The following is a 50,630-nucleotide window of genomic DNA, read 5'->3' as shown; positions in this document are numbered from 1 at the left end:
TAAAAGTAAAATAAACATTATGTATCCACTAGTAATAGTAAATAAATAATTAGCAATATAGATAATCAGTATCTTTTTTCACAGAACCAAAATTCACATGTATCTTTTCTTTTACTTAATCCATTGCTTCATGTATAAAACTCATAGTTGATTTTTCATCTGAATTAACTAATTGAAGAACTTTAATCAGAGGATATGTTGTCTTAATGTGTGTGTGTGTGTGTGTGTGTGTGTGTGTATATATATATATATATATATGTCGCACCCTCGCGAGCGGAGCGCGGCGATCCTCGGTTGGTTTCGGGTTTTTTGTTTTGATTGTGGATAAAGGGAGTCGTCACCTAGTATTATGGTCACTAGGAAACCTAACTGGTCTTTCAGAGATTCTAAGGCAAGGGACTGGTTGCGTAAAGGAAAGGTATTAGCACCCCTAGTACGCCCTACCTAAGGTAAGCTGCTTGGTGTTAATTTGGTTTGTCTTATAATTGCTATGGTGTTGGTGTTTTCTAATCCCATCAATTTTCCTAGGTTTGATTCAAACTAAATTTATTAAGATAGAAATCCAAGGAGAATCCATGTGCTTTAAAAGCTCATTTTTTCCTTAGTATTTCATACTCTTACGGCTCGTAAACCGCGGAGTAAAAAAATTGAAATGTCCTCGATTACAATCAAGGCTTCTTTCAAGGATGTGTAATGACTTATTATTCCTAGAAAAATATTTTGGATATTAACCACTTTGGGTTTCTTTATCCAAACATTAACAGCTAATAATAACAAATTATTCTCAATAATATTTTGGATATTCATCCCTTTGGGATTTCTTTATCCAAACATTAACGGTGAATAATAACAAGTTATTCCCAATAATATTTTGGATATTCATCCCTTTGGGGTTTCTTTATCCAAACATTAACGGTGAATAATAGATTAATTCCCCCCAAAATAAGATTTTTATATTTTTTGGAATATTGGCCAATACCCTTTGGAGTTTTACAAACATGTTGTAAAATCCAGAAATGCAAGAAATAATTTTTTGTTGTGTTTAAGAAATCCATGCGAAAACACATTTTCGAAACTTCCAATATTTTTTTATATAAAAAGAACGTTCAAAACATGTTAGAGTATTGGCCGTATGCAACACATAAAAAAAACATTTTTTTTGATATATATGTATATTTGTCACATCGCGTCGAAAAACCGGGTATTTTAATACGGGATTGATATTTTTTTTTACAATAAAAAAAAATCTAGACCTTGAAATAAATATACCAGAAAATAAATCTCTTTCCCTTTCTTTTATTTTTTATTTTTTTTAAAAAAATAGGTCTGGCCGGGTCACTTGCCCAAGCAAGTGACCCGGCTGGACACATACAGCTTAATGAAAGCTGGTGAGTTACTGTTCAAGTGAATTAAATTTCACTTGAACAGTAACACATGCAACCAAAAAATGCATGCAGAACTGAATAACAGACCTGGAGAAAAAACGAAGGAGCTGCAGCGATGTTGAAGGCGTGCTGGCTGGTCTGTCCATGTTTGTCTGTTCCAGCTCTTTTCCTTTTTGTTCTCTGCTTGCGTCGGCCTCCTTTCTGGTCAGGCAGCGGCTGGAGGCGAAGTGGAGGGAGACGACTGGTTGCTGCTCACGAAAGACGTCCCTCCTCGCTGTTCACGGTGGAGCCAGGTTTGCCGCAGCGTTGGACGTGTTGCAGACGCGATGCTGATGAGGACAAACTGGCAAGGTGCAAGGCTATCACGGTAAAGGGCGACGTCTCTTAGAAAGAGATTCAACAGCCCAGGGGGTGCACCTTCTCTGTTTCTAAACCGAGAACAAATGGAAGATGGCGGTGTGGCTGGTTTAGGTGGTCAGTTCCTGGAGAGAAAAATAAACATGGCAAGGGAGTGGTGGATACTAGTCTAGGTTTCACCAAGGAAAGGGGTATGTCTGGTTTGTCCTTGGCAAAGAAAAGGGAGGCTGGCCGAGAGATGGAATGGGGACCAACGGGGAAAGGGAGAAGAAAGGAGCTGAAATGGCTGGCTGGCAAAGGGAAATGAGAGGTGACTTCTGTGTAGAGAAAGGGAGGGGAGAGAGTGCGGCTGAAGGGAGAAGGGAAGCTTGTGTGCAGAGGGAAAGTTTTGGCTAAGGAAGGGGCAGTGACGGCTGTGAGAGGGAGAGCGCTGGGTCTCAAAGTTTGCTGGGGAAAGCAACAGCAAAGGAGGAAGGTAGGAGGCTGTGTAACAGAGGGGGGAAAAATGAGGAAAACAGTGGAGGCCGGTCAGTGTATACTGGTTTTGGAGAGAGAGAAGGAAAAGAGGGCGAGGTGGGGTTTTAGGTGAGAGATGATTCTCTGGTTTGTTTTGCAAAGGCAAGGGAGGGGAGGTTTTTGGTTCTGCAGGGAAGATGGAGATGGGAGTGGTGGCTTCGTTTCGACTGGTATAAAAAATTAGGTTCAGGGTTTTGTTTTTTTTTCGTGGTTGCCCTAAAATTTTCTCTTTAAAATTGTTCTATGTAAATTTTCTCCTCCCTAGTATATAACTGGATGCTCACTTATATAGAAAATCTCTACATGTTTTATTTAAGAAAATATTGCAATAATTATTGTAGAGATTGTCTTCTATAACCAGCACCAACAAATCCTATATATATGGTATTTTTTTATTGCAGTGATTATTTTTCATAACCAGCACGAATCAAATCATATATCTATGGTATTTTATATTGCAGTAATTATATATGATTCAGTAATTATCTCCTTGACATATTGCTTCTTTAATATTAGCCTTGATGCTCTATGTTGTCGCCACATGTAAACCCTTATTTTTTATTTTTTTATTTTTAAAAATTATTAAAACATGGGTCAAAAATTGGGTAGCAACAATATATATATATATATATATATATATATATATATATATATATATATATATATTGACATCATGCCAAAACTTGCTATCTAAAACACAACTTTGAATTTATTTCTCTTCTTCTATTTTTGAAAACCTACATGACCTCCACTTGATGGAAGTAAACATTGTGATACTGTATCTTACAATCATTTAAACTTCCAAGAGTCTAATATGCAGTAGCAAATATAGTAGTAACAAACTTAATCAAATCCTTTTTTTTTTGTAAAGTGTCTTGGCACGGAATTGAAAATAGTTTTTACATATATGTACAAGGTGATTCTCCTCCCATTAGCAATAGTTACTTGATGGACCTCTAGTTTCTTCTCAAAATCTTTCAATTTCAAGTCAATACAATGGGAAACACATGGTATCCAAAACAATCCTTTTCTCTTTCCCATCAATGATTGCCCAACATTGTCAGTGATTATTTACACTATATTTTCCTCTTCAATCCTCTTCATAGTAGAATCAAACATCTCAAATACCTTAACAACAGTTTTAGATATATTAGAGGTATTTATTGGTGATAAAAAAAATTATCCTTTAAGGACTATTAACCAAAAGTTGCAAATAGAATGCCTTTTCTTATTAGTCCATTCATCAGACATTATCGAGCAACTTGTTTTTTTTTCCATTCTAGCTTGTACTCCTCAAGCAAGTTCATCGTATGATCTACTTCTTGCTTCAAATACTTCTCTCTAATATCATGGTACTATGAAGACTTAAAACCTTGCTCATGCTTTGCAACTAATTCAAGTGCCTTAACAAACTTAGAGTTTTTCACACAATTAAATGGAATCGCATTAGTGTAGAAAAACCTTGCAATTTATCGACATGCTTTTTCTGTTAGATTCTTTTTTAGCAGCTGATTGATGGTAGTTTATGTACTTCTACTCTCACTTACTACTCTCTTTCCTTTGTTCACTGAGCTAATTTCATTCCCTTCATCATTATCTTCATCTTTATACAATATATTGGAAAACCTTTCTTTTCTTCTCAGTTGCTTCTTGATTTTTCACTAAAATATTCAAAATATCTTCTTTACATCTTCTAGTACTTGCTGGCATGACTCAACATCTTTTCAAGTGCAAGTCAAATGATGCTTGAAACAGTAAATGCCTTCACTTAAATTTTTCTAACAATATTTGCACTGAACTCTTCTTGAATTCTTATCAACATCTACAGCATATTGCCATCCCACATCAAGTTTATTGCCACTGGTAGTTTTTTTAGATGCCATGTATCCTACAGTTCAAGAATCAATATATGCACCAACAAGGATGTATAGTGCAAAGAGTTGGACAAAAAATATATAAAAAAACATACATATATATGGTTAAATTCTGCAAAATCTTTGCATTATTATTAAATCAACAATGAAACATACATGTCACCTTTTAGAATTTTCTATCAGATTATTTGACATTGTAATTAACTTGATTTTTAATATTGTAATATTCTATATGCTTATAGATTATTTATACAGTGACTAGTTATGATATTCTACCTTATACGTTGGAGCAACATAGTATCCACCATTACCAAATAGATAAAGGGTTCTAAGACAAGGTGGCAAGCTATGTCGAAGAGCTGGGGCTAGAACTGGGAAAGCAATTCTCTTACCTCAATGGCCAAAGTCTTTCTTTCCAAGTCACCACAAGTGATGGTAGGACTGTGATAAGCTACAATGTTGTGCCAAAAGACTGACAATTTGGCCAAACATTTGCAAGTGGTTAATTTTAGCTTTTGAGGACAAACAATTCTAATTGATTGTTGTGTGATAGCATTTATATATGGTTTGCGAGAGAGGAGAGGGGGTAGGGTAGGAAAGGCATGGCCAATATGTCTGACTGTTGCTGAGGTGGTTTATTAGCACTCGTTGGGCCTTTATTTATGCAGCGTAAAATTGAAAGATATAGTTCCTTTACAGTTTACATACATGGAATATTACGCCAAGATTCATAACCAAGTATTGCAGAAAGCAGTAGAAAAATTGAACATTGATAATGGAAATAAAAGCACGTTTGTAATTCTTGATCTCTATAACGCTATGGTTTCTACTATTGACCAATTCAGACAGAATACAGGTATTTCTGTTCATGTTTTCTCAACTACACAATGTTTTTTATATGCATCTCAATTCTCAAGTTAATGTTTGATTTTCTTCTTTCTACTTGTCACAGTAAATACTGAGTATAAGAACCCATTACAACACTGGAAAGATTAACTTGATTAATCTCATGGATGAGGAGGAAGAAGAAAAGATTAACAAATTAACAGAAAATAATGCGTTTATTAGATTTTCAATACCAGGAAGACTTCCTTTTTTTTGTAAGATTAACAACAAGTTCAAGATTATTGCTTGGACGCTTTTTATGATTAGCTAGTTTTAACCCGCAAGTGCATGAGTGTGCGATGTAGCAATTAACTCGATAAGATCGAGGTCATATCCATAGAGAGCTAGATCTGAAAATTAAGCTAGGTAACAAAAAAACTCAAAAGAAATTAAATTAACAATAACTTGGTTGAAAATAATTGATGGATTTGTTTTCAAAGATGAAAAAGTGTAACTAGATTTTAAATGACAAGAAAAAATAAGTCTTGGTCCAAATCAATTTTAATGGTGATGTATTGGTGATTCCTTCAACATATATAAGATAACTTAACCTAATATCAATGATGGTGATATTAGATCGAAAGATATTACAATAAAGTTTTAAAAGATGAAGATTGATTATTGCTTAAGAATAAATAAGTACTTTCATATTAAGTAAGGCATTGAATTAAACAATCTCTATACCAAAACTAAGATTTGTGCATAAAAATTCAAGATAACAACATTACCTAAATGATTTCTAAAATTTCTTTGTAATAATAAAACATTCATGAAGAAAATGAGAAGATAAACATTAAGATTCATTCATATCTTGAAGAACTCACCTCAACCACCATGATCCTTGATTTGGATCCAAGAAAGAGATTAACCAACCATGATTATATATAAAAACACTTCAATAAACATGAAATAACTTGAATCAAACTGAAATAATAAGTTTTACAAACTAAAGAATCGAAATCTACAAAGAAGATCACAATACAATTTCAGTAAAATTTTTAACACAAATCTTACTCTAACTTTGGACAGCAATTCGACCCTCTTAGCAGCCTCCTTTGGAGATGACTATTATAGACATATTTATAGGACATTCTGTTAGCTTTTCAGATAATTAAATAACAGATTATTTGGACATCTGAGTTGAAAGTTATAGGCAAAACACTGAAAGGTATTTTGGAAAATCAAAACAGGTCAGCTTGGAGAACACTTTAGTGCACGTTTTTCTTTCTCCTTTATGAGCTGTCTCTTTCTTTTTTTTGACCCAAAATAATGTGACAATGTCCCCTCCAGCTTTCCATCAATGTGCTTGCCCTCTTGGATCAATCAATTACCCAAAATAAATCAAATGTTATTTATTGTGTGGACATGTAAGATCATGGATTGTGCTTGGGCTGATTTGGAGGCTGATTTGGGGCTGAATTTAAGCATAAAATAAGGATACAAATGTACCTATTATTTGGGCTAAGATTGACATTGAAACCTTGAGTGTTTGATGGTTGAAGTTTGCACACAACATAAGGCAATTTTGGGCTTGAAATAGATCATATGATAATCTTTTTTAGAATTGGAATAGAATTGATTTTTGGGGTAAATTTAGATCACTTATTTGAACCAAGATTTGCTTCAATCTTCAACTAAATTTCTCTTCAATTATTTGTTTTGAATTCCGACGTTAAATTTTTTGAAATAATTAATTTAAGCTTCAAAAACCTATCAAAACATTAAAAGAAACTTCATTACTAAAAAACACATCAATTATTATAAAAAACCCAAATAAAAACAATAAATACATATGTAAAATAAGAGACTTAATGATACTTTTGATGCACAATCAATTATTTAACTGCCAAACCACCAAAAAATGATACAAGATTGATGACCCTTTTTCGTATAATAAAACATGACAGAAAAGAAGAGAATCCAACAAGCAAATATGTCCACTAACAAAAGGCACAATTGTTACTTCATTTACAGTGACAAGCAAAACCAGCTAAGAGAGTGGAGAGTTAAGACAATCAGATTAGAGGCAAAAGAAGTGAAGAAAAAAATGGGTGTTTTGAGAGAGAGACAGAGAGACAGAGAGAGAGAGAGTTGTGGAACCAGCTGCGTTGTTGGTGTTAGCCTGCTAGGGTTGAGAATTTGAGATTTGGGCGAAGGACAAAGAGAAAAAGGGAGACTGAGGAGTGGGGATTGTGGAGTGTGGAGTGTGGAGTGTCGGGACTCAGGGATAGGGAGTCGATGAATTTTTTAACTTTTATCAAACTCGTAAACTCGGTATGCTTTTAATGAGTTTGTTGGTTTTTGAGTTTTTAACCTAATTTTACACGTTATATACATGTTAACTCATAAAATCATATGATTTTACAAGTCAACTCGCGATTTTGACAACATTGCTTTATATTGTAAGCGATATAAAGAGGAGGGAAATTGTCATAACTTAATTTTGACTGTTTTTTTTCAAAATATTTTTCACAAATCCAAAAATTAAAAAAATTAAAAAATTTAGAAAATATATATTTAATGCATTCGTACTATTTTCAACATCTTTTCAAAAAATTTCAAAATTTAAAAATATTTTCAACGCATTCATCTATTAATGCATAATTATAAAATCCTTGATAAGATTTCAAAATTATGAATAAACTAAAAGAATAGAATAATTTTAGAGAAAACACAAACAACATAACCATGTCAAATTTTTTTTTTAAGTATAACTAACCCAATATTTAATCTATAAATAAATTAATATCTATTTTAGAAGCTCTTGTTGGCAACTCTAAAACAATTAATTTCTTGGTCGGTGATGATTTGTCACCGTGTGATAGTTTCAATCTCAGACCTGCTCTCTTTTTATTTCAATCAATTCACGGTTGTATTTTTCATGTTGAAGAAATAAATAAATAAAAGGGTACTTTAAAAATATGAAGGGTTGGTTGACCTTTGATCTAAATAACCTTGTGGTTTAGATTATTTAAAAATGTAATTATTTTTTTTAATATTTTTATTTAAAAATATATTAAAATAATATATATATTTTTATTTTTTTAAAATTAGTTTTGATATTAATACATCAAAATGATTTAAAAATAAAAAAAATATTAATTTAAAATAAAAAAATAAAAAATTTTAAATTTTTTTTAAAATAATTTTAAATCACAAAGCCTAACAATAAAAAAAACATTAACTTTATGTAACCTGATAAAAAACTTAAGTTAACTCACGACTTAATCGGTCAAAAAAACACTTAAATCAAAACGAATTCATTCAAAGTTAACTCTACTCAACTTATTTGACCAAGAATCAAAGACTGGCCGGGTTGACCCAGGTCGGTTTAAAAACTAACGTACGTTAAAACCCAAACATGGACCAGAAAAACCCCGTCACAGAAATCTCCTAGCCCAACATTCGGAAAATGGCGGAGGAACCAGGCACGACACCCGGCTCCGACGGCACGACAGTAGAGGAATGCAAAGATATGATTCGCCGGAGTTTCAGGAGTAAAATTTCAAAACCCTCCCGTTTCTCATTCTGATTCATAAATCTCATTAGAGTGGAGGTTTTTTTTTTTTTTTTTTCAATTTGTAGCTTAGAATCAATGGTGAAAGCAAATGGGTATCTTTAACTTTATTTGATACTATAGTTAAGTTGATTTGAAGATCATTCACAGACTTTTTTTAAAAAAAAATTTGTTTATTTTTTCGTCTTGTATTGTATTAGCTCCAATGGTGAAATTTTTGAGGGAGCATATGGAGAAAGCAGGGTGTGGAGTTGGTGAAAATTTCTTGAAAGCTGTTAATTGTGATAAGAAGATTGCTGGTGGTTATGTTCGTGGCGAAGGGGTAGCATTCCTTGACTCATTGCTTTGTTAATTTTTCGTTTTTTCATGATTTTGTGGATTGTATTTTGGTTTATAATGTGATTTTATTCCTTATTTTCATTTGGATGTCAATGTAATACAGTAGAATTTACATTATGTTTGTTTTTTCTATAGGCATTTGATTGTATGATGTTTTTCTTTAGATTAATTGAGGTTTCTATTGGTTTCTGAATCATGTATTTCTTGTTGGATTATATGCATTTCTTCAAACAATTGGCCAGCTTATCATGAAGGCCTTTTTTTTTGGGTATGTTTTTCTCCTTTGGCATGCTTAAGTGTTTCTTCTTATTTAGGTTCTGTTTTTCAGATAATGGTGTGTAGTAATCACATGAACACTCAAGATGATGTAAACCAAGTTGTTATACATGAGCTGATTCATGCTTATGATGACTGTCGGGCTGCGAACTTGGATTGGGCTGACTGTGCTCATCATGCCTGTAGTGAGGTGTGTATCACTGCAACAACGACCAATTCTTTTTCATGAACTTTGGCATGTACAGATGCAAATTGGGAGTCTTGTTAAAATTTACCAAATATTTTTACAAATACTAAGTGCTGCAACTACTACTTTTCCCTTCCTTGATACTTATTCTTCCTCTCTTGTTTTTGTGTACAGATTCGTGCTGGCCATTTAAGTGGTGATTGCCATTACAAACGAGAATTGCTGCGGGGTTATATGAAATTAAGAGGCCATGAGCAGGTGAGTTCTAATTCTGCTGAAACCTTGCAGATAAACTTTACTCATGTCCACTATATTCACACATCTGCTTGCGTATAAGATGAAAACAGCAATCTTTTCATTGGCTGTAAATTGAGGGTAAATGGTTATGCTACATTTTCAGTAGAGGTTTCTTTTGCCTTTGAAATCACCATGTACAGATGGAAGTTGGAGTCTTACTAAAATGCACTCCATTAGAATTCAGAGCTGCAGGACATCACGTGTTAAGTTTGAAGAGTTTGTGATCCTTGCAATTGAAGTGCCTTTTTTAGTGGGAGACAACTTCAATTATTGAGTTGTCTTCCATATTTGGCAGTATTTTAGGAAAGAAACCTGCTATTTTCAGATTAGTTTTCCACCTAGAAAAAACACAAGGTGAAAATTTTCAATTCCTAAGTTGTTAAATATTACTTCGATTTGATAAAGAATAATATATTATTAGTGAAGAATACGAGAAATTACAACTATGAGAACGAGGTGTTCTTCTAGATTAAAGCTCAAGAAATGTAATTTCTATATTATAAAACTAGCCACAAGCCCACCCTTGCATGCAGGATAATTCAATTACTTTTAATATGTTGAAAAATTAGCTCCACTATTTATAGAAGATATATGGATGCTTATTTAGTCAATTGCTAGCATATATATGAATTCCAAAACATGACTGTTGTTGATTTGTATGTTCCTTTTCATCATTTCTGTTAATTCAAATTATTTGGAAAAATGAAAACCCTTAAAAAATATATAATTTAACTTGTACTACGTAGAAATCCACCTAAACTTGACAACTATCTGAAACTAAATTCTCGCTCTTGACTATATAAAAACTTTGTTTTACTGATCTTGATTACATGATTCAATGACAATGATTTGTGTCTTTGGTATATACATATAATGAAAAGTAAGAATAATTCTCTTATTTTCCAAGGATGGTACGTTATGTTAACTTGAAATCACCTTTATCAAGCTATTGTCAATGGGTCAATTACAAAATTAGGGCACTGATGGTTAAGAATTTTTTGCATTTGTGTATAAATAGCAATTGATAGAGAGATGATTAAGTAGAATGAGACAAGAAAAGGAGGAGAGGAGAAGAGAAGAAAGAGAGGCTAGTGTTTTCCAATAAAGGGTAGGGGAAGATAGGTGGATTTATTAGATTTACAATTTTACCCTTGATTGAAAAACCTGGCCAAGTTGATAGAGTAGGATAAGCTGGGTCCAAACAAATTTGGCTATACTGATAACGTGCCCAAAGAGCTTACACATTATCAGCTTCCATAAATAGATATGCTGCAGATATGTATCAACTAAAATAATTGAAATGAAATCTGATGTTATTCACTTGGTTGAGCTAGGAATAGGAATGTTTCCAATGAAAAGAACTCTTATCCATGTAGCCAGGACTAATAACAAATGGCTTGAGATTCATAGGAATGCAGTTTAAGTTCCATCCAAGGCATAATGGGAAGTGAGAACTCAATAAAACCCGGAGAGTGATTTCTCCCTTAGTATGGAAGCTTCATGGCATGGCATCATTCAAATACTTCCATGGACCGCTGGTAGTGTGTAATGCCAACAATGGTATCTTTAAAGCAATGTCATGTTTGGTGACTAGTATATAATGTGAAAACGTGGTAACTGAATCGCATCATTGGCGGTGGCAAGTGTCTAACAAATAGTTACATTCCTCGATTTTATTTTATTTTCACTTTTACTTTTTATGATGTCTTTCTTATCCATCCTGGTTTGTTATTGTTTGATATATAACAGTATAATTAACTTTTCAATGTAAATATGAAGGACTGTGTGAAAAGAAGAGTTATGAAATCAATGATCGCCAACCCATACTGCTCAAAAGCAGCTGCAAAGGATGCCATGGAAGCTGTATGGGATGTCTGTTACAATGATACACAGCCCTTTGACAGAGCTCCTTGAAACATGTACTTCAAATATTCTATTTAAAATGATGTTGGTGATACATTGGCTTGCAAAGCATTAGGAACCTGACTTTTTTGTTCAACAAGAATACTCAATTCTTTCAAAGGCTATCACTTTTCCTGTTGGATTGTTCCATTTCTGAAAGTTGTAACATAGCCAATTAATATTTTTTGCTGAGTTCAGATTAAAAATAAAGAAATAAAGAAACCTTTCTTGTTAGCATCAGGTATTTTGAAAAGGGATATGGTCAATTTATCAGTTTGTCTTTGTATCATAAATATCCCACTCAGATGGCGTTGATCAAATTCCTAGAATGTTTCTCGTTTTTTCCTGTCTTGGCTGGGTTAGCACGACATTATTGATATTTGAGTGCATGGCATGAGGGTGCATGACTAGTGTGCTTGTCATAAACGACAAAACAATTTTATTCTGTCTGTGCAAATGTTGTTATTATTGCTAAAACAGGTCGCTGCTCATGGCTCTCCTGCAGCATAACCTCAAATCTGCAGTTTATTACTGGGGGTGAGCTGATGGCATGAGAGGTCTAATTCAGTTGCAGTAGATTTGCATTTCTTCTACTATCTGAACATGGTTTTTCCGATGTAGTTGGGGCTACCAGGCAGTCGCAACTCTGAAGAATTTATGCATGCACAAAGACTTCTCAATTCTCATCAGTGCAGTTCATCATGGTCTTCAGTAATCGAACCATAAAAATCAATCGAAGCTTTCATTCAGCTGCTGAGCAATTCACCCTAGTCTTCTCTTCTGTTTTGTAGAATGGTAGCGTGCAAGGTCATGGTTAGAAGTTAAAGTTATGGCACCAATTTCAATCGTTAACAGGCCGATTGAGCCATTGACTGATTCCCGATCATGGAGCACGTGATGGCCAGTCACACCACTTTTTCCTATTTGAAAACCTTGATCCTTTAGAAGCTTAGAAAGAACGAAAGGAATTCACAGCATATGATGCTCATAATCCCATAATGTTCTTTAAACTTTCACTTTACCAAAGATTTTCCGCTACTATTGGGTACTCCTCTAGCCTTCATCCTCTTGATGTCTAGACAAAAGGTCAGGAAGCATGCATATTGCGGAGAGCAAACGGATGGGATTTGGGAGGAGCAAGGTGAAAAAATTAATTTGAAGATGGATGTGCTGCTAGAGATTCTATCTTGCATCTTCTTACTACTACACTATCCTACATTTGCTGCTAGAGCTAGATCACTTTCCTCAGGTTAAGGAACAAAAATACTTCCCATTTCGTTTTGTTTTTTGCAGGTTTGGTGATCACTTGCCATATGTTTGTCTAGCTTGCAACCCTCTCTTTAGCTTTGCAGGTGAAATGGAGTCAGACTACCACCAAAAGGGTGGAAGAGGCTCCTCGGTGGTGGTCTGAGGTTTATTCCTTACCACACAAGCGACATAACGTGCACAATAACTTGGAGCCTTGAGTGTCATGTTTCACTGTTTCTTTATGTCGTAAATTTTTGTTGCTATTTTGTAATGAAAAAGTGTGGGGGTGGATGGTTCCCGGGAGTTGAGTGATGAATGAAAACTCCCCAGAAAAATTGCAATTAGTGCCAATTACAGTTTTGTATCCAGGGCCTTGAGCTACAGTTTCCATGTCGGTGCTGCAACACCTTAACAATTCCCAACAAAATGGCACTTTATTGCCTGTAAAGCTCTCATGAAGTCCATGGCTGTCTGGGCAAAGACTTCTAAGTCAACACTAACATGGGATTCGTTTGAATTGCAACATGAACCATTGCCCTGAAACCTTCAATGCAATCCCAGCTGTTTTGAGTTGACCAGTTTGTAAAAGCCAACTTAACCAAGTGACCAGAACTCCGAAGAAGAAGAAAACTCTCCGACATTAATCTCAAATATAACTAAACCCACACCAAACACTGAATGTTTTGTCTCCGTCTCAGAAACGAAATACAGCATGGTATACAATAGAATCCCACTGGGCACATAAAAGCACCATTCTGTACGCAACAAAAGCAAGCAACTACTTCTTGGGTTCTGCCTTTGGACCTCATCGACAACCCAAGGATAAAAAAACCTTGTGTCCTTCAACTTAAAATACGAGCCATGGTCAACACACACACTTTTTAATGGTGTGGTTTTGCTTGAAGTGATTTGTTGATGCATTTGTTGGTGTATCATACTCGTTTTTCTTAAACCATCAAGAGTGTGTTTTTATGGTCAAAAAATAATTTTGAATATTTTTTTGGTTTTAAATTAATTTTTTTAAATCGATTTATTAATATTAAAAATAAATTTTAAAAAATAAAAAAATATTATTTTAATATATTTTCTTAAACCATCAAGAGTGTGTTTTTATGGTCAAAAAATAATTTTGAATATTTTTTTGGTTTTAAATTAATTTTTTTAGATCGATTTATTAATATTAAAAATAAATTTTAAAAAATAAAAAAATATTATTTTAATATATTTTCAAGCAACACAACACCTAAAATATTATCATAATTCCAATCACAGTGGAACTGTCAATGCATGAACTTTGTTTTTTTCTTTCCTTCTCTTTTGGCACACTTTAAGTTTCCATGTGGACTTTTTTGTTGTAATTAATGCTCTATTTTTCTCGAAGTGAATTGTAGTCTAATAAAATAGATGCTGTTTCTGGGGTGGATCGAAGCTGTTTCCTAGCTAATGCAAAGGAGACACCTGGGATGCATTGCCTGGTTAAATTGATGCTGTTTAATTATGTTTGATAATGGATACAATTATCAATTATGCTTCACTTCTGGCAATAGAAGAAGGGTTTGCCGATGAGTGGGGTGTGGTTGGTTCATAATCGACAACACTGCACACTTCCTGCAACATCTCTTACCCCTGCATCACCTCTTCTGGCAACAGTTCTTTAAAAAGCTTCGATGGATTGTACAGCATAGCTCGGACTAATTTGCACGGTTTGTTTAGAGAGTGTTTGTTTTTGCATTATATTTAATATTTTGAATGATCTTAACTTGATTTTTTAAATGATTTTGATAAATTAATATAAAAAATAATAAAAGAAATATTGTTTTAATATATTTCTAATTAAAAAACATTTTTAAAAATCAAAATTTCATCTGCATTTTGTACTTGCTACCAATGCAAACAGTACAGGGTGAAGATTACAGTTGGACTGTAATATTTAATAGCCATCACCAATTTGGTTCTGGCGTCGTTAACTCTGCTGTAATCATAATAACAGAGGCTCTCAAAGCTTTTACTTGCAACCATAAAGAAAAGGAGGCATGTACAGCTGCCACTTCTGTAGTCTGTCAGAAACTATTCATTCTTCCTGTTGCATGCAAATGGTACCATTGTGCTACATGGATCATTAACTGAAAATTGCTTCAGGAAACAGGCACTTCTGTCCAGTCACATGGAAGGCTCCATGTCCAATACATGAAGTCCTTTAGAGTTCAGTAACTTCTGGCACGATGGCCCTCCCGACCGCTGAGATTATCTTCTTTGCAGGGAATTGTATATAATTCTGCAACTCCGGTGGACGAAAAGGAGATTCATGTCACCCAAGATCTGCGTTCTAATCCTGCTCCCGGCTTACTAGACTGATATAGCTTGCTAACGAGTCAACCACATGAAGAATCTCTTTCCAAGTGCAAGTTTTCTACAGACGGGTCTGGTGGCGAAAACTGCTGTGGCACTTGCCCATAACCAATCCATGACTTGACTCCTGATGCAAAACCATGAATGGCAACATCTGAGTTATCCACTTGATGTAACATTTAGAATTGAGGAGCATAACACTGGACTATCTTTTTTTTTCTCGTCAGTGGGCATGAAAATGGAAAATCATATTTGTATTACGAAATGTGGAAATGAAATATTAAAGACATTGCTAGAGTCATTTGTAGTAAATCATTATAACACCAAACCCTTTCTCATTTCATGCCATTGTTATTATAGAGACAATGCAACACAGCCATAAAACCATATAAATTAGCAAAGAAAAACCAAATGAATTGCCCACAACACCAAACCCATGCGTAAATTTTACAGTTGGTTTTGAGTATCAACCAGTCCGTATTCTTTCCAACCTGTCAACACTTTTCCGTGCTCTTTCCAATTGGTGGTCGATGCTTTTCCGGGATTTCTCATGGCAATCAACACTCCTCCGAGACCTTTCCATTTGATCAAATGACATCCTTAACTTTTCTAGCTTATCAGCATTATTTGACAGATTTTTTAGTTTTTCTAGCTTGTCAACATGATTAGATTGAATTTTTGGTTTCTCGAGCCTGTCAGTACTGTGCCTTGGTTTCTCTCTTCGATCTGTGCTTTTCCTTGAAACCTCAAAGACATCAGTACTCTTCCGTGACTGCTCAAACTGATCTGTACTTCTCCTGGAACTGTATCTTTGAGAAGGAGATTTCTCCACAGTTGATATGAACTTCTTCAGATGCCTGATATACTCTGGATAGTGCTCTAAATCACAATGGTTCCCTCCTTTAAGCCAAAGTGGTTCGTACTTTTCTTTACAGAGTTCCCATAATTGCTTACCATGGGAGCAATCGACAACTTCATCTGAAGTTCCCTACAAATAAAATAAAAAAAGAAAAAAAATATTAAGGCAATTACGAATAATAGATCCCAAGTCAATTAACTTTTCAAGGGCATCTTGCATCAGTTGGTGGGATTGCATGCATTTAAAATAAATGAATGAACCCTCATGAAAACCTCCTAGCATCTAGATATTGAGAACTTGAAAGAAGATAACGAATGAAAGGATCAACATCTTATTCAACAACATTATACACTGATTATTCCAAACAGGAAAAAAAAAAAAAAAAAAGAGGGGGCGGGGGATGAATGATCACTCTCTGAAACACTTCACTTTTTAGTAGACAGAGAGTCATGGAGCATGAAAAGCAGTTTTTTCATGTTCTTTTTCTAGTTTTTGTTGAAGGGAAATTTTGACTGTTTTCTCCATTACACAACGCAATAGTTAAATCTTAGACCATCCATGGCACAGCGAATATTTCAAATTTAATTATTACACAAGACAAAATTACCTCAGCTGTATATGTCAGAACCTCAAGGACAGTCAAATAAAAGAACTCAGTGATGTCAGAAGTCAGCACACAGCACCATTCCTATGAGCACAAAACAAAAGGCTCAGGAATCCTGATTAGACCATCCATGGGGTCCATATACCTTACCTCTTCCAACTACAGGGCTGCTCTAACCCCTATCATGTTTAAAAAATTTGTTTTACCTTTTCTTTTTTACTGGGAAACCTACTCCCACAGTTGCCAAATGAAATTTCAATCCTTGTGAAGGTTAGGTACATGATTAAAGAAAAATATAAAAGAAATTATCCCATTGTTCTTCTTCCTTTCATTTATCGAAAATAAAATAAAATTGGGGGGCCTATATTGTAATAGTTCAGCTAAGATTCTTCAAAGACTATGATTAATTACTTTGTCTGGATCTCCAATCCTTACAATTAGTAAGTTAACAAGTCACATACATGACAGCTATGTTCTTGTTTGAATTTGAGACACCTGCGTGGACCATAACACCAGTACAGAGCCAAATGTGTCAGATTTACTTGAAAAGACTTGTACTGCCAAATAAGAATAAATAACAAACCCCTATCATCAATCATCCATGAAATACCAGAAGATAATCCCTGTCACTTCTGCAGGGGCTATCACAATACGCCTCTCTAGAAAAATCTAAAAAAGGAGGAAAAAACCAAGTAAACTAAAGGCAGTCTACAAGAAGTAGAGTGTTGAGATATATTATGGAGAACAATTAGGTTTGTAATACTTGGTTGGAGAAACACAGAGAAACATGCATAGATACATAGATTAACACATAACAAAGTTCCTGCAACGAAACATGAAGAAGCTTGAGAGTTGACAAACAGACCTGGATGCATTACGAGTGCCAGAAACTTATGTGTACTCTAGGTTAAATGAAAATTCCTCGTTACTTGAACAACTAAAAATTTGGCGATCTTCTAACTATACAGGGAGCATTTTAAATTCTTCAAAATAAGGAAAAACTGTAAATGAGATGACAAAAGCACATAAAGGAGGAAGCAAATCGAACAATTCCAACACCAATTATACTGAAACACGAACATCGATACAAATTTTGCTATGCTTTTCCCAAAATATGCAATTATAAAAGAACAAAAGAAAGCTTTATATACACTTCAACATGCATTGCAATAGTATACTTACATGCATGATGAGAACTGGACAATTTACTAGTGGGATTTTGTCAATATTCTGCAAAAAAGAAAAGAACAAAGAACAAACTCATTATGTTATAGAGATTATAAAATCACCACTTCAGTGATTGGTAGGACAAGAGTATTGATAAACGCATGTTACCTTATAAATGTCAAACCAGTATGTACGCTTAACAGGATACATGACTCTTAATCCTGAGAGTATGGGACTATGCAGAACAACAGCCCGTAACTGAGGCAGTCGAGCAGCAAGATCTAACGTGGGGCCACTTCCAACAGATTGCCCATAAAGGATTATGTCTTCCTGCTTGGTACCATAGCTTTCTTCTAGACACTTGTATGCAGCTTCAATATCAGCATATGTATTCTGCTCACTCGGCTGCAACACAGGAAATGGTCTTCAGATGGCCATTTCAGTTCCTTCCACAAGAACCAATAAACTCATAAAAGAAGTTTTTTTTTTCAATTAATTATTAAGAAGTTAAACAGTTCATCAAACCTTTCCCGACGATTGCCCATACCCAGAATAGTCGTACCTGAGAGAGTTAAAGATGGAATGAGAACAATGAACAAGATTCCAATGAGAGATGCAAAATCACAAACCATGTCTCGGAGTTGTATCTCAACAACACAGATTAATAACATGTCTTGAGACAGAATAAAAAACAAGTCCAATTCATCTAAGCAATGACAGCAAATAGTACTTGGGAAAGGGCATGTCTACTAGCTTGAGATGCAAGCACAATCTGATAATCGACCAGGAAAAACTAAGCCAATGAACTGTAGCTCAACTGGCGTTGGTGTCCTCCCCTCCCCCCAAGAGGTCTCGAGTCCAAACCTCTCCTTGGTAACCAAAAAACCAGGATCAACCCTTATATATAGATATATAATAGACAAAGCCTAACGTGATCCTTGGTTCTTCGCAGTGGATTTATTTGGGCAACAGTCATAGAGATAGAGGTATTTCAATTCAGTAGGATTCCCTTGATCAAGCTATGGAGGAAATCCGCATGCTTTAAATCTAAGATTTGGGAGCAAATACGGCAAGAATCCCATCTTGATAGCACCAATACTTAAAAAAATGGCAAGAATCTAAAATTGATGAACATAGAAAGATTACAAAATTCTCTTGTGAACAAGTAACAAGAATCAGAGCAGATGGAAAAAAAGAAGTTAGAAGAACATTAATCAAGCTAAAAAAACAAGAAGGTGAAGACGGGAAAATCGAGATATTATAAGTAGTAGTACCCCATGAGATTGACCCTTAAGTGGATGCTCAACTCAATGAAAAGCTCATACATCTGACCCAGATCGGCAGCATTTCCATGAGAATAAAGCAAGGTGGAAGTAGCCAAAGGATGCCTTATATACATTGCCACAATATCTGTACCTTTCCTTGTTGGCAATTTCAAGATTTCAACATTTTCACGATGAGGAAATGGGCTCAGTAGCAATAGACCTGTTAATTCATCAGTTACTAGCTTGTATGATGGTGGGTTTGGTGGGAAAAAAGCAAACTTTGCTGCCATTGATGATGTTACCCCTCCCATCTCTCCCTGTGATTCCTGTTGTTGTTCTTTGATCGCTTGTTTCTCCCTTCCACTATCACTACGTATGTTTTAGACCAGAAACATTATATTCAAAAGTTTCCTGCTTTATTTCCAAGAACTTGGAGGTAAATTGCAATGCAAGGGGGGGAGGGGAAGTGGCTTGTTGGGTATGATTTATTTAGCCTACTTTTTTTACTTGGGGATTGAATTGAGGGCTTAAATTATTTGGTGTTGTAGGGTCAAATAGAGTGGACAAGGTGTTTTGATGGCAAGTGGAAATGCCTTACAACAACCCATGTGGATAAAGTTGATTGTGATTTTTGGGTTTGAAGAATCATAAATAAATAAAAAACATTTGGATGGAACATTTTGGTTCCATCCTCTTGACACCATATTAAATAGTTTAATTCCTCAGGTTCAAGCAACAAGCTTTGTTTGACTTCCCTCTCATTGGTTTGAATTAGCCCATCATTCATTTATTTTGATATGTAGGGAAAAAATAAATAAATTTGTGGATGATATTGATGCTTTAAGTTGTAGTTTTATTCCACTCAGCTACTCCATGAGGCCTCTCTTGTCCTTTCCAGGCTGATCAAAAACATCGATTTAATGATTTTTTGAAAGAAAAACAAATTGAAAAGGAGATGAATTCCATTATCAAATAGTGCCCAAGAATAATAGCTAGCTACTAATGTATGTATATAGAAAATCACAAAGCAAAATTCTATCTCATCTCGACTAAAATTCAGATACTCTAGACAAAAAGATTTTAGCCTCAAATCTTGGATCACTCGTTGATAATTGTAAGATTCAGTGTCTGCCATACTTGATTACAAACTCGAGTGCTCTTGATGAGAGATTCAAGCTCGTCATACATCCATCCTTGCTGCTTAAGGAATAGATTGGTGGAATCGTTCTCATCACTTGGCTGGAAACATGCTCTGTAACCACATATAAATTGAATGGAAGTTCAGTTCATCGGAAGATTCAGTGCAAATAGCTTGCTTGCCCTAAAATCACTGCACTATATGAAGATGGGATTCTGTCAGCATAGGATTCTCTCTTACAAAAACCATGAGGCTCTTGGCTTCATACGTTGGATCAAGAGTCAACAGGGTGTTTTCAGCTGCCGTTTAGGGGGCAATTCAGTGCTAAGTCCAAGGAGAGACTCGAGCCCAAAGAAAAGAGCCAGCTGGTTTAGCAAGGAGAGGACAGCTTAATTTGTGGTATGCCACAACTTGAACATTCCAAGTTGAAACGAAATATTATAACATCACGAGGTTTTCTAAACAAATTCTTCATCTTCAAGGTTTTCATGGAAATAAAACAGATGGGTCGACGCCTGACAGAGTCTCATCTTCTTTCCTTTAAAAATAAGTTTCACAACGAAAGAGAATTCCCATTTGCATCTTTCGAAGTCATCTCTACTCCAAACCCAAAAAAAACAAGGAGTTTTTTTTTTTAAAAAAAAAGAAAATGGCGTTGTACAGGGAAAATTTGGTAAACTAGCGAAGCTCAAAAAATATCCGAGGAAGAAATAGCACAAGGCCATGCTTTCCGCTGAAATATTTTTCTTTTTTTCTAAACAATATAGAGGTTTTATTATTGGGAACAATTAATAGGGTATTTGTGATAGCTGTAGAGGTTACGTTTTTAAAATATTTTTTATTTAAAAATATATTAAAATAATATATTTTTTTTAATAATTTTTAATATTAATACTTCAAAACGATTTAAAAATATAAAAAAATTAAATAAAAAAATTCAAAATTTAAAGAGTCCCCATGTTGCAAACGACTCCTAACTTGTATAATTTTTGAGATTGTGTTAGATTTGATCCAAGTTAAATTAGATTGATAAAGTATACGGAGTTTTGATTAAGCCTAATCAAGTTAACTATTTTGTTAGTTTAATTATAAATCTGATCCAGATTGTCTTGAATCATTACATTAATTTTCAACATCCATTTATCTATCTATGCTAATTTTTAAAAATGTTTTTTGGTTGTGCTAATTTGCTAAAAAAAAACTTGGAAGTGCTATTTAAAATTAAAATTAAAAAAAGTTGAATTACATCTCAGACCTTGTAATCTAACTAAGCTAATTAATTAAACCTTAAAATTTCAAAAAATGTATATTTAATCCCTATGTTTTTTTATAATTGAGTCCTTCCTGGCAATTCCATGTTCTTTTCTAATTTGTTTTTTTTTTATTTCTAGAAAAGAGAAGTGAAATAAAGCATTTTTATAACGAAAATACAACTAAATTAAGGATGGTTAAAGCTGGTCAAGTGACTACTTAGTTATTTCTCATGCTACAATGACTAATTAATTAGTTTCAATAAACTGAATTATGATTAACTTAAAAGGAGCTCGATTGTGAATCCTCCCTCCACGCACGGGCTCAAAGAAGAACCCTAGCTTGTATGTAATGTCTCTTCCTGGAAACTCATATTCCTTCCAAGTAATTATAGCTGGTAAACAAGCGTTTGGATGAAGTTATAAGCGCCACGAAAGCCCTTTAAGGCTCCTCAATCCACTGCTGAAAGGGAAGATTTGAGCCTTCACTGGATCGTTTAAATCAAGTGGGTATAAAAAACAAAACCAACTGGGATTAAAGACCATGTAATGTAATGATGGTCAATGGTGCATTTGAGATTTTACTCCCATGGTAAAAACAAGTGCAATTGAGAAAAGCAGCAGTGGGAAAGATCCTAAATGTGTGGCTTGAAGACCTTTTCTGCACAACCGAGGACGCAAAAGGCCAGATTTTGTGTTTGCAGCTTTTTTCCAGTGTTTTTCAAACTATATTTTGTTTTGAAAATCTTAAATTGATTTTTTCAGATACTTATTTTTGTAATGATCTTAATATAATAATATTTAAAAAATTAAAAAAATATTATTTTAATTAAAAAATATTTTTATTAAAAAATATCTTGTGACCACCTCTCGTTGTGCCCTGCACGTGCACCCTCTTAGGTCTTGGCATCCCTTGAACCAATATCAAAAGTTGGCTCCCTAAGAAAGGTAGCAAGGCACTTTAACCCCAAGTGAAAGTACAATTTCCATAAACAACAAACTACACCCTGTAAGTTGTTGTAAATTTACAGTGCCCTTTGTGGGTCTCTATAACTCCAACCATACTTGACAATGATTTGATTTGATATCAAACTCATCATGAGCGAGGCAATCAAATCTCCTGTTTTTCTAACATCCCTACCCAGCCATGGAGAAAAAGTTCTTCAGAGATCCCTAGAAGGAGACTAGATTGCTAATATTACGTGGTTACTGGTCAAAACTAATGATAATGATTTTCATTTCGGGGCTGTGAAATATCATCTACCCGACCCCGCCCCCCCTTTTACACCTGCAGATATCAGCAACAGCAAATGGACGCAGATTTCAGCACAAAAAAGGCTTGAGAACACAAACGAGGTCGCAAAACAAGCCATCATATTGGTGGGGAAAATGACTTAATAGAAACCTAAATGATTAGAAGGGTACTGAGATATGCAGCAAATCACTCTTCATCTCTGCCAAAATACGGTCCATGATATCAAGCAAGGGAAAGGGAAAGGAAGTGGTGGGTCTCACTCATCTTGACTCTTATCTTCTTGTTATTGAGGTTGGATGATAGACATGGCAGGAAAAAAAAAGAAAAAAAGAAAAAGGACAGAACCCTCAAATACTCCTTGCTATTGAGGAGTTTTAGGCTTTTAAATTTTTGCAGGAACAAAAGCCTTGCAGGGCTAAAATTCCCAGTATACTTGGTATGTGTTTTTATTATAATATAGATAGATTTAAACTCAAGCTTAGAGAAGAGACTACAGTTAAAAAGAGAGGAGACACTAACACCAGTTGAACTGCAACTCATCAACAATGCATTAGCATGTTGCATTTCAGAGATAATATATCATCAGAAAGAAAAGAGTATCACGAGTATGTAATACAGCAGTTCAGGTTTATGTTCTAAGAACATTCAACAACCCTAGATGCTATGCTCCAACACAAGTCGGAAAAATACAAGTTTAGATTTCTCTGACAAGTTTGCATCATATGAGTAGCATGGCTAGCGTGCTGCGGGTCAGCACCACGCTGTGTAACTTGACTTTGACAGTACTTACCAGGGCTGTCTCCTTCACCAAGGACAGTGGGTCTCACGAGCCAAATCAAAGAAGAAAGCAAGAGAGACTAACAAATGCAGACGAGAAAGAAATGGGTTAGGTTGAATGAAACATTTGGATCATCTTCACCCATTCTTGACAAGCATCATATATGCCCCCCCCCCCCCCAAAAAAAAAAAAAAAAAAAAGATATCTTATGAGAATAGCTGACGGATCAGAAAGCTAAATTCTAAATAATATGTCCTCTTTGAATTCCACCCCAATCATGTATCTCTTACTTGTCTCTTGATCTCACTGTCTGATTTTCCAAAGGGGTTTCATTCCATATTTCTTTATCAAAATTACACAAGTCCAATTAAAGCATGTACTTGTACATGCATGAACATTTCCAAAACTATCAATAGCTATGAATTCATAAAATGAAATCTATAATTTGCAAAAGGCTATGTCAGAAATTATTATGACAATTAGTCGATAATGCAATCGCTATCAATTTGACGAAACTTGTTTTCATAAAGAAACAAGGGGCAACTTACTTCGACCAAATTGATCTCTGATGGTTTAGTACCTTAATTATCGAATCTATTACCGTTAAAATCCCCAAAATTGGTTACTGCTATCAAAACATTTACCAGGCAAGGCAAGCTTAAGTTCATACTTCAATACCAGGCTTATAATTTGCAAATATTCTAAAGCAAAACGATTAAAAAATTACAATGTGCAGATTGATTCTAAAGCTAACACCGTGCCTTGACCAACTATATTCTTGGTGCCATTCATCAAAACTTTTAGCATTGTATCTTCCTGCACAAGCTCTATTTTCTCGTTAAGTCTTTTGAGTCTCATGTTTCACATTCTCCCTTTTCCAAACACACAAACCCATAAGTACGGATTTCTTGAACTGAAGTTCAATGATAATTTGTTAGGTCACCTACCACCATCAACCATCAACTCAGTATATATTGGGTATTTCTACAGGGTAAACAAAAGTATTATAGAAATATCTTGTCCAGCCTGAGGGTTTCTGATTCTAACAGATATATGTATTGCTGTCCACAACCTCTTATTCTTTAATGTAGCCAATATAACCTACTAACTATTAGAAGAACAGCCACGTGAGCTGCATCACCTGAGTATATATTTGCTACTTCTTAACAACACATATGTGCTACGGAGCCAACATGATATTATTTCAGCTCTGCACCTAGGCAAGATACATACAAGGTCCAACCATAAGATTTCAAAATGCACTACTTACGGCCAAATAAACAGAAGTTTTGTTCTACAAATCTTATTTTCGTGATTGCTGTCAAAATTTGAAAATTAAAAAAAGAGGAAGAATTTGTAATTTTCAAAAAAGAACACCTCCATTAGAAGAACTAGAACAGTTTGCTTGAGAATGAAAAAGGCAGGCGCGGGGAGGAATGAAAAAACTCAAAAGTAGAAAACTCCAAGATAAAGTTAAGACTTTGAAGCTTCCTCAAAAGAAAAAAGAAGTTCAAGAACCCTAGTCTATGCTTCTAAACGCTTTCATCATCTTGTAGAAATGGTTCTGTCACAGAATTACGCAATTTAGCCTGCTGTTGAAAAATAAACCATGTCTAGTTCTTTTATGATGTAAAATTAGGTAAGGAATACCTAAACTCAGCTGATTGCAATACCTCTCAAGGTTGCCAATAACATAATTCCAAGGAGAGTATAACTAATCTATCTGCTATGCAGTAATGGTCCCTGAAAATGGGTGTTCTGGGAGAGAGAAACTGGATACAATCCTATCCTTCAGCATTTTTGCACAAAAAGTTTGTTCTCAAAGTTCTGACCTGCACCCTCATGGTTGGAAATCCAAGTCTTTTACCAGCAAGCAATGGTCCCAAGACCTTCAACTCAATGAGAGAGAGAGACCTAACAACTAACTAGCTTTCACTCCTTCCTCAATCCTGAAGTAGCAACTTGGATATCAAGAAAACACACAATGAATGGGCCAGATACAAGGCAATGATAAAAACACACATTTTCAGAAGCTAGCATCACCTCAGTATACATTTGCTACTTCTACACAGCACACACAAGGAATATTGAGGTATCTTATTATTTCATCTCCACTACCTTTAAAATATATGTTTTTCTACCCAGAACATATATTGTTTGCATTATTGCTACAACAACCTGATAACTAAATAAACTAAGAAAACCTTAAAATTTACAAGAGCAACTCAGCATTTTATTAGAAGAACATCTCTATCACCTTAGTATATATATTTACAACTTCTTAACAATACCAACTTGTGATATAGAGATATCTTGCTATTATTCCAGCTCCACACTAAGGTTTGAGATATACATGGTCCAGCCAAAAGATTTCCAATTTTGTTACCTAAAGCCAAATAAACATGTGTTTAATTCTCTGATCATATCTTATTTTTATGATGCAAACGTAATTTAGTAACCATATATGATAAATACTTTGTAACGGCCAAACAAAGCCACCCTGCACTTTGAAAAATAACAAGGTCTATGAAAGCTTGCTTGGGAAGAAAATGGGGGAAAGGAAAAAAAGAGGAGGTGGGGGTCAAGTAGAAAGGATGCAAAAATCAAAGTTGGAATTCAAAGGATCAGAGATTTCAAAACATTGATTGTACGTAATCTCATCAGCAAGGATTGAGCTCCTACAAATGCAACTATATCTATTTCCATCACAGACACATGACCAATAATTCATATTGCAAGACACCTAGTCTATGCTTCTAGATACTCCCATAAACTTGCAGAAACTGATTAATTACAGAATTTCCCAGTTTAGTCCGAAGTTGGGAATAAAAATACCCCATTTCTAGTAGATTTTCTAATGTTGCAACAAGAAAGGCATAATTAAACTCGAAGAACATTGCCTCAACTCTGGTAACTGCAAGAACTGACCTTTAATGTTATCGATAACCATAAATTCAAGGAGAATAGAACTCATCACCCAAAAATGGTCCCTGCAAATTCACCCCCTGGGAGGCAGAATACATAGACAATCCTATCCTTCAGCATTTCAGCAAAGATTCTTTATCAAGGTCTGAATTTTGACCCATCTCATTGCAAATTCAAGTCTTTTATCATTGCATAAGACAATGGTCCCTAGAGCCAAAGCACCAGAAAAAGAGAAGGAAAAAAGGCTGAGGACCCTAAAAGATGCAAATAAACTACCACTGAACTAACAGCTAAGCAACACCCTTTCACAATGTCTAAACAAACAGCTGTGTTCGAAATTACAGATGGAGCATGATATTCTGTAAACGCAATATCATCATCTGTTATTTACCTATCCAATACAATGCATCGAACAGAAGGGGAAACAATCACTTTCAACTAGCAAAAGCCAGTGCATTACCAATCCCTCCATAAGGACAACAAAGAAAGGAAAAGGTTTGGCTGTGCAGATAACTAGCCTCTACTGACTCATTCAACTCCCAGGTACAACTAATCCAGCCTATTATAACAAAAAAAATACTTGGAATCGCATTCACAAGAATGCAGGAATGCAGCCCCTCTGACAACAATTTAACATCTGTTGTAAACTACATTATTAGGTATTTATGCATGCATCCAATCTTTCATAAGCCAAGACAAATGTAACAATGGCATACCTTAAATTTAACTCAAACAAAAATCAAACCAACAGTAAAACACCCTACAATGTCTAATAATTTGGAGTGTATTGAAGTGCAAAATGTTAATTTTTTATACCCAACAAAATAAAGTTCCCACTTAGGTTTTTTCATTGGCGGGTAATATTATGAAGAGAAATTCAACATTAACCAAAACACCTAAAAAGTGTAATACAATCCTCAAAAAGAAAATTAACGGAAACCCTCACCAAAAAAACTTGAAACTAAGTCCGTCTCCTAAGCCTTTTCTTCAACTTTCTGTACTTATGCTTGTTCATCTTCTTCTTTCTCTTCTTCTTCACACTATCAGCCCACATCCCTGAATCATCATCGTTTGAACCATCTTGGGCCAACCCAGATGATAAATTCTGGTACGAAAATATCTGAACTGGAGATATCGGTGAAAATAGCCAGGGATTCAAATGGGTCAAGTTTTCTACTTTAGATGAACCAAACAAAAATGGTCTGCCATTGATAGTGGAATTATTTTCAGTTGGCTTGGTTTCGAGGTGGTGAGAATTGACGGGTGGATTTGCTTTCGGGGATTGAAGCAAATGAGGGTTTTGAAGCGAAGCGAGGATTCTTGAATATGGTGGCGATTTTTTGAGGAGTTGTTGAAGAGTTGATAGTGCCATTGTTGCCTAAAATTTAGAGGTCGTTTCGATATTTTAATGTGGAAACGATTCAAGACTGTTTGTTTTCCTGGTTTTGGATATTCTTCTCTACGATTGTGCACCTATCTCCGTCGAGGTTAGCCGCATTTTATATTTATAGTGATTACAACTAACCTAATAGTTGACTCAGTCAAGTGACCAGATTAATTTAAAGAAATAAAAAACAATTATGCTACAAATTATTCCTAAAATGAGATTTATTATTCTATAATCCTCTTCCCTCAGCCCAAAAGATAAACAATACAAATAGCAACCACTAATCTACTTTACTAAAAAAATTTTAAAAAAATAAAATAACTAACAATATTCTAACAAAAACAATTAAACAAGCACTTCAACATATTTTGATAAAAGCAACAAAAGTAACCAAACAAGCTACAAATTCAAGCGAGCAATTAATTAATTATAATTTCAAATCTCATTTTTTGACATGCACTTCAATAACAATAACATTCTCATTATTAAAAAGTTAAAAATTCTGCACCATTTTAGTTGAAGTTTGATATGAAAACACTTGGAAAACCAATATAACACACATAGATACATCATCATCATTATCATCGTTACCTTCATTTTGATACAATGAATATATTAAGTTCTTCCATGTCTAAAAGATCAACATTTAAACTAAGTGTCAATGGGATTAAGCCAACATCGCCTACACCTATTGAAATATCATCATGCTTTTTTATAGCTTCATCTTCACAATCATCATCAATCTTATTGAAATTTATCAAATCTACAATTATAATACAATTAACAGATAAATATTACATGTTATACAACGCTACGTTTAAAACAAACAATAAGCAAAGCATCAATCATTCATTACCATTATTGAAAGTATCTTTAATTTTTATTATTAATAGATCACTATAAAAGATATCTACTTCTTTAGATTTCAAGGTTAATAAATCATCTTTTATAACCTAATTTTCAATGTCATAAAATGCCTCAAAATTAATTGGAGCATAATTTCACTCTTTTCAATAATTCGTACAAAGTCAAAGTGAATATAGACATGATATAAGTATCAATGATGCGAATGAATAAGATACAATAATATTTAAAGAATTAGAGAAAATAAATTACTCTTTTTTTATCTTAAATTATAGTGGACATACACAAGGTCATTAGGTCACTAATGCTTTAATCTATTTCATTTTTTAGAGAGGCTAAGTTAGAAATACTCTAATATCTCTCACAAGCTAAAGAACTATAAGTTAAACTTAAACTCGTATAGCCAACTTTTATAGACTTGAAGTACAAGTTCAATATGTCATCCACTATTCATTCATATACAAAATCAATAAGGAAGATTATCTTAAAGACAATATTTTTAAATTACTTCGAATATAAAAATAATGATGTACTTAGAGGTAAAATGGTGCAATCATTTCTTATAGATACTTGATCAAAATCATGTTCTATATTCCTAAACAACTTCATATCATCAGTAAACATGTTTTACAACATTGTATTTCCATATGCAAATTTCTTTATGACATCTATAAATATAAATATGGTATTCATATGTTTATCCATTGCATTGACATCATATTAAAATCAAAGATTTAACCAAAACCCATTGTATAAAGATGCTTACTTAGTTATGCATCCCACTGTTTATTGATAATGTTAATGAAAGGCTGCCCCCTAGCTTTTTTCCTTTGAAATATCCTCAACATTTAAATTTTTGATGAACAATGAATAGCTTTATACAAATGTTTTAATGAAATGCCAATTATCACTACTACTATTCAAAGAACTTGAACAAAAGGTTCTGTCATCTGCACGACCATTGCACATTCTTCCTAAAACATTGACTTCAACACCTTAAACAGACTTTTTCCCTTTTGTAAGCATAAAAAGAGGAGATTCATTCCCTAGATGTCACCATAGCTCTCAAATCATCTTTGTGTATTAAAATACTTTGTAGTGCAATGAAATTAGTATGAGGTTATGTAATAAGCAACACAAGAAGATCAAGATATTGAAGGAAATTCTTCCATTAACAACTCGCTAGCAACAACATAATTAGAAGTATTGTCTGTCACCATATGCACAATGTTTTCGGGCCTGATATACAAAATCCTATACAACAACTCGATAGTCCTTAAGGCCTCTCATGCATCCATAATATTTTTTAATAAAAAATTGTTCCTATAAGACAATAAACTAAGAAGTTGATTAAATCCCTTCTCTTCTGATCTATCCATCCATCAATCATCAATATGCAACAATTTCTCTTTAAAATTTCTCATTAACTCTCCACATAAAGCTTATCTTTATTAATCATCTTTTCCAAGTAATAACCATGAAGGGCATGAAAGTTTGATCCTTTATAACTAGGACCGGTAGTTGTTACAACATCTATAGAACGCTAATAATAATAAAAATAATAAAAATAAAAAGTTAACAATATTAAATGGTATACATGCATCAATTATCCTTTTTGCTATAGCAAGATCACACCGTTCAATTGCTTCTTTATTTTTTAAGCAACTTTAGAGAGAATATTTAGCACTATGAGTTGTTCTTGGCATGAAATATGCCTCTACTATTGCAACTTCTTTTTGTTTTGCAGAACTTGTAGTCAATTATTTCTTTTTAAGACATTCTTAGATGGTAACATCTTTTTTTTACCATTAACATCAACATTAACATTGCTACCATCATCATTATTGTCATCATCTTCTAATTGTCTAATCATCCTCTCTTTATTCTTTATTTGTAATGCACTATATGGATTAAAATCTACTTGCATTTCCTTGAAGTTTTAAAACCATTAGAGGATGAATATCCAAAGGACATTTGCGGTATTGCAACACAATGAAATTAGCAGCATATCGAGTACGAGCTGGATGAAGTATCTCTTTCTCTCAAGTGAACTTCCCTATCAAATACAAAGGAAAACAACAACTGTAAATATACTTTATGATATCAAAAGCATGTTTAATAACAAAACAAATTAATTGTAATTTACCAATGTCTTGAAATATAAGATTAATGCAATGTGTAACAACTATTTATAGAAATCAAACAAAAGGTTCATCCATTTGCACGACCATTGTATATTCTTCCCAAAACATAGACTTCAATACACCCTTAACAAACTCTTTTACTTTGCTATCTTTGGCATACGTAGAGGAGACCCGTTATCTAGATGTCACCATTGCTCTCAAATTATCTTTGTGAAATAAAATACTTTGCAACATAATGAAATTAGTAGCAAAATAAGTATGAGTTGGACGAAGTATTTCTATCCCTTCAGTAAACTTCCTTATCAAATATAAAGTAAAACGATGATTATAAACATATTTTGTGATATGAAAAGAATGATCAACAACAAAACAAACTAATTGCAACTTATCAATTTCTTAAAGTTTGAGGTTAACGCAATAAACACTACTAGAAGACCAAAATATTGAAGCAAATTCTTCCATCAACAACTTGCTAGCAGTAATATAATTATAAGCATTGTCAGTCACCATATTGACATTGATTTCAAGCTCGATACATAAAACCAACTCCTTAAACAACTCCTATAACAACTTAGCAATTTTTGAGGCCTCTCATACATCCATAAATTTAAAAGAAAAATTTGATCTTTTAGGACAATAAACTAAGAAGTTAATTAAATTCTTTCTCTTCTGATCTATCCATCTATAAGCCATTAATGTGAAACCATTTTTCTTCAAAATTTCTCGATAACTCTCTACATAAAACGTAGCTTCACCAATCATCTTTGCAAGTAATAACCATGAAGATCATGAAAGTTTGATCCTTTATAACTATGATCCATAATCGTTACAATGTCTATGGCATGCTGATAATAAAAAAAATTTAATAATATTAAATGGTATACATGCATCAATCGTAAGATCACACCATTTAACTGTTTTTTTGTTTTGCCAGTAACTTTGGAGAGAATTTCTAACACCGTAAGTTGTTTTTGGCATGAAATATACCTTTACCATTGCAACTTCTTTTAATTTTCTAGCACTTGTAGTCAATTATTTCCTTTTTTGACATTCTTTTATCATAATATAATTTTACCATTAACATCAACATTGCCATCATTATTATCATTGTCATCATCTTCTAACTATCTAATCATCCTCTCTTCATTTGTTGTGCATTATATAGATTGAAATCTACTTGCATTTCTCTTGCTCTATTTTTCTTCTTAACATTCATTTGAGGTTTCAAAACCATTAGATGATGAATATCTAGAGGACATTTACAATATTGTTCCACTTTCCTTTTAGTTCCAGCTAAATGATGCTTCTAGTTAATTCATGGTAACTAACAATTACATTTTATATGGTATTAGGTCATAAAAACTATTCCCTTGTTTATTATATATAATTTGTTTAAAGGTATCAACCTTCTTCTTTTAAGTTATAAATTTAATGATGAAAATCATGAAGCAAAATATTGTTCTCTTTTTTAAAAAAAGAAGAAGAAGAAGTTTCTTATCATAATATCTTACTCTATGTCTTATTAACTAAATCTTAGAGGTCTAAAAAAAATAGAAGATTTCTCTCTTTGTGTACAAATATCTTTTCATTGTTAAATAACTATAAGCTCATTATAATAATATAACTATACAATGCAAATTCATCTTATGTTCAAACCTATTCTCCTTTGCTATCTTTATCATAAGTAGATGAGACCTATTTTCTAGATGTTACCATAGCTCTCAAGTCATCTTTGTATACTAAAATGCTTTGCAACAAAATGAAATTAGTTGTAAAATGAGTAGGAGTTAGACAAAGTATTTATTTCCCTCAAGTGAACTTCCCCATCAAATATAAAGGAAAGAAATGACTGTAAATATACTTTATAATACCATAAGCATGATCAACATTAAAACAAATTAGCTGTAATTTACCAATGTCTTGAAGTATGATGTTAATGCAATGAGCACCAACTATTCATAGAACTTGAACAAAAGGTTCAGTTATTTGCATGAACATGACATATTCTTTCTAAAATATAGACTTTAACACACCACTAATAAAATTTCTTCCATTTTTTTAGATGTCACCATAGATATCAAATCATCTTTATGTACTAAAATGCTTAGTAGAGTAACAAAATTAGTAACAAAACGAGTAGGAGATGGATGGAGTATTTCTTTCTCTCTAGTGAACTACCTCATCAAATACAAAGGAAAAGAATGATTATACATATACTTTATAATATCAAAAGAATGATCAACAACAAAACAAATTAATTGCAATTTACCAATGTTTGAAGTATAAGGTTAATGTAATGAGCAATATAAGGAAACCACATTTTGAAGGAAATTTTTTTAGGTTACTCCCAAATTTATTTATTTTTTCAAAAAAAAAAGAAAAAAGAAAAAGAAGAAGACAAAATCACAAAACTATGCCATTTTGAAATGGCACTATTCTTCTTCCCTTGGACATGTAATAGGGGAAGTAGAAGCTGTTTTTTATAAATCTTCTTTTCCCACTTTTCTTCCTACTCACTCTCTCTTCCCCTCCCACTTACACAAATCCTGACAAGCCACATCCCATACCCTACCACCTTTAATGCAACCCATGCCTACTTACCCTGTCACCATACTGAAAGAAGAAGAAAACCATGCTCTATAAAGGCAGGGGCGATTGCGCAGAGCCGCTCCACACCACCCTGCCTTGCACCATGACAGGACAGGGCATGGTGATCCTCTCTCCCTTTGCCTATAAATACCGAGAGGTAGAGAAGAAAACAGGGGGTGAAAAGGAGGGGGGCAATTTAGAGAGAAAGAAACAAAGTACAATAAAAAACACAGAGGGAATTAACAAAAAAAATAGAGGGAACTGGGGAATTGTTTGTGGGAAACAGGGAGGAACATATGAGAGTTTTTTAGGGAGAGAAAAATAGAGGAAAATAAAAAGAAACAAAGGGGGGATGAGGGGGAGATCGTTGTTGAAACTAGAGAGAAGGAAACAGGGGATGAAAAAGACAAGGGAAAAAAGAAGAGATAACAGAGAAGAGCAGTAACCTTACTCTCTTTGTGCTCACTTTCTCCGCCATTTGAAACAACTTCACCATCAGCCTCTCACGATCATCTTCCCATTGCTGGTTTCACTACAACACTCAAGAAGAAAAAAAAGAGAAACTTGTGCATCTGTACAGAAAGGAGAAACAGTAGCAATTGTGAATCTTCTTCCACCGCTGTCTGGAACCACCAGCTATCATGACAACAATGCCACCGTTGGGTGTTGTTGGTGACTTATGGTTGCTCCTTGATTTGGAGTTTGATGTCCTTGTTACTCAAGGGTCTTTCCTCCCCTATATGTTGTTCGATATGCAGGTTGCAGCTGCTGTTAGCTTGCTACTTCATTAAATTGCTAGAGTGGTATTGGTTTGATGGTCTCCACTATTGGGTGGCAGCTGCTTCAGTGTGCTAGCTAGTTTGTCCTTGCTGCTGATCTGCCTTTTGGTTTCAGTGCTTCCCCCTCTTGTTTGGGAGGTTTGCTGTTGTTACTTGCTTTTCTTGCTAGCTGGTGTTCTGCTGGGATGGCCTTTGTTTCAATGGCTGCTATTGTCATTGAGTGGTTATGTTTTGTTTCAAGCCTCCTCCTGCTTGGTTATGCTGGCTATTTCTAATCCCTTTTGTCTTCAGTTTCGGTTGCTTTTAGATTTGGTTAGAGTCATTGCTGGGATCCTGGCTGCTACAGCTATAATCCTCATAGTTGTTATATGCAGATTGCTGCTTGCTTGGATGCCTCTTCATGTTCCTTGCAGTTGTGTTTTGGGCCTTGCATGGCAAGTCTTTTATTGGAGCATATTCCCTTTTGTTCTATTATGCTGGGAGTTTGTTCCCTCTTTTATTCTTGTATATCTTCTACATGTATTTGAACTTGTTGGTAATCTAGCATGGTTACTTTTGATCTTAATACATACTTACATTCTGATAAAAAAAAAAAACAACACCACAGTGAGTCACCAGCACCGTGAACGACAACACCTCGCCACCAGGTAAGCTTCCACTTCTCTTCTTCTTCTTCTTCCTCACTCAGGCTGCTCCACTGTTCACTTTGTATGTGAACAGTGGAGAGTGAATTAATTCATTTTCCACTGTTCCCTGGGTCAGGAAGAGCAACCCAGGTCAAAACAATTGGGCCGGGTCCGACCCATTTCAAAAAAATTCCAAAAATTTTCAAAAAAAGATTGTAATTGTCCCGCGTATTTTTCTATCCATTTTGATTAATATTGGTTTGTATTTTTATACCGTAAAGATAAAAATCCCGTATTAAAATACCTGGTTTTCATCTAAACATTGAAAAATTTATAAAACAAAAAAACAATGTTTTTTTTTTTCATCATACATACGGCCAAGTTTCTCAAAGATAAAAAATCATATTATATTTTTATACAATTTTTTTTTGTAAGCATGCATTTTGGCTTTAATAATCGGTTTATTAAAGTCACGAAAACTAGCTCAATATTTAAAAAAAAATAAAATTTTTTTTCTTTTAGTATCTAGGATTACAAATTTATACGTAAAACGTATTCCCGATATTAAAAAGGTATTTGTTTTGATGACATAGAACATGTTAGGTTTTTACCCAATAAGATAAGGATCTCATTACCGAGGAAGACTTTTCTTAAACCATAGACGGACCAACAACTAGAAAACACGACAAGACCTTAGATTTTTATCAGACAATTAAACAATGCAGCTTACCTTAGATAAGTCGTATTTGGGGTGCTAAAACATTCCCTTTACGCAACCAGTCCCCGAATCTGATCTCTGAGACCAGTTAGGGTTCCTAGTGACCAAAATACTATGTGGTGATTATCGTTCCATCTTTCCACTGATAAAAGACAAGAATTCCTTCTCTCCCCATATTTTCCTTTAGATAGATACATATATGAGGGTGGACGATCACCGCGACGCCACACACGTGCGACAGAATGACAACTCCACTAGGGTCTTTATGGACCAAGCTTTGTTTTTATCTGATAATTGTGTTTTATTGTTTGGTTTACGTGTTTACTATTAATATGCTTTCTTATTTATTTTCTTACATGCTTTAAATTCTGCACATATTTCTTCATGCATTATATAGAATTGCCTCACACATCACACACTTTAATTTTTGGGAAGTACATAACAGCTTATAAGTTAGGTAGAGGATTAATAATCTGCCCTATGAATATTGGTCAGGGTTTAGATGCGTGAAACACCCAACTCATATTTGAGTGCCTGCTTGGTAATGGTGGGCATACATGCCTTAACTATTTCTTGCAATGCCCCCACACTATCTTTACAAAGACTGTCACTGAGCAGATATGAGACCATTTTGAGACATTGTAGAACGCCTACTCATTATGTAATGGCCCAAAACCTATCCTTAGAGTATGAGCTCCTTGAAGCACATGTACATACATCCATACACACATGTATCGAGTTGAAATATAGGTCCTCAAAGAGTTTACAACACCCGAATCTGAATGAGAAACATGGAAGATGGAGAGTGTACTAACTATGAAGCCTATTTTCAAGAAGAGTTGGAATCTCTGAAGACAAGTATGGCTCACCTTTAGCTTACTCGAGCAAATACTAGGAAATAACTCTGGTGAAGGTCCTTCTAACTAACCCGTCACTTTCAATCAAACCCCAACAACGACTCGACCTAAAGAAATAAAGGGCAAACATGGTCAAGAGCCTCAACACAATCCAACATTTCTGCAAAAGCTATTATGGGAAGGCTAATCGAAGGGGGACTTTACCAAAGTTAGAGAATGGAGCTTGTTCTTGTTGTGTAAAAAAATAACTACTTCTGTTTGATAATGTCTGCAAAGCTCTTTTTGATTTTGATTTCAACCTCTTTTAGTCTTGTCCACAACTTGCTCATGCTGCAAGACTTTGTTTGTTCATAAGCCTTGTTTTATTAAGAAGATCATGTGTTTTCTTGTGTTCATAGTATGCCTTCATTTTTTCTTGTTTTTCATGCAAATAACACTGAGCATAACCTTTACTCATGAAACCACTGGTGTGTTTGCCTTTCCTTCCAAAATTATGCATGATCTCACATGTTCACAAAGAGTTTTTGGGAATTCAAAGTTTTTGGTATGAGACAGAAATCATATTGGTGTTTGTCCGAACAAACAAATTCCAGAAATCCAAGTGATCCTATAAAAAGATAACTATACACCAAAAAAGCTTGAAGAAAAAACCCAAACACTGTGAGATGACTCAAAAAGTTGAGTTTTAATTGAATGAATAATGAGAAACCATTTTGCATACTCACATGAAAGCAAGGCTTACCGATCCTAAGTGTATATGTTTGAGATGAGGAAAGACCATATTTGATAATCCTTTCACGAGGCTAAAATATATCTTTTGTAGTCCCTTTTTGAGTTTGGTAATATTTTTGGAAATAACCTTGGTTAAGATCACACCCTACACTGGGGGGAAAATATGAGAGATATTGATGATTAAAAGTGGCTAAATAACACTAGGGGGCATCAAAACAAATTCTCAATGATCAAAGGTGCCTAAACAAAGCTGGGGGGCATGAAGAAAAAATCCAAATGATCTAAAAGATTTGAGTTTCTCACAAAAATAACTGATATGATAATGCTCAACCAAGTGAAGAATGAAGAAAACAAAGAGAGAGCTCAAGCCCAACACTGGGGGGCATGATAAACCATTTTGGAAATAAATTCAAATGACAAAAGGTTAGGAAACAAGCACTAGTAATTCTTAGTCTTGAAAATCCTTTAAACACCTTTTGAGCCTACAAATATCTTTTTCTTCATAACTAAGAACCAAAGCCTACATTACATGCCTAATCAAGCACTTTATGATCAAAGGCAAGCAATCTAGATCGGTAGGTAATGCTTTCCCATGTGAAACAAGCTCAATTATTCATATAAATAAAATGAATGCTTTGAACACTGGTTCTTTAAAACTCTCAGATTAAATTTTGATACGTTTTGACCAACAAAACATCATTGCACATTTTCACCAAAAGCAAAACAAAAAAGTATTCATCACTTTTGAAAACCTGTCCATAGGAATAACTTGAATTTTTTTAGAACGAGTTTGCTTTAAACCAATATCGAAATGATTTCTGTTGCTGGAATAGCTTTGAAATTTCAAAAATTCTGTATGACAACAACTTCTTGTAAATAACTAGAGCTTCCTTCACATAGCCCCATCCCCAAAGAAAACTCAAATTGAACACTTGGGGGTATGATCAAGCTGGGGGGGGGCAATCCAAAAACACATGGTAGGGCTTGCTCCATGATTCTCTTTCTAAGAAAATGACGTGTAAGGTAGAGCTGGTGACCCTTGAGATAAAGGTTGGAGGACACAGAAGTATGATGACATGAAGCCTTTTCTAGAGGTTAAGATCACAAGATATGACTTGAGTAAACAAGAGCGAAAAGGCCATCGAAGTTTACTACCAAGACTCAAACTTTTAAGAAAAGGGAAGACTCCATGAAAAAAAGAGGATCTATATTTCTCAGGTAAGTATACATGCATATTGATCATAATGCATTGCTTTCATCAATGATAGATCGATGTTTCACCATCACCTTTTGGCTAGTTGACATGACCAAAAGATTGATGTCTTCTCCCAAGTGCAGGAGTGTCGAAGTAATAAATAACCCGGCAAGACCGGGGTCGAACCACAGGGAGGTTAATTGTAAAAATTATAGATAACAATAATACAAAACTAACAATAACAACAACAACAACAATAATAATAGTGAAGAAAAAGAGGAAGAAGTTGATGAGAAATTTTGAGATGGAAGATTAACGTAAGGATTAAACAATGATAACAACAAATGTCAAGGTTAGAGGATCCACTAATGGTACGTCAAACAAGTATAGTATAAATTCTTATTATTCAACTGGAAACCACACACAAAGGAGGTTCCAATCGGATTATAAATTGTTAAGATGACTACATTAGTTATCTTATTCGAATAATGCTAATACTTGTAAATGTTGTTAGGCATTTATGATTATAACTTATGTTAACAACAAATCAAGTTCCTTTCATAGCTTAGGTGTCGGTTATACCATACAGTATGGGCTATGAAAGTACCAAGTGTTATACAACATAAATCTAGATTAACCATTTAACAAGCAAAGTATTAAAAGTGAATAAGATAGCAAATATAAAGCATGTTAGTATCCAACAATAAGGTCCATGATAAGTTTATATTATACTTATTCTTACACCATTAGTGTACCCTTTTCACCTTGACATAATTAACATAACTAAACATAATGAAAGAAAGAAACATAAATAAACAAACAAAGGGGCATAAGCAAGAGATTAATATAAGCAAAATTTAAGCATTACAAAATATAAAGAGAGAGCAAGAGCATGATCTTGATCTGAACACCAAGATGCCATACATGGCAAATGCCTCCTTTTATAGGCCAAAATTTAGAACTATTGATTTGTTGACTAATTGATGAGTGGGTGGCCACATCTTGACTTGGTGACAATCCTTATCTTCTTGTCTGCCAAAAACGTCATTGATAACGTCAGGATTTGAACAGATTCTCCCATGAAGGTTCTAGACAATTGTCTTAGCTTTCCAAGAAAAAAAAATATGAGGTCATTTGGACTTCTAGAACTCGAGATATGGGTTAAACACTGAGCAGTGTCTGGGCTGCAGGACAGATTCGGACTTCTCCGTTGTTTCTATAATTTGGACTTGAAAACGGCCTTTTTAAATCTTAAGCTCCATATAAAAGTTGTAGGCCTATGTCTTATCTTTCCATCCATATAAAATGGACCTAAATCCAAGATCTACAGCTCCAGATATGACCCAATTACTGAACAGTGTTCCAGTTTGGACTGCACCACCATCTCTTTTCTAAGTTTGGCCATCTCTTTGTCCTTTCAATTTCAGTACTTCAACTCATCAATCAATTCTTTCATTTATGTGATAGGCCTGCATTTAAGATGAACATTTACCATAAATTAAAGGTATCTTATATAATTAGATATGTTATTATAAAACATGCTTTAGTTAAGGAGTTATTGATACTTCAAGTGCAAAATGATGATATAAAACCTTGATAAAAATGCACTTTTAAGTACTAATCACACCCCCCAACCAGCTTACTACTAGTCTCTAGTAATTAAAGCGTTAAAATAGAAAAACAATTTGCAAATTCCACAAAGCAAGGCATTCATCATTCAACTTCCATTAATCTATCCAGATAAACAAACTCTCATTAAATTTATTATATCTGCGCAATATCTCTTAAACAAAATACTAATAAACCTTCCTTATTATGTGCTCAATGTATGAAAACATAGATGATGGGGCTTTTATTGGAAGAAAACAATATTTGGTTCTAATGTTTAAGGTAACTTCCTTGGGTTTGGATTATTATTATTTTTTTTTCTTTTTTCTTTTTTTTCAATATATATACATATACTTAAAACACAATGCATCTTTAACCCATGTAACGAGCTTTCGGCTAATGACTCCCAGACCAGTTGGTTTTAGGGCATTAGGTGTTGAGACACCTCTACGAGCTTAATAACTCGGGTTGCAGATACTGATATGTAGATAGTGCAATGTTTGATTCCCTTAAACTTTTCTCCTTAATCCATTAACAAGCTTTGGGCCAATAGCTCCCAAGTCAGTTGACTTTAGGGTATTAGGTGTTAAAACACCCCTTCAGGCTTAATTGCTTAGGTTAGGGAGGCTACGAAACCAAACTTATCTACGTTTTTATTATCAATATTATCAATTTGTTTTTTTTTACCTTTAACAAAAGAATATAAATAATATAATAATTCAATGTGCAACCCACAATCATATGTTAAAGTGTGTGTGTGAAAATGAAGGTTTAAGAATACTTGTTAAATGAGTATATGAGCAGAATCAAGTGATAACAATGTAAGAGTTTGTAAACCTGAATATTTTAAGAAGTATTCTAATAGGCCTTGTTATGAATATTGCAAATAACCATTAGAAAATGTTTACTAAGATGCGTCTCAAGAGTCAATAAAATTCCCCCTTACTCTGCCATCCTAGTAATAACAGTTTTGCTAAATGGTTTTTAAAAACAAAAACAGTTAATTGGTTAGTTTTTTTTTTTAAATACTACTACCCTCTCCCCCCAACCAAAATGAGACATTGTCCTCAATGTCCTAAGGTAAAAAGATAGAGTGTAGAAGACATTACTTGAAACAACGAACACTAACAAACCTGAAACACACTTAAACAAATATAAGAAATAACAGAACAAAATACTATGCTAGAAATAAAACCAAAAGACACAAGGATTCACAAACGAAGGCTCAAATCCAATCTAAGCTTTTTACGGCTTTCTATAGTTGACCAATTTATACGACTCATGGAGGGATCAATTACAGGGATGAAAGATTGTAGTTGGTCAATCAATTGTTTAGCAGTAGCAGCAAAGATTATGATTTGTCGTGCTGAAGATGTTAGAAATTCCTATTCCACAGCTTGATCAAGAAAAGACAACAAATTATCATAAAAACCATTAACATTGAGCAAACCTATAGGTTTATGGTGAATGTGCAGTTGGGCCCAAGAGGAAATATGAAAGATCTCTTCCAATGTGCCCAGACCACCTGGTAAGGTAATGAAGGCATCAACATGGTTAAACATTGTATTCATTCGATCAAACATTGTGGAGACCTGTAGTTCCTCTCCAATTATTCTTCCAATGATGTCCTCTTTTGTTAAAGCTTCGGGGACGACCCCCAAAACTTGACTACCTCCTAAAAATACAGCTATTGACACACCCCCCATTAACCCAAGGCTGCCTCCCCCATACACTAAATGAATCTTTCTCTCAGCTAGTACCTGACCAAGATGATTTGCTGCTTTGAAAAAAACTATTTCCTTCCCAGGACTGGATTCACCGAAAACACAAATATTTTTTATGTGATAACTTGAGGGACCTGCCATTTCTACACACTTCTATATCTGTCTAATGTAAGGGTTGAGTAGAAATGAGGGGAAGGAAGAGCAGATTTTATAGATGAGGAATTGAAAATGCAATCATACCACCTATATGTAGGCCAGCTGAAGTCCCACTCTCTCTCTCTCTCTCTCTCTCTTTATTTATTTATTTTGAAAAAGCATGTGTATGTACAGGTAGTTGTGATTGTGGCTCACATCTTCCCTTGGTTTTACGACCAAGAACGGCTTAAACGCCCTCTATGGGTCATGGATAGGCTTCCCATCCAGTTTTCTTAAAAACTGGCAAACATGGTCTTTTTTAGTCAGATTCCCAAGACTAAGTCTATCATGTTCTTTATGAAAATGGGGCCATAAATCATGAATTGCACGATGCACATCTCTACTAGGATGCGTCTCAAGGGTCAACAAAAGATTATCTAAAGACTCCTTATGTTTTGAAATAAATCCTGACTTTTAACAATTTTCAAAAGCTTTGCAGAATGCATGTGTGTCCTTGAACATGGTGGGCCAATAAAATCCATATTGTAAGATTTTTCATCTTTTTTGACGAGAAATGACTCCCATATGCTTCAGAATGACAAAGTTTAATGACATTACTTACCTCATTGTCAGGAATGCATCTTTGAAATATTTGATCAGGACAATATTTGAATAAGTAAGGGTCATCCCAATAAAATTTCTTCATTTCGTTCAAAAACTTACCTTTGTCTTCGGTACTCTAGTGAGTTGGCAAATCTCCTGTAGCAAGAAAATTGATATTTTTAGCAAACCAAGGCATTGAACTAAGAGAAAGTAAGGATTCATCAGGAAAGTAATCGTCGATTGGTGTGATGTCAGATGTTGAATCTATTGTCACTCTTGACAAAAGATTCGCATCAACATTTTTGATGTCTTTTTCCTCCGTGATTTCTTCCTGAGAATAAGTCATTTGCAAATCTTCAAATTCATCAAACTCAGTATTACTCAAAGTAGATTCAAATTGATCATAAACCAATTCTTCAATAAAATCTACTTCTTGTAAATCATTATCATCTCCAGGTTGCTTGCAAATGTTGAAAATATTCATCTCCAATGTCATGTTTCCAAAAGATAGCTTCATCAGTCCATTCCTATAATTAATCAATGCATTAGAAGTTGCAAGAAATGGACGCCCTAAAATAACAGGAAATGAATTACATGCTTCAACAGGTTGTGTGTCCAAGACAATAAAATCCACAGGATAAATGAATTTATCAACTTGTACTAACACATCTTCAACTATTCCTCTAGGCACTTTTACAGATCTATCGGCAAGTAAAAGAGTTACAGAAGTTGGTTTTAACTCACCTAGATTGAGACTTTGAAAAACTGAATATGGAAGTAAATTCACACTAGCTCTTCCAAGATCAAGTAAGGCTCTTTCAATTTTATGTTCTCCAATAAAGCAAGAAATTGTAGGACAACCAGGGTCTTTATATTTCAATACATTATTTTTTTGAAGAATGGCACTTACTTGTTCGGCTAAGAAGGCTTTCTTTTTCACATTTAGTTTTCTCTTCACAGTGCACAGATCTTTCAAAAATTTAGCATAAGAAGGAACCTGTTTAATAGCATCCAACAAAGGTATATTGATCCTTACCTGTTTGAAAGTTTTAAAGATTTCAGAGTTGTGATTGACTTTCCTTTGTTTGGTCATGGCATGAGGAAATGGAAGTGCTGGCGGGGAATCAGTCTTTTCTTTGTAATGATCAAATTCAACCCCTTCCTTACCCTCAGAGATTGACTCATCATCATTCTCACAAGGTTCAAGAATGGGTTTTTCAATAACCTTACCAGTGCGATGAGTGATGACTGATTTTATGTGATCCATGTGTTGGCTTCCCGAACTACTTGCATTCACATTGTATTGTCCCTTGGGATTTTGTTGTGATTGAGATGGGAACTTACCTTTCTCTTGGAAACTGAGAGCAGATGTGAACTTTGCAAGAGTATCTTTAAAATCTATCATGCTTCGAGCAAGTTGAGTGTTAATTGCCTCTTGCTTTTCCATAAATGCATGCAATGTTTCCTCAAGATTTCTTTTAGGAGGGGGAGCATAAGGAGGTACATATCCATGAGAATTTTGGAAATTATGGTGTGCTTGAAATGGTGGCTGTGAAGTTTGAGCATTATTGTTCTCACTCTTCCAACTGAAATTTGGATGATTTCTCCAACCAAGGTTATATGTTTGCGAATATGGGTTCTGATTGGGCCTTTGAAAACTGTTTAATGCATGGGCTTGTTCATGGAGACATTCTTTAAAAGAAGGCAAGGTTAGACAGTCATTGGTTAAATGTTCGTTGGTTTCACAGATTTGACACGCAATGTCTTGAACAGATTTTAATTTACCACTCTTTTTCAATTCTAGTGCTTCGACTTTTTTAGCTAAAGATGCAAACTTGGCTTGGAGGTCATGATCTTCCCTAAGGTTGTACATACCCCTACTAGATGTATGAGGTTGGGTTTTACTTGGTGCCTCATTCGTACCTGTGGTGTCCCAATTTTATGCATTTTCAGCTAGCAAATCTAAGTACTCCATTGCTTCATTAGGGTCTTTATCTTCAAAAGTTCCATTGCATATCAATTCAACCATTTGCCTATCTCTAGGTGTTAATTCTTCATAAAAATATGAAAATAATCTCCATGTTTCAAAACCATGATGGGGGCAAGTATTAAGCAAGTCTCGATACCTATCCCAACATTGATATAATGTTTCTCCTGGTTTTTGAGAGAAAGTAATGATTTGTCTTTTGAAAGAGTTTGTTCTGTGAGATGGAAAAAACTTCTTTAAAAATTGTTATTGCATTTCATCCCAAGCACGAATGGATCCAGGTCTCAAATTTTGTAGCCATGTTTTAGCTTTATCTTTTAATGAAAAAGGAAAAAGCTTTAATCTAATAGTGTTCATGCTACAATTTGAGTCATTATACGTGTTGCAAACCTCCTCAAATTCCCTTAAATACAAGTATGTATTTTCTAAATCTAAGCCATGAAAAGATGGTAAAAGTTGAATAAGGCTTGTCTTAAAATTAAAATGAGATGCATCAGGAGGAAAAACTATGCATGAGGGTGCACTTGTTCTTGTGGGATTCATGTGGTCTCTAAGTGTTCTAACCCGAATATTCTTATTATTTTCATTATGAAGTGATTGGTTATCTTCTTCGGCCATATTTTCTGAAAATGATGAGGATACCCTACAAAGTCTACCACTTAATGTACGTGACCACACTCTCATGCACGTGTAGGAAGAGAATAAAAGGAAGAAAAGAAAAACAATAGAAAAAGAAACAAAGTTAGATACAAGAAAAATAAAATTAATATTATAATTTGTACAAGAATTTACCTCCCCGACAGCGGTGCCAAAAACTTGACACGACCAAAAGATTGATGTCTTCTCCCAAGTGCAGGAGTGTCGAAGTAATAAATAACCCGGCAAGACCGGGGTCGAACCACAGGGCGGTTAATTGTAAAAATTATTGATAACAGTAATACAAAAGTAACAATAATAACAACAATAACAATAATAATAATAATAATAATAATAGTGATAATAATAGTAGTGAAGAAGAAGAGGAAGAAGTTGATGAGAAATTTTGAGATGGAAGATTAACGTAAGGATTAAACAATGATAACAACAAATGTCAAGGTTAGAGGATCCACTAATGGTACGTCAAACAAGTATAGTATAAATTCTGATTATTCAACTGGAAACCACACACACGAAAGAGGTTCCAATCGGATTATAAATTGTTAACATGACTACATTAGTTATCTTATTCGAATAATGCTAATACTTGTAAATGTTGTCAGGCATTTATGATTATAACTTATGTTAACAACAAATCAAGTTCCTTTCATAGCTCAGGTGTCGGTTATACCATACAGTATGGGCTATGAAAGTACCAAGTATTTGTTGTACCAAGTGTTATACAACATAAATCTAGATTAACCATTTAACAAGCAAAGTATTAAAAATGAACAAGATAGCAAATATAAAGCATGTTAGTATCCAACATTAAGGTCCATGTTAAGTTTATATTATACTTATTCTGACACCATTAGTGTACCCTTTTCACCTTGACATAATTAACTTAACTGAACATAATGAAAGAAAGAAACATAAATAAACAAGGAAAGAAAATGAAAAGCATAAGCAAGAGATTAATATAAGCAAAACTTAAGTATTACAAAATATAAAGAGAGAGCAAGAGCATGTTCTTGATCTGAACACCAAGATGCCTAAATACATGGCAAATGCCTCCTTTTATAGGCCAAAATTTGGAACTATTGATTTGTTGACTAATTGATGAGTGGGTGGCCACATCTTGACTTGGTGACAATCATTATCTTCTTGTCTGCCAAAAACATCATTGATAACATCAGGATTTGAACAGATTCTTCCATGAAGGTTCTAGAAAACTGTCTCAACTTTCCAGGAAAAAAAAAAGATGAGGTCATTTGGACTTCTAGAACTCGAGATATAGGCTAAACACTGAACAGTGTCTAGGCTGCAGGACAAATTCGGACTTCTCCGTTGTTGCTATAATTTGGACTTGAAAACGGCCTTTTTAAATCTTGGGCTCCACATGAAAGTTGTAGGCCTATGTCTTATCTTTCCATCCATATAAAAAGGACTTAAATCCAAGATCTATAGCTCCAGATATGACCCAATTACCGAACAGTGTTCTAGTTTGAACTACACCAACATCTCTTTTCTAAGTTTGGCCATCTCTTTGTCCTTTCAATTTCAGTACTTCAACTCATCAATCAATTCTTTCATTTATGTGATGGGCCTGCATTTAAGATGAAAATTTACCATAAATTAAAGGTATCTTATATAATTAGATATGTTATTATAAAACATGCTTTAGTTAAGGAGTTATTGATACTTCAAGTGCAAAATGATAATATAAAACCTTGATAAAAATGCACTTGTAAGTACTAATCAGTAGTGCATTTTCTAACCCTACCTCATTTCGAGTATGCCTTCGAGCCCTTACTTCTTTTCGAGAGTGCCTTTAAGCCCTCACCTCTCGGGTAGTGCGTTTCCTAACCCTACCTTATTTCAAGTACGTCTTTGAACCCTTATCTTTCAGGTAGAGCATTTCCTAACCCTACCTTATTTCAAATGTGCCTTTGAGCCCTCATCTCCTTTTAAGCCTTATCATATCGTTAAGATATCACATTCTTCCACCTGGATAGGTCTCCCATTACAATAAGACCATCATTTTTTCTGGGTAGGTCACCTATTACAATGAGACCATTCTCCATGTTTTTTTTACCTGGGTAGGTCACCCATTACAATGAGACCATTCTTCCATTTGGGTAGGTCACCCATTATAATGAGACCATTTTCCATGTTTTTTTCACTTGGGTAGGTCACCCATTACATGAGACCATTCTCCATGTTTTTTTTACCTGGATAGGTCACCCATTACAAATGAGACTATTCTTCCACCTGGGTAGGTCATCCATTACAATGAGACCACCATTTTTCTAGGTAGGTGATGTAACCATATTATTCGATAGTTTCACCCACATTTAACTAGTGTTTTGCCTATGTTTTATGTATAAAATGCCTTGGTATTCTTTGTTTTATGTTTTGAAGGCACTTTTAGATGAAAGATGCAAAAAGGAGTAAATTGGAGGTAATTGGCAGATTTGACCCTCAGTTGATGTTTTGTGTAGAGCGTGAGCTCTAAAAGTCAAAATGAAGTGATTCCAGTGGAATTAGAAAGCTAACATCTATACCTTTCTACAAATCTAAGTCAAGAAAAATAAAAATACAAAGAGCATGTAAATCACATCCTTCAAAGTCAAAACTCGCATTCTGCCAGTGTTGACCTTTGTCCATTCAAAATTCAATATCTGGAGCTGTAGATATCCAATTGATGCAAAGTCAATTATTTTGGATTCCTGACTCAAAGGTCTATAAACGCTCCAAATTTCAGCCAAACCGACGTCATATGAGGGAGATATGAGTTTTCAAAGATGACAACTGAATTCTGCCAGCAAACAGGTTTCGTGAAGAAATGAATCTAAATTACATCCCGAAGCATCAAAATCGACATCCAAGTTTTAATTTCAGTAATTTAGCTCCTCAAGGAAATCAATCCAGAAGGTCAAGGAAGGCAGCCACCAACCTCAAACCACCAACCACAAACCAGCTGTCAGCCGCCAGCCAGCAGCCGCCAGCTGCCTTCACACTACCACCATCTATTGATGTTCACACTTGAAATTTGATTTTTCTTACTTACAATTTGTGTATAAATAGACAGCTAAGTTTATGCTATTAAGAGAGCCAAGAGAGAGGGAGAGAGAGTGCAGTAGAATCAAAGAAAGAAGGGTGGCAGCCATAAGAGAAGAAACACAAACTTTCCCCTCTACAACCCAAAAATCATGTATTCTTTCATCTTTAGGAGTAGTTGTTCAATAGATATGCAAGGCTAAGCTCGTTTTCTTGGTTGCAAGGACGCAAACACCTTCAGATTTCAAGAACTGTGAGATTTATTCTTCCATTTATTTTCAGTTTGTATTATGAATGAGTATGTTTGTTTTCCTATGCATATTCTCTATGATTGTTTATCTTAATTGCTAGAGCAGACTCTAAGTTATTATTGTGAACAATCTATTGCTAAGTTTGATATCAAAACTGAAGTTGTGGTATATAAACTTGTGAATCAACTAAGCTTGATAATTGTAGCAGAACTACGTTATTAAACTTAGGGAGAACATTCGATCAAAGCAACACAAGCTGACAACTTGGTTGTTAAGATTAATGAATTTATCTAGATCTTAAGGCTGTCATTGGAATAAATCATTAGTGCGGACACTCTGATTGTTTGTTGGTTAGGGTTAGTTATACAGCGGATTTGTTAATTAACCAACGTTAAGAAAAGATAAAAATTCAGAATAAAAAATGGAGTTTCGTTTCAAGGATCGGTTCTGATTTCTGTAGGTGGATGTGTGCTTGCGACCAAGGTTTGTTTTCTTAATATATTTCAGTTTTAATTGATTTTGTTTGCTAGTTTAATTGCTGCCATAGTTTAGATAATCACAAACCAAATCCCCCCAATTACATAACGTACAACATAAAAATCTAACTTGAAACTTCCTCGTGGGATCGACCCCTTGCTTGCTCTATACTATCTTGTGTGTTTTAAGCTAGGGTAATTAATTTGTGCGACCGTGACATCGCAACAGAAGGTCATCCATTACAATGAGACCATTCTCCGCATTTTAGTTTTGTCTAGGTAGGTCACTAATTACAATGAGACCATTCTTCCACCTAGGTAGGTCACCCATTACAATGAGACCACTCCATCATTTCTTTCTTGGGTAGGTCACCCATTACAATGAGACCACTTTTTACATATTTTTTGGTTCTGGTTAAAGAAGATCACCAGATGGGATTTCAAGTTAACCCAATCATACACAAATTTGAGCTTTGGTTAAAGGGAGTCACCAGAAGGGATTTCAGGTTGACCGAGCTACATATAGACAAACTTGGTTCTGGTTAAAGAAGGTCTCTAGATGAGATCCCAGGTTAACCCAACCACACATAGATTCTAGCTTCGGTTGAAGGGAGTCGCCAGATGGGATTTCAAGTTGACTAAGCTACATACATAATTATAGTTTTGGTTAAAGGAGATCGCCAGATAGGATCTCACATTGGCCGAGCTACCAACATTGAAAGAAAAATGAGAAAAACCCTTCCATTAGGAAATTCTCAAAAGAAAAAAAAAAGTTCAAACCCCATCACCAGGAAGAAAAGTTAGGTTATGGTTAAAGAGAATCGTCAAATGAGATTTCAAGTTAACCCAACCAAAGACAAAATTTAGAAGATCATCAGATCGAGATCCAAAAATGACCAAGTTATACACAATTTTGATTGTTAGTTCCTGGTTGAAAAGAATTGTTGTGAAGACAGAGCTTCAAGTCAACCAAACTTTGAGAAAATCAGTATCAAAATTTCAGTTTTATTTATCTTTACAAAACTTAGTATGCAAAGTCTTTGCTCCGTAAGCATTGTGAAAAGGGAGCAACTGTCATAACCCATTTTTAGGTTACTTCTAAATTCATTTCTTTGTTTCAAAAAAGAAGAAGAAAAAGAAGATAGAATTACAAAATAGTGCCGTTTTTAAATGACAATGTTCTTCCCCTGGACGTGTAGCAGGGGAAAGAAAAGTTGTTTTTTTTAAATCTTTTTTTCTCGTTTTTCTTCCCACTCTCTCTCATCCCCTCCCACTTGCACAAATCCTGACAAGCCACATCCCATACCCTACCACCATTAATGCAACCCATGCCTCGTTACCTTGTCACCATGCCGAAAGAAGAAGAAAACCATGCCCTACAAAGGCAGGGGCGGTTACGCAGAGCCGCCCCACGCCACCTTGCCCTGTACCATGATAGGACAGGGCAGGGTGATCCTCTCTCCCTCTGCCTATAAATATTGAGAGGTAGAGAAGAAAACTGGGGGGTGAAAAGGAGGGGGGCAGTTTAGAGAGAAGGAAATAGAGGTACAATAAAAAACACAGAGGGAATGAATAGACAGAAAAACAAAAACAGAGGAAACTAGGAATTGTTTATATGAAACAAGGAGGAACAAAGAAGAGTTTTTTGGGGAGAAAAAAACAGAGGAAAACAAAAAGAAACAGAAGGGGGACGAGGGGGAGATCATTGTTAAAACTAGAGAGAAGGAAACAGGGGATAAAAAAGACAGGGGAAAGAAGAAGAGATATCAAACAAGAACAGTAACCTCACTCTCTTTTTGTTCACTCTCTCCGTTGTTTGAAACAACGTCACCGTCAGCCTCTCACCATCATCTCCCCCCTGCTGGTTTCGCTGCAACATTCAGGAA

The 50,630-nt window shown here is 34.6% G+C and overlaps 2 protein-coding genes across 4 annotated transcripts; one reads left to right on the top strand and one right to left on the bottom strand.

Annotated features, from left to right (window-relative positions):
- The first annotated feature begins 8,339 nt into the window (after nt 1-8,339).
- On the top strand, nt 8,340-11,745 carry LOC133700413 (mitochondrial inner membrane protease ATP23-like). Its single transcript, XM_062123933.1, has 5 exons — nt 8,340-8,514; nt 8,735-8,856; nt 9,202-9,339; nt 9,511-9,594; nt 11,413-11,745. The coding sequence occupies exons 1-5, from the start codon at nt 8,430-8,432 to the stop codon at nt 11,545-11,547; spliced, it is 564 nt and encodes a 187-aa protein (XP_061979917.1). The 5' UTR covers nt 8,340-8,429; the 3' UTR covers nt 11,548-11,745.
- Nucleotides 11,746-15,433: 3,688 nt separating this feature from the next.
- Nucleotides 15,434-19,626, bottom strand: LOC133669976 (uncharacterized). Of its 3 annotated transcripts, XM_062090335.1 has the most exons (6): nt 19,037-19,613; nt 18,288-18,324; nt 17,931-18,167; nt 17,778-17,825; nt 16,599-16,679; nt 15,434-16,120 (listed from the first exon to the last, which is right to left on the bottom strand). In XM_062090335.1, the coding sequence occupies exons 1-6, from the start codon at nt 19,336-19,338 to the stop codon at nt 15,599-15,601; spliced, it is 1,227 nt and encodes a 408-aa protein (XP_061946319.1). In that variant the 5' UTR covers nt 19,339-19,613; the 3' UTR covers nt 15,434-15,598. The 3 variants fall into 3 exon arrangements, with proteins under 3 accessions (XP_061946319.1, XP_061946329.1, XP_061946338.1); XM_062090345.1 differs by lacking the exon at nt 16,599-16,679 and having other exon boundaries at nt 19,037-19,606; XM_062090354.1 differs by lacking the exons at nt 15,434-16,120; nt 16,599-16,679 and adding an exon at nt 16,892-17,264 and having other exon boundaries at nt 19,037-19,626.
- Nucleotides 19,627-50,630: the final 31,004 nt, after the last annotated feature.

Source organism: Populus nigra, chromosome 1 (genome assembly GCF_951802175.1).
Source record: "Populus nigra chromosome 1, ddPopNigr1.1, whole genome shotgun sequence".
Taxonomy (NCBI): domain Eukaryota; kingdom Viridiplantae; phylum Streptophyta; class Magnoliopsida; order Malpighiales; family Salicaceae; genus Populus; species Populus nigra.
The sequence above is the reverse complement of the archived record's forward strand: the minus strand, read 5'-3'. Positions and strand labels throughout refer to the sequence as shown.

Bases quoted from the DNA above. Each gene is read 5' to 3' on its own strand.
- LOC133669976 (XM_062090335.1), bottom strand. From the start codon at position 19,338: ATGGGAGGGGTAACATCATCAATGGCAGCAAAGTTTGCTTTTTTCCCA. The intron at 18,325-19,036 runs GTACTACTACTT...TAACTCTCTCAG, and splicing joins TTAAGGGTCAATCTCATGGG to GTACGACTATTCTGGGTATG. The intron at 16,680-17,777 runs GTAAGTATACTA...TTGTGCTCATAG, and splicing joins GTCCAGTTCTCATCATGCAT to GAATGGTGCTGTGTGCTGAC.
- LOC133700413 (XM_062123933.1), top strand. From the start codon at position 8,430: ATGGCGGAGGAACCAGGCACGACACCCGGCTCCGACGGCACGACAGTA. The intron at 8,857-9,201 runs GTAGCATTCCTT...TCTGTTTTTCAG, and splicing joins GTTATGTTCGTGGCGAAGGG to ATAATGGTGTGTAGTAATCA. The intron at 9,595-11,412 runs GTGAGTTCTAAT...GTAAATATGAAG, and splicing joins AATTAAGAGGCCATGAGCAG to GACTGTGTGAAAAGAAGAGT.